Source organism: Adiantum capillus-veneris, chromosome 26 (assembly GCF_014529385.1).
Source record: "Adiantum capillus-veneris isolate H3 chromosome 26, ASM1452938v2, whole genome shotgun sequence".
Lineage (NCBI taxonomy): Eukaryota > Viridiplantae > Streptophyta > Polypodiopsida > Polypodiales > Pteridaceae > Adiantum > Adiantum capillus-veneris.
Window position 1 is genome coordinate 19,726,753 of NC_140956.1, and position 72,089 is coordinate 19,798,841.

At 41.0% G+C, this 72,089-nt stretch overlaps 2 protein-coding genes across 5 annotated transcripts; both read left to right on the forward strand.

Annotated features, from left to right (window-relative positions):
* The first annotated feature begins 26,622 nt into the window (after positions 1-26,622).
* On the forward strand, positions 26,623-26,916 carry LOC147423089 (uncharacterized). The gene has a single exon (XM_086502190.1). It carries the CDS (start codon positions 26,623-26,625, stop codon positions 26,914-26,916), a length of 294 nt encoding a protein of 97 aa, XP_086358316.1.
* Positions 26,917-28,823: 1,907 nt separating this feature from the next.
* On the forward strand, positions 28,824-52,331 carry LOC147423090 (cation transporter HKT1;3-like). Of its 4 annotated transcripts, none has more exons than XM_086500946.1 (3): positions 28,824-30,066; positions 31,512-31,718; positions 52,043-52,331. In XM_086500946.1, exons 1-3 carry the CDS (start codon positions 28,847-28,849, stop codon positions 52,260-52,262), a joined length of 1,647 nt encoding a protein of 548 aa, XP_086357072.1. In that variant the 5' UTR covers positions 28,824-28,846; the 3' UTR covers positions 52,263-52,331. The 4 variants fall into 4 exon arrangements, with proteins under 4 accessions (XP_086357072.1, XP_086357073.1, XP_086357074.1 ...); XM_086500947.1 differs by having other exon boundaries at positions 52,079-52,331; XM_086500948.1 differs by lacking the exon at positions 52,043-52,331 and adding an exon at positions 35,398-35,431.
* The last annotated feature ends 19,758 nt before the right edge of the window (positions 52,332-72,089 follow it).

The window sequence follows — 72,089 nt, forward strand, 5'->3', positions numbered from 1 at the left end:
CTTCCCATGACTGGGAAGATCCCTTGATATCCAAGTCCCTGCAATGTTGTTTCCACCAGATCTTGGCATCACCAGACAAGCGGAACATTGCAAGCATGGTTTGGTTCTCAGGTTGAGTTCTCGCAGCTTCAAAATAGTCATCCATAGCCTCCATCCATACTTCTGCATCTCTTTCCACATTTGCCCCTTCTCCTTTAAAGGTTGGAGGCTGAGCTTGCTTAAGGAGAAGCTTTTTCTATTGAACGGCGGTATATAGCGCAATAGACGATACCTATCCAATGGTATAAAACTCATTACTATAGCACTCTTCTCAAATGAACCTAGGCTTTTCCATACTCAAGAAGAAATTTAACTTTTTGGGCTTAACCAGCCTACTTAATCTGTACAGCCTATCACAAAGGATTTCCACCATTTAAATTCCATTGAATACATCCAAAATTGTTCGATAAATAATGCTAAAAACTTTACTCGAGAGCTTTGATCCATACTTATAACTTTATGTGCATCAACAGGCTACCTGCCCGCAGCACTAGTCGCACCGACGACTTCTCAAAAAAACATCATGTGAAACCCACTGAATCCCAACAAGCTCAACGAGTAAAACTCTTTAACATCACTCAGGAGACAATCCACTAGACAAATCCAATGTCATTATTCTGGGAAACATCATGCTCAAGATTTGAGTACGAGCTATCCTACTATCCCCTTTTTTTAAAAAAAAAGTTTCAAACAACATCATTTTCCACTTCGTAAACCTATAGCTCTGATACCAGGTGTGAGGTCCCCACCCCGCCATATAAACAGTGGATCTCATGGTGAACTTGGTGGCCACTAGATCTATGCGGAAGGAAACAAAGTGGTTCAGGGTTCAGCTAGCGGACGACCTCTCATCACAAAGTGAGTCGAGCTCGAGCCTACTAGCAATGAGATCTAGCTCCACCTCGCAGGGGAAGCGTACTTAAGCTATCTAGCGATCCTAAGCTCACCTTCCAAGAGGAGAGAAACCCCGAGTGCCTTTTTCCCCATGTTTCAAAGGCACGTACTCTCGAGATTTCACCGCTCTAGGGGCAATGAGTATTACTAATATCGAAGTAAGCACAATGGGGACAGAGAGTTCTCGACCAATCGGGACCACCCATCTCGTAGGCATTGGCAACCCGAGCCAAGCCCCCACTTTCCACCCCCACACTCACACTTCCTTGTGTGTCCTAATTACTACCACATTGGTTGTTCAACATAAAGATTCCTTGATTATATTCCGAATCACAGTGTTCGTTAAGACAGCCCTTCAAACAGTATTGCAAATCGACACCAAGACAGTATTCTAGTAAAAATTCTACTCAAACTTATTCATTAAAATTCCAATGTTCTGGAGGTACAACATCCCGCCTCCAGCAAGAGTTTACTCCTCCCGTTGTCGCCTAGCTGCCCATACAACTAGGTATGTCCACCGCATAGAAAGCACGACATGGACATTCCCACCGCTTAACCAGCAGACGTGGGTTCCCACCGCTTAACTAGCAGTCGTGGGTTCAAGAGCCCTTAACCAGGAACTCTGTCCCCTGTGATCAGGAGGGGGTTCATGACTAATTCAACATTGGAAATAGAATGAACATGCCGAGATAAATTTTCCCTAGCAGACAATCTTTCTTATTGCAAACAGTATATCCATCAATCATTTCTTTCCTACTTTAGACTTTAATATACAAATGAATTCAATTGCTGAGGTTTCCGTCGGATTTCTCCAACATGTTTGGGGATATGTTCATTCCTAGCTAAACGTATGCAACATTAAATTAAAAAACTTGAATAAAACTATGATCTACCTCTTCCATTTCTTCGTCATTGGCTCGTGAGATGGCCGGTGCTTGTTCGACCATGGGAGCTTTTCCTTTTCCATTTGTATTGCTCGTTCCCGCCTCGTGGTCGTGGGCACCACCGAAGCGAGTTCTCTTAACCGGGGCCATTTTACTCACTACTTTAAATGATAAACTTGAAGAAAAGAGCTAAAGTCGGAGAGCATCATAACAACCAAATGGAAGATTAGAATTATTAAAGAATCCTCCTTAGGCAAGAGGTTAGATTTTTCCTTCGAGACCTAGCAATTTTATGGGTAATTCCTTACTTACCCTATGGGAAATGTCTCTAAGGTTAATTACTTGGCTTAGATGATTAAGAAATTCAGAATTTTACTAATTGATTCACGAAAGAGATGAAGTAAGCGAGCTCAATCATTTTCCTAGAGCAATATGAAGATGCAGAATTGCCGCAGGCATGTGTGATATAAAATTCTCCTCTTAATGGCCTAATGACGGATTGATTTTCAGCCTTAATCACATTTTAATGTGGGAGAAGATTGATTCTAATTTAATTACAACACTATTGAGTGGTAAAAGAATGAATTTCATCAAATCTACACTATTATTGGCTGACAATTTATTAACTATGCTGCCTAGAGAGAGAATCTTTTCTAATCATGCATTAATCCTTGGTTAAGGATGATGAATGGCTGCATAATTTAGCTAATTGAATGATGATTATGTAATGGAGTATAGCTATGGAGATTTAGAGAGCAGCTATAGGGAATTATAGCCAGGATTAAGCATAGTAGCTAAGGAATTTGGAGAATAAAGATGAGAATTAAGAAGAGCAGTAATTAAATCATGATTACCGTGATTAGAGGCTGAGAATCTCTGAGTTTTCTGATCCAATGAATCCTCAAGATGAGAATTTCGGCAGCACCTCCCTCCTTGCTTCTCCTTCAAAAATTGTGTGTGTACCGGCAACACCTTCCCAAGGTGTGTGTAGGTGTGTGTGTGTGTGTGCACTGGGCAAGTGTGTAGGAGCATGTGTGTGTGTGCATGCCTTTAAATAGGCCTCCTCAAGCTGAAAATTGATTTGTGCTGCTATAAACATCTGAGTGAGCACTCAGTCCTTGCATGGCAAGTCTAGTTGCCTACCCACCAAGTGTCCAATTGGTTTAGTTAACTGGTTCTCACACTTAGTTGCAAGCTTGGAAACTTCCCAAAGACTCCCACAAGGCAAGAGGGCGCCCCCTAGCTGCTAAAGCTGGTCTGGAGTGGCCTGGAACCTGTTTCCACACAGCCCCGGGCCCCCGATGCCTCCCCGGACAATTTTATGAAAAATTGGTTTTAGGCTAAAATGGGCCATACGAGTCGGATTTTGATGCCGTAAATTGCTATACTGAGATCTAACTAAGGCGTACTGGACCGAGTACCTGCCATATTTAGCAGCCCCTCGGGGTTCGAAAATTCATTTTTTTCAAATTCGGGATACGGGTGCAGATTTTCGAGACGGTCAAAACTGGATGGATCGGGTGACCAAAAACTTACTATATTTGGAAAATTTTCACAAAAATTATTTTAATTCACATTACGAAGCTTTATAACATTCTAAACATCATGGCACTGACAGAATTCAGAAAACTGCTAAAAATAGTAACTTTTTTCATTATATTCATTTTATGGTACGATGGTGCTCTTTTTTGGTCGGGGTCAGAGACCTTACAGGATCAGTTCACAAAGGGGAGTAAACCCAAAGCTTTGCAGAAAGCTTCAAGCTTCTCACGAGACAATGCCTTTGTGAAAAGATCTGCAAGGTTGTCCTATGTTGGCACATAAGACAAGCTGATCTCTCCTGTTGAGAGCCTCTCCCTAACATAGTGGTAATGCACCTTAATGTGCTTTGTGCGAGCATGAAAAACTAGGTTCCTCGCAACTGCCAATGCGCTCTGACTGTCAGTGTAGATAGTGTTGGCAGTGTCCTGTCCAACACCCAAATCAGCCATAAGGCGTCTGAGCCATACACACTGAACCGTAGCCGTGAAGACTGCCCTGTTCTCAGCCGCACAACTCGGAGTGGCCACAATAGGTTGCTTCTTGCTTAACAATGATATACATGAACTGCCAAGCATGAAACAAAAACCACTTGTGGACACTCGCGTGTCAAAACAACTAGCCCAATCTGAGTCTGAAAAAGCATGTAAGTCTGGCGGCAATGATCCCCCCTTGGGATAAAACAATCCAAGATGTAAAGTGCCACTAAGGTAGCGGAAAATCCTCTTGACAGCCTGCCAATGCTTAGACCCTGGTCTATGCATAAATCTGTTGAACTGTGAGACTGCAAACTGAATATCCGGCCTCGTGTTGCATACATAAATGAGGCAGCCAACAACAGTTTGTTAAAGAGTGACATCAGCAGGATCACCAGCATCATGTAGACTCAACTTCAAACCTGTTTGCATGGGAGTGGCAATAGGTTTGCAATCCTCAAGTCCAAACTTACATAGCAATGTCTCTATGTAACTTTTCTGACACAAGGCAATACCACCATCACACTGCTTAAACTGTATACCCAAATAATGATGCAACAGCCCCAAATCTTTCATCTTGAAAGTAACATTCAAATCAGCCTTAAATTCAGCAATATGTCTCTCATTTGGTCCAGTGATCAGTAAATCATCAACATAAAGAACCACAATGAGAAGTACATCACCCTCACGCTTTACATACAATGTGCTTTCTGTTGGACTGTTACGAAAGCCTTGTTTGACCAAATGAGTGTCAGCTTTCTCATACCAAGCACGAGGAGATTGCTTCAACCCATACAAAGCCTTGTTACATTTGCACACTTTGTCCTCTTGTCCTTTTATGACAAAACCGCGAGGCTGCGTTACATAAACTTCCTCAAATATGTCACCATTCAAGAAAGCAGTAACAATGTCTGATTGATGTACATCCCAACCAAAATGAGCTGCCAATGCACATAGAAAACTCACAGTAGTCATACGACAAGTGGGAGCAAAAGTCTCTTCATAATCTATGCCTTTTTGCTGTGCATAACCCTTTGCAACAAGTCGAGCCTTATAACGATCGCTCTCACCATCTGGCTTGCGTTTCAACTTGTAAACCCACTTTGTACCAATGGCCTTTTTGCCAGGAGGCAAATCACATAAAGTCCATGTGTCATTTTCTATAAGTGCATCATATTCTGATTGCATGGCAACCATCCAATTTTCTGAATTTTGTGCTTCATCAAAAGTCAGAGGCTCCTCAACATCATGTAAGCTAGACACAGCCAAAGGATAACAATCTGATGCATAAGATGCATGGCGAGAGCCTGAACGAGTACGACTAGACAAAGGTGCATCCAATTTACTGTCACGCAAAGTGTGCACCAGCCATTTTGGCATACCTCTAGCCTGCTCATTTTCAGCCCTTTCCTCATCAAGTACATCATGTACATCTACATCAGTAATAGGCTGATCTAGAACATTTTCACCATAGGCTGTACATTTTCCTCATTGGAACTTACATTCGTATTTCCTCCACTGAAAAGAGGCAACAAAGTGTCATAAATGTCCTCTGAGCTTACATTAATGTCTCTAGTACATGACAGCAAGGGCTGAACAGAATCTTCCACAAACACTACATCCTGAGAGACCAGAATACGTTTTGTTTGTGGATGATACAACCTGTAACCTTTGCTTTCAACACTATAACCAACAAAAATACATTTGACAGCCTTATCATCCAATTTTCTGCGCTGCACTTGTGGCACTAAAGCATATGCCAAACAGCCAAAAACACGCATGTGCTCAATAGAAGGTTTTCTATCATGCCATGCTTCATATGGAGTAATAGACTGCGAAGCTTTCGTAGGACACGTGTTAAGTACATAAGTGGCACACATAATGGCCTCAAGCCAAAAAGAATGCGGCGAAGCTTGACTTTTGACCATACATCGTGCCATTTCCGTCAGTGACCTGTTTTTCCTCTCAGCAACACCATTTTGCTGAGGTGTATAAGGCACTGTACATTGGTGTTTTATCCCACGACTAGCCAGAAATGCATTAAACTCATGAGACATATACTCCCCCCCTCAATCAGAACGGAGGGTGCCCATAGTACATTTCGAGACATTTTCAGCCATAGCCAGAAATTGTTTGAAGCACATAAAAACTTCGGACTTCGCTTGAAGCAGAAATACCCATGCATGGCTGGAGTAATCATCAATGAAAGTCACGAAGTACACGTAATTGCCCAAGGATGGAGTTTGCATGGGCCCACAAACATCACTATGCACAAGCTGTAACCTGCATGTGGCCCGAACTGAACCATCCTTTGGAAATTTAGAACGCTTCATCTTACCCAAAATACAGCCTTCACAAACATGTTTGACAGGTGCTTCAAGAGGCGGCAAAGAAGCAACCATATCAGATTTCTGCAAACACAACAACCTGGCAAAATTCAGATGACCAAAATGTGCATGCCAAAGTTTTGCATCTGAAATAGCCCTTGAATCTGCAACAGGATTTGCAAAATTTTGTCCACACTTGTCATACAAAGTGAGCTTATACAGCCCACGACACAAAAGCCCAGATGCAACAATTTCATCACCGAAACTGAGATCATTAATTGTACATCTGTCATCCACAAATTTGACTACAAGTCCAAGTCTAGCTAGTGCGGATACAGACAAGAGAGTCTTCTTGATCCCAGGTACATAAAGTGCATCAACAAGTGTAAAGGAACTTCCATTAGCAGCAGTGAGCACAATCTTTCCAACTCCCTGAACTGGATAAGAGGCGTTGTTGGCACAAGAGACTGAATTCCCATGAGGGACTGACTCGAGAGAGGTAAACAGTGTGCTTTGTAGCACCACTGTCAAAATACCACACATGTGAATCTGCAGCAAACGACAAGCATGCATCATGGACAGGAGGATTGTAAGTGCACTCTGCGCTAAAAGCCCATTCTGCATCAACATCAGCATTACAGTCTCCTTTCACAGAAGACTCAACAATGGCTGCATTTGTAGTGGAACCAGCATTTGCAGTGGAACCACCCTCCTTCTTCTTAGCCTCTTTGGCCTTCAACTTAGGACACGACTTGATCAAGTGATCATTGGCTTTACAATAATGGCAACGCATCTTCTTTTTTCCCTTATCACCAGAAATGCCAGACGAAGTACTGCCAGCAGAAGCATTAGGAACAGAATTTTGCCACTCGCAGCAGAACCATAAGAAGTGGCTGCATTACTGTTACCACCCTTTCTTTGAGAAGCAATAAAAGCCTGTTCAACTGCACGCTGCCTAGTCCTGTTTTTTCTAGAAAGTGATGCTTGCAACAGCAATGTGCATAATGCATCAAACTTGACAACTTCTGGATTTCCTTGGGTCATAAGTCTCCAAGTACTAGCAAAAGTCTGGTAGGAATGTGGTAAGGCATCAAGAACAGTCTGCACAAGGGAACTGTCTGAAATGACTTCAGCTGCAGAAATAAGTTGCTCATTGATATCCTTGACACTAGCAAGGAAAGTTTCCATATCATCTTCCTCATGCATAATCTTCGACTCCAGCTCTTTGCGCAGCAAAATTTTAGCCTCATTGCGGCTTGCATAAAGACTTGCTAGAATATCCCAAGCCTGTTTTGCAGATTTTGCTGAACGGATGTGAGGAACAATGGTGCGCTTCACAGACAACGCAATCAATGCATGATCCTGCACATCCTTAACATCCCAACGAGCTTTTTCTGCCGTAATAAAAACAACTCTAACAGCTGCAATCCTTGCAGCAAGACCTGCAACATCCTCAACATCGCCTACATCCTCAGAACCAGGACGTACATCAATGCCCTGCACAATGTTCCAGACACCTTTTGACACAAGAACATGTTGCATCATATAAGCCCACATAGGGTAGTTGTCCCCATCCAACCTATCCTCAGCAACAAACATATTAAACACATCTGTGTTGTTGTTGTCAGCCATGGTAAATGCTGCACCTGATGTGAAAACTGCCCGAAAATAGGAGAAATGGAGCGGGAACAACCTGTGCTATATAGCACAAACCGTAGAAGACTATAAGGCACCTGTTATGCAGAAAACGACACTGACAGAAATTCTGCACAAAATGACGAAATAGCCTGTGCAGTACTGCCTGTAGTGGAAACGGAGGCCGAAATGAGCTCAAATCAAAATTCTGAGCAGACCAAGCTCTTTGAGCTCATCAAAATTTTTGTCAACCTGCGAACGCTCGCCAAAGCTGACTGAAATCGGAGAAAAATGAGCAGGCGTGTACTGGAGCAGCTGGCGACTAAGCCCGGGAGGATGTGACCTGCTCTGGTACCAATTGTTGGAATTAGGGTTGCAAAGAAACACACACAGCTTGGAGAAGACGAAGGAAGCTCAAGGCACACAATAGAGAGTGTGTTACTTAGTGTGCAATGGAAAGATAGATAGCCCTAGAGTGATGGACGTATATACAATGCACGGGGGAAAAAACCTCCTAAAGAGGGAAAAAATGCCCCGGCGGTCCTAGTGTGTTCACACACATCACTACCACATGTATATGGTAACAAAATGGAGGGAGCAAGAACTATAAATACAAAAATCATCTATAAAAACCCATATTGAATTACCAAAGTATGGTTGGAAGACAAAAGTTACATAGCGTTGGAATGTGGCCGGAGCGTTGATGAGGCCAAAAGGCATCAGTCTGTAAGCAAAACATCCCCATGGTGTTATGAAAGTTGTCTTTTTTTGGTCCTCTTTTGCAATGCTAATCTGAAAATAGCATGAGTATCCATCACATACTGTGTAGCGGTCATGACCTGCTACCTCGTTGAGAATCTCATCTTGGAATGGGAGGGGAAAATGATCCCTCTTTGTTGCTGCATTGAGAGGTTTGTAGTCTACACAAACCTCCACTTATTGTTATTCTTTGGTGTGACCACCATTGGAGAGACCCACTATGAGTCCTCGACGGAGTAAGTGAAACCTGCTTGTAGCAAATTACTTATCTCTTTGAGTAATGCTTCTTGCTAAATTACCCCAAGCCTTCTAAGCTTTTGCACTACAAGCTTACTTCCTTTCTTGAGTCTTACGTGGTGCTGCACCACTATGATGCCTGTGATCTTGTCATAACCATCAATGAACTGTGTGGTGAAGTTACCTAGCATAGATATGTATTCTTCTCTCTCTTCACCAGCTAACTCACGGGAGAGCATCGAATGTAACTTACTTGTATCCACCAAGGGTTGCGTACCTGATTGTCCCTCTTGGTTCTTTGGTGGTGTTTCAGATTATGTCAATCTCTTTGGGTCTCTGAGGATGACTCCCATCACTTTGATGCTACTGTTGCTCTCCTCAGTTGTTGTCGTCTCTTCTCCTGAGGTGGTCGAAGAGTCACTGGTGAACTCATCTTCTCCAAGATCATGTTGCGTTGCTTCCTAGTCTTCATGGCGTAGAATATGGGCTTTCCCTTAGCATCCTTCATCTAGATCATTCTGGTACTCCAGTCCTACTTAGCCTCCATATCCATGAGCCATGGTCTTCCAAGAATGATAGGGTAGCCCTCCCCTTTGTGTGGCATGAAAAAAATGTCTACCTCCACTTCTGTGTTGAATGCCTTCACTTTGGCTGCATTCACAATGCCTACGCACTTCTCTTTGACGTTATTTGCCATTTTAGCTTGGCAAGGTGCCGACCTACTTATCTCTAGGCTTAGATGGTGCATCATTTTTTCACTCATGATGCATATTTGTGCACTACCATCTATGTAGATGTTGAAGATGCGTTGCCCCTTGATGTGGGCATCCATGATAGGTAGGATGTCGTCAAGTTCCTCCCAGAGATAGCCCCAGATATTCCTTGTACTTACCATCTTTGTCCATTGTCTCTTCATCCTTGGTGCAAGATGGAGTAATTGGGGCCAGGTTATCTTGGGACCCTGCATTAATACATCTTGAACTAGGTCATATGGTTTAGCATACTCATCCAGTGAAAAATCTACAATGTCGATCTTCCACCGAGGATTATACGCATGCTTGCTAGAATCTCCTTTTACTTTCATCTTCTCCTCCCTTTCAGAGGCCTCTTTGTGCCTTGCGCGCTTCACTCCCATGGCATCCACCTCTTCTACTTTTCCTTTTTCTTTTTCCTTCTCTTTGACCTGCTCTTCTGCCTTTGCCTTCCCCTTAGCTTCAAGGCTGATGACATTTACTGCTTGGTGTTCGGCAGGTGGTTGAGGTAGCAGTGGAATGAGAGGTTGCGATGGTGGTGGTGGTTGTATGGGTGGTCAAAGGATTTGGACCGATGGAATCAGCCCTAGTTGCCTGGGTGGTGGTGGTCTCACCCTTGGTGGAGAGATCCGATTCTGTCTATTGATGTTCTGCCTTCTTGGATGAGGACAGTAGTACATGCCAGGGACGTCCTCTCCATAGTTGTAACAATGGTATTCTTGATTCTGTCTTCGTTGCCCTCTTCCTTGCTCTGGATTTCTGGTAGGTGCATGCACTTGCTGCAGCAGATGTACTGAAAGATTCTCTAGCTGGTTGGTGATTCGGTTGAGCAGGTCTTGTTGATCTTTAGCCGACTCCTGTGGCTGATTCATAGTATTCTTTGTTGTCATTATCCTCTACTCAAAGACTATTGAGGAATATAAGCCACATCTTTAGGTTATATTTCAAGTCTTGAGAGACAATAAGCTTTACATTAATCAAAAGAAAAGTGCTTTTTTCTTAAAAGAGATTCAGTATCTTGGTCATATTATGGTCATATTATCTCTCAAGCAGGGATCTGAATGGACCCTGCAAAGTTGGAGGTAATAAGAGAATGGCTTATACCAACGAATCTATACAAATTGACAAGCTTTATAGGAATGTGTGCATACTATAGACGCTTCATAGAAAAATCCCATTCATAGCAGGCCCATTATATGATTTGCTAAAAATAATGCTACATTTGTATGGACTTCAAAAGAGAATTAAGCTTTTGAAAATTTAAAGACAAAGCTTATCTCTCAACCTGTTCTAATATTACCAGACCTTTCAACGCCTTTTGAGGTCTAGTGTGATGCTTGTGGACAATGCCTTGGAGTTTTTTTTCTTCAAGAAGGGCATGCCATAGCATATGAAAGTAGGAGATTGGATGACCAATAAAAGAATCTAAGCATATATGAAAAAGAGATTTTAGCTATCTTTCATGCCCTAGATGCTTAGAAACATTATCTCCTAGGCACTCCATTTGTTCTTCAAACAGACCATCAAAGTCTTCAATACTTTCTGATGCAAACTAAATTGAGTGTTAAGCACATGAGATGGGCAAACACTATCTCACAATTTAATTTTCATATTGCTCACATAGCTGGTAAGCACAACCAAATGGCTGATGTATTGTCACAAAGTTCAGAGATGAATGTTGTATCAATAGCTACTCACAATGATCTATCCTCTATGATAGATGAGTATGCTATGGATCCAAACTTCAAAGACATAATGTCAAATATTGCACTAGGAAAGAAAGAGGAACATATAATGTGCAAGGTGGTTATCTTCTCTATGGCAATAGACTATGCGTTACACATAATCTACGTGGAAATGTTATGTATGAATCTTATGTTCCACCTTATGCGAGACATAGAGGGGTTTAAGCTACTCTCAAAGGAATAGAGATGTACTTCTATTGGCCAACAACGAAGGAAAACATACTAGATTATGTTGCCAAATGCATTGTATGTCAAAAGACAAAGTATGATAGAGGAAAGTAGCTTCATCCATTACCTATACCTAATTCCCCTTGGAAAAGTTTATCCATTGATTTCATATTTGGATTACCCAAGTCCATACTTGGGAACACAAGAATATGAACAAGAGTGGACTGATTTAGCAAGCAAGCACATTTCATACTGGTCAAAAAGACTATTCATATGGCAACCCTCTTTATCTCATAGGGATTTAAGTACCATGGCTTACCAATGGCTATAGTATCCGATAGAGATCCAAGAATGACCAATAATTTTTGGAAGGGTCTCTTTGATAACTTCAATACTAAGTTGAATTTCTCTTTGGCCTATCATCCACAAACGGATGGCCAAAGTGAGATAGCAAATTCAACTATCATTGATCTACTTGATGCATATGTTACGAAAGTAGATCAAAGAGATCAATGGAAAAAGCATTTACCTTAGTAGAATATGCGTGCAATAACATTGTCCATACTTTTACAGGAAAAGCACCCTTCAAAGTAATTGAAGGAAGACCCAAGCTCCATTGATAGTCAAGACACTTGAGAATATATGTTGGTAATGAGTATAGCAAAGAACTCAAAGAATATAATCAAAAGATCAAAGAAGCTATATCCATCATGCAACAGAAGCAAAAGGATATGCTGATTGATAAGCATGGATGAGCCTTGACCTTCAAAGAAAATGATTGGGTATTGCTCAAGTTTCCAAAAGCACGCCTAAGTCACACTTTACGAAAGGGAACACAAGGATATCCAATGAGTCACCAAAAATATTATGCTAAGTTAACAAAAAGATATAATGGCCCATTTCAAAGTCTTAAGCGTATAAATGAAACAGCTTGTAAGTTGAGATTACCGAGTACTTTGCTCATTCATAATGCCTTTCATGCGAGTCTCTTGAAACCTTATAAGGGCAAGCTACCCACAGAACCAGTGACTGAAGGACCACCTGAGTTTGATGGTCAAGAAGGGATTTTGTAGCCAGAGAACATCCTACGACACGAAGACACGGTTTTAAGAAGTGGTAAGGTTATCCGCCGATATCTTGTCAAATTTGAGAATTTTCCTTTTGAAGACGCAGGTGGATGCAAGACATCCAGCTAAAGGATAATGTAAGGTAATTTCATGAATATTAATTTCTAACCTTCTAAAAATATTTTCCAACTTAAATTGGCCACTTAAGTCTAAGGAAAGTAAAAAGAGAACAAGTGAAATTGTTTAAGTGATAATGGACCAACTGGTCAAGGCTTGGGACCAAAAGGGGGAAGTCCATAAAAGAGCAAGGGTAATGGCTAGTTAATTATCTTAGTCACATAGGTATAAGTCAAGGAAGGATAAATATATCTCGGGCAACCTTGATCAAAGGTACAAGACAAAGCAGATAATCAAGAGCAACTATAGGAGCCTAAAAATAAAAAGTGATTGTGCTAAGCTCAAGTCATTAGAATAACTCTTTAGACTCTAATTATGAAGTTTGGGAATCCTTAGAGTGAATTTCTAACTTACCATAAAATATCCTTGCTTGAAAAATAATTATTCCCACCTTCATCTTTCGCTTTCCTCGTAGTTTCTTTTTTCCCATTGGGGCATTAAGGGTTTGGGAAGGAGGGTTATACCATAGAATCTTGAAGACACCATCTTCTTGATTCAAGCAAGGCTCCGCAAGAGCACAAACATGTATGGTAAGAAAGCTCTCTTTTAAGAGGATTATAATACAAAGTGCTTTTGGAGGGGGGGGGGTTGGTTCTAAGCAAATCTAATCCTTAGCAAGTTGTCAATCTTAATTGGTTATTCTCTTTGAATTATGTGCATGGTTAAAGTGTTTTTAATGTGTGTTTGTGTAAACAATTCAAACTGGCACTTGCTATCTCTTTTTTAAAGAAAAGCTCTCTCCTTTTAAAGTTAAATTCCATTGAATCTAAAAGTAAGTGTTAGAGTCTTTGACACATCATGTGAAGCCACACTAAACACAATTAGAAGACTCAATGCACAAAGAGAATGGGCACAAAATGACTTGATTATTGAACTAAGCAAACAAGTACATAGTGAGCCATTTTATAGGCATTTGGAGGAAGCTTTGGATGACATCATGGATGATGGAATGAGTGAAAATCAGCCCAAATCTCTTCTTGTTTGTTCATGCTTCTTCATGGGTGTGTGTGTGTGTGTGTGTATGATGGGGAGTCAATGCAAGCATCAACTAAAAGTGGTACGCAAGTCAAGTAGGCAGATACAATGAATCTAGACATGTGAGATAAGAGGAGAGCTCCATGGTGTGGGCTTAGGCACAAAACCTAGCATGGTCTACCGCTGTGTCAAGCTCAAACTTACAATTTTTTTGAAAAAAGTGTCAGTAGATAAAAAGTTGGCCACAATGAACCCAACTTCATACACTCTTGTCACCCAGGGCTCTAGCATGTCAAGCTCACACACCAAATTTGAAAGAATTTGGACTCCCAGAGCACTCCATTTCATAGTTAGCCATTTAAGAGGCCTTTTATTCAAAAATTGACCCAAAATCATATACTTACAATGAGGTGAAAAAGATCTTATACTTACTTGGTGGTTAAGTATAATCTTCAACCCTCAAAGATACAATATCAAAATCTCTATGACCTGCGGAACACTAAAAGTATAGACTAGTGAAAATAAATGAATATGGAGAACTTCTTTCCTTAAAAGTACAAGCGCAAGGAAGCCAATAAATGCCAACAACACTTATCCAGTCACAAACGGGGTCATACCCAAAAAAACTGTGCTCTTAAAGACACAACTAGTGCTATAGACGAAACCAGAGATCCTCTCAAATTGGAATCTTATTCACAACAGGATTTGGGGTGGTAAACTTGAAAATCTATAACCTTGGGTTTTTGTAGACAATCGTGCTGTCTAAAATGCTTGACTCATCTATACACGTTGGTATAGATAAGCCTTCACCAATTTAAGATCATCATAAAACTCAACTTGATCTTTGCACTAGAAGTATGTAGTGCTAAAATGATACCCAATACATCATTAATAGCAAGAACCTTATTTGCCCACTAGAGTCAATGGATACTCAATTGGATAGACATGTTAGATCTTTAAAGCAATCACTGATGGATTACAAAATAGATGACTCTTAGACATTCTAAAATAGATGGTTCTTAGCCCTTCCTTTTACCATATCAATTTAGAATTTGTTAGTGAAAACATGCCAAACTTCATTATTCCTTCAGAGACATAGGAAAGATAGATATATAGATAGATAGATAGATAGATAGAGAGAGAGAGAGAGAGAGAGAGAGAGAGCATGCTGGGACGAGAAAATTCCCTTAATCTTCTGTGATGTGTGTGTCATCTACGTATGCTTCTATGCATACCATGCCTATCTTGTAGCTTATCCTATAAGAGTACAACAGTCTCCTTGTACAATGCTCTCTCATACAGATGGAACAACAAATATAAGTCATATCTTGATGAACCTACCTTGTATGTGGTAATGGATGTACCATATTGACTTCATTACATACTTCTCCCGTATATGGATTTAGTTTGATTAAATCATTTTAAACACTCAATATCTGATTGTGTCCTTGACAGAGTAATTGGTGTTATAGTGAAAGCGTAAACAATGATTAAGGGCAATAAATTCCACTCAACTAGCACGCCATGCATACCACATAGATTAGGAAAGTAATAAGCCCTTGGATTCAATGATGGTATCCACAATGTAAACCAATGCCATACGTGCCTTGCACAATGTGTACTGGCATGGATACATCACAATTGGTCATTGCAAACCATAACTGTGAGCTTATATCCTCTTATTGCTAAACTTGTGCCATTTCCCTTGATCCTAAGTCAATGGATAGTACTTTGGCATGAAATAGAAGCCTTTGCTCCTTGCTAAAAATTGCTTTGCACAGTAGGGAAAATCACGTCCAATTCAAAGACAACATAAAAAACAAGAAGAACTTGAAATTGGCGAAGCTTGTTGCCCCTTTGAGAACAATTGTCTGCTTAAAGCTAGCTCGTAGCCATGTATGATGAGAAAGTAGAGTTGTCTCATGTACCTTGTATGTCCTCGTGGCTTGGTTCATATCGACCTCCAATAAAAAGCAGGTTGACATGTTGCCAAGTTTACCCAGGTTTGTATGCTAAGTTCATCAAAAAGATAAGACAGACTGTAGCCTAAGTGCTCATAGCTAATAGACGCTCTAGGTAACACACGAATGTCAATGCAAAAGAGAATTGACCTTGTCATAATAACTAATATCTAATTCTCCTAAATGGTTTTCTCATGTAAAACTGATCATTTAATATGGGGAAGTGCCAAGGGAGAAAAAGCTAGAATATTGGTTAAGCTAGCAGACCGGCCATAGGATCCAAAGGAGGGAAAATAGGGATCCAAAAGGGGGGGGGCATTTGCAAAAGAGCAAGGTGCAACAATGGGCTAAAAAGACCCTAAGGTTCAGCCCATTAAGACATCCAAAATGCTAAGGTTCCAAAATTCAAAGGTTGTGTCCAAAGGCCAAACACTAGGGAAATTGGATGCTTTGTGTGTGTCCCAAAAGTCTTCATGCATCCCTATATAGGACGGGGCGAGCCCTAGTTGTAGGAGATGAGAGAGAAACTCACATACACCCACACACACAAGCTTCCTTTACACAAAGGGAATGAGGGACACATGTCAGCTCCCTAGCCTAGATGCCCACAAGGTGTACTCAAATCCTATTGGATGGCCTTGGAGGTGGACCAATGAGAATTAGGCTAGAGTAAATCTAGTTTAATTAGTTTAAAAACACTTAATAAAAGAACTAATAAGAATTAAGATCTCTAGAAGACTATTGGACAGTCTCCCAAGGGGTCCAATGAGCATTCAACAGCACAATCGCTTGCCTGATTCCTATTGGCCGGGAGGCAAAGGGGTCCAATGAGAGTTTAGTTGCATTTATTAATTACCTAAAGCTCTCACAAAAGGGGAAAGGGGGAAACATGTCAAAAGGCTATCACTTATGCTCCTGAAATCCTATTGGCTAGGTCTCGGGAGGTCCAATAGGGCTGCAACATGAGCAATCATCAAGAGGGGTCGACCAAGAGAGAGAGGGGGCTGATTTTCTCAAGGCATTATTCACTTACACACTCACACAATCTATGTGTGGAGCAAGAAGACTCTCTCTCTCTCTCTCTCTTATCAAGCTTTAATGGAAGCTTATCACCTACTCCAAGCTTGTGAGAAGGGAGGACTACACCAACAACTCTTGGCTTTGTGATGCAAATCCAACCAAGAGCCAAGATTCAATGCATGCTCATCTCCTCTACCATGATAATTACTAAGCTCAGCTATGCTAATATGAGTGATTATGTGAGGAGATGTACATCTTTCTCGTAAGAATACTCCTTCTTCCTCTCAATCTACTCTCATATCCCGCTAGCTCTCACCATCTTCGAAGGTGTGTGAGGTCTTGGGTCTGAGACCATGAGGGAATTGGTGTTGTGTTTGATAAGTGTTTTGCTTAGTGCATGAAGTTTCCATCTTCATTGCACTAGCTAGTATTGAAGGAACACAAAGAATTTTATTGTAAAATGTCTGATGGGAGAAACCATAATACAAGGCCTTTTGCAAGGGGGACCGGCTCCATGTAATCCGGTCCTCCAATGTTGTCAATAGCTTAATTTCTCTATCTTTTGAAGTATTGTTCATGCTATCTAACTAGGTGTTATACTTTTTATTGCTCTCTCCACCCAAGCACTCTTGTTATTCTCATTAGAAATCTATTCTAATGAAATGCTCACTATGTTCATGCTATTTTCCGCTACACACAAGTTACTAGGCCATTAAATGTTACATTGGTATCAGAGCACAAGGTTTCTCTTTTCTTGCTCAAGAAGGGAGGTCCTCAAGCTAGCTATAAATGGTTGGTATTATTAATTGCATGTGAGTAAGTAGAATAGGGATTTTTTAGCCTTGTAGTGCGCTTGCCTTTGTGCAGATAATGGGGCATCCCCGTCGAGAGCTATGGTCTTAATAGTGGAGTCCTACGGGGCTTGCCTATGGCTTAACCACTATTGAGCTATTAGAAGCTTGATAGGAGCCAGTGCTATTTTGGTGTTGAACGACCCTCTCTTCTATTCCTTGCAATTAATGGTATTTGAGCCACGGGTACAATAGCTTGAGTGCTTTTTCTAAAGGGGTAAAGAGCACTCTCAAGACGACCGACAGTGAATGCGGTTTCCATAGCAACTCACAATGATCTATCTTCTATGATAGATGAGTATGCTATTGATCCCGATTTTAGAGATGTGATTTCAGCCCTTGCATTAGGGAAGAAAGAGGAACCATTTACTTTAAAAGATGGTTATCTTCTCTATGGCAATAGACTATGCGTTATTAACTCACTACGTGAGAAAGTAATGTATGAATCTCATGCTCCTCCTTATGTGGGGCATAGAGGGATTCAGTCTACCGTAAAAGAGATTGAAACATATTTCTATTGGCTACCATGAAAGCAAACATACAAGAGTATGTTTCTAAATGTGTGGTATGCCAAAAGACAAAATTTGATAGAAGGAAGCAACCTGGATTGCTTCAACCTTTGCCAATCCCTAATTCACCATGGGAGAGCATATCCATGGATTTTATCTTTGGATTGCCTAAGTCTATCCATGGGAATACGAGAATATGGACGATAGTAGACAGGTTCAATAAACAAGCTCATTTTATACCTGTCAAAAAGACTATCAAAGCCCATCAAATGGCAACCCTCTTCATTTCACAAATCTTCAAATACCATGGCTTGCCAATGTCCATAGTGTCGGATAGAGATCCTAGAATGACCAGTAATTTCTGGAAGGGTCTCTTTGAGAATGTAGGGACAAGGCTAAATTTCTCTTCGGCCAATCACCCACAAATGGATGGGCAAAGTGAAATAGCTAACCTAACAATTCTTGATCACCCACAAATGGATGGGCAAAGTGAAATAGCTAACCTAACAATTCTTGATCTACTAAAAGCCTATGTAACGGAAGTAGATCAAAGGTCCCAATGGGAGAAGTACTTACCCTTAGTGGAGTACGCCTACAATAACACTGTACATACTTCCACGGGAAAAGCACCTTTCAAGGTAATTGAGGGAAGATAAAAAAGTCCCTTGCTACTTAAGGTACACGGGAAGATCTTTGCTACAAATGAGTATAGCCGATACCTACAAGAATCTTTCCAAAAGATTAAGGATGCTATCTCTATCTCACAACAAAGGCAAAAGGCTGCTGCTGATAAGCACAGAAGAGCCCAAGCCTTTAAGGAAAATGATTGGGTCTTATTCAAATTTCCCAAGGCTCGATTAAGGCACATGACGGCGGACAAGAATCCTACGGGACACCAAAAGTACTATGCTAAGCTAGCAAAAAGGTACTATGGACCCTTCCAGATTCTTAGGCCAATCAATGAGATGGCCTATCAACTCAAGTTACCCAGCCATTGGCTCATACACAATGCTTTTCATGTGAGCCTATTAAAGCCTTACAAAGGAGATCCACCTCAAGAACCTACTATTGAAGACCCACCGGAGATCGAGGACCAAGAAGAGATGCTGCAGCCCGAGTCCATTCTCCGACATGAAGACAAGGTACTAAGAGGCGGTAAGACTATCCGATGGTATCTTATTAAGTTTAAGAATTATCCTTTTGAAGATGCTAGATGGATGCAAGGCATACAATTAAAGGATAACCTAAACCTTGTCAATGCTTACAATGCTTCCCAAGAGTAAGAAAATGTACAAATGTTAACAATGAACAAAGTTTTTGTCTTATAAGACTCTCTTTTTCTTTACTGTGCACAAAAATGAAGCAGTTTGCATGCTTAGATCAAGTTTGCAGAGACGACGTCTCCCAAACACCAAGTAGAGCTTGTCACTCTACTATGGAAGATTATAGGACTAATGTGCAGATACGCTTGCGGTAGCTTAGGCTCTCAAGCGCCAAATGGACTAGTCATCCATTCTGGAACGATGTCGTAGGGTAACATAGGGATCCTCTACCCGCTAAGAAAAGGACTAATGAATATGCTTTATCTTCTCTACCTCATAGTCGAGGACGACTATGATTTCAAGAGAGAGGTAATGTCATAATAACTAATATCTAATTCTCCTAAATGATTTTCTCATGTTAAACTGATCATTTAATATGTGAAAGTGCAAGGGAAGAAAAAGCTAGAATATTGGTTAGGCTAGCAAACCGGCCACAATAGGGATCCAAAGGGGGGGGGCATCTGCAAAAGAGAAAGGTACAACAGTGGGCTAAAACGAACCTAAGGTTTAGCCCATTAAGACTTCCAAAATGCTAAGGTTTCAAAATCCAAAGGTTGTGTCCAAAGGCCAAACACTAGGGAAATTGGATGCTTTGTGTGTGTCCCAAAAGTCTTCATGCATCCCTATATAGGACTGGGCAAGCCCTAGTTGTAGGAGATGAGAGAGAAACTCACACACACCCACACACACAAGCTTCCTTTACACAAAGGGAATGAGGGACACATGTCAGCTCCCTAGCCTAGATGCCCACAAGGTGTACTCAAATCCTATTGGATGGCCTTGGAGGTGGACCAATGAGAATTAGGCTAGAGTAAATCTAGTTTAATTAGTTTAAAAACACTTAATAAAAGAACTAATAAGAATTAAGCTCTCTAGAAGACTATTGAACAGTCTCCTAAGAGGTCCAATGAACATTCAACAGCCCAATGGCTTGCCTGATTCCTATTGGCCAAGAGGCAAAGGGGTCCAATGAGAGTTTAGTTGCATTTATTAATTACCTAAAGCTCTCACAAAAGGGGAAAGGGGGACACATGTCAGAAGGCTATCACTTATGCTCTTGAAATCCTATTGGCTAGGCCTGGGGAGGTCCAATAGGGCTGCAACATGAGCAATTAGCAAGAGGGGTCAAGGCATTATTCACTTAGACACTCACACAATCTATGTGTGGAGCAAGAAGACTCACTCTCTCTTCTCAAGCTTTAATGGAAATCTTATCACCTACTCCAAGCTTGTGAGAAGGGAGGCCTACACCAACAACTCTTGGTTTTGTGATGCAAATCCAACCCGCATGGTTCCTCTTGCATCTTCTTTCATGGGCAACCCTTCTCTTCAGCCGCCTCTAAAGATGATAGGTCCTATCCTCTAGCCTCATCTTCCGGCCTTGGGTCACCAGCAAAGGACTGGACCTCTCTAGTAACTCATCTCCAAGTGGTCCTGACCTTTCGGTTGCGGGAAACTTCTATCACGTGGCAATCCTTAGCAAACTGACCAAATCTGCGGCACTTGTAGTAGGCATTCAAAAATGAGGAGAACGCTAACTCCTGCTAAAAGTTGCAAAAACTATCCATACTCAAATCTAGATACTTTGGAATTGGCTTGCTCATGTTCCACATAATTCAGACCTTTATGTCCAAACCCGATCTTACTCGTTGTAATTTAGGGATGAATAGCACCATGCCCAACATCGCAACAATGGAATCCACATAGTCGTTCAGCCAGAGAGGGAAGCCCTTGAAAAAAACCCACACCGAGCATAAGTCCATCTACATCTTACTCACAATTGTGTGTACTACAAAAATAGAAATAATCTATATCATATACACTCAAATGGTGTTAAAAAGGCCATGTACCTACATATTGGGAGACAATAAAATGACCTTTTTCTTTCTTTAAACTTATGGAACTTTCCTAATTTTTAAAAAGAACCACCTTTAACAACTAAAATAATTTAAATAAAATAATTTCATAAATTATGCCCCTCCTTTTGAATGCACATTATACAACAGAATCTTTTGAGATGCCCCCCCCCCCCCCCCTTCGCCTTTGTTCACCACTAGTACGGTCGGCCGCCTTCGGCGACCTCTCTCTCTCTCTCTCTCTCTCTCTCTCTCTCTCTCTCTCTCTTATCGCGTGCGAAGGAGCTTTTTTTAATTTGGACTTTAGCCTTTAGGTTGCAGACTGCGACACATGTAAAAGGCTCCCCCTTTTGCCATATTATGTTAGTAGAGATTTAATCAACTTTTTGGATGCTTAAATGTTACTAGTACGGCCGGCCGCCTTCGGCGGTCTCTCTCTCTCTCTCTCTCTCTCTCTCTCTTTATTGCGTGCGAACGAGCTTTTTTTAATTTTGGACTTTAGCCTTCAGATTGCAAATTACGACACGTGTAAAAGGCTCCCGAGACCTTACGCCATATTATGTTAGTAGATTTTGTGGGTGGAGAGATACATCATAATGGAGCATATTCAATTTCCCACACCTCTTTCCACTGTTTCCTTTTGTTTATTTTATGCCTTGAGAATTTGGGACCGACTTTTTATAGTAAACAAGGAGTGGTCATAAGGTGAGCTCCAATCATTGTAGAGGTAGAGATCACAAAGCACGCACAAAGAAGTTTGTGTGGCTAACAAGTAAGCACTATCAAAGACGTAAGAAAACATCCAAATGGGGCACAGGGTTAGGGTTCAAGCATGTTGTTATTCACAAAAAGGGAAAGCACGCAAAATTACAATACAAGCGTAAATAGGCAACGGGATTCAAATCATATGATTCATTTTTTGCTTGCACGAGTGTGACACCTATCCTATGAGACGGAGAAGAAGAAGAAAAGTTCGTCGAGACAAACAGAGAGATGCAGTTCTTATTTTTTGGAGTGCCACGTGTCAAACATATAGAGAAATATATTTTTAGGATGTTCAATGTCCTTTATTATACTAGCTCCGCTTCAATTTTTTTTACCACGCCCAGAATCTTCTTCTCCGTAGTAGGGGGTACCGCGGCTGGAGGTAATTTAAAGAATCTTTGTTGATGCGCGGCGGAGCTATGCAAGCAGAAGGAAAAAGATGAGGGGACAGAGGCGGGGGCGGGAGGGATGTTGAGCACGAGGCGGAGCCGGAAGGGGGGGGGGGGGGGGGGGGGGGGGGGGGTGGTATGTCGCACAAGCAGAAGGTTGTGAGGACGACAATGGCGATATCATTTTGTTTATAGAAAAGGGTGTTGTCTTCTAGCAAATCAGCGCCTTGGCCTTTGTGGTGTAGGATAGTGGAGACAAGTCTTTCCTTTGCTTCACACAAGATCGAGCCCTCCTTTTGGAGGTGGAAATCATGTCACCCTTAATGTTCCCAAAGGAAATCTAGGAAACTACAGAATATAAGGCCTATGTCACACTGGGACGCCCGCCCAAGTGTGATTTGCAGGTGTGGCCAGCCCATTGCTATCACATTGGGACATGTAGGAAACATTGGCCACTCCTCTCAAGCAATGAGAATAGCCCAAGTGGTAGATCCTCCATCTTTGGTGCTGCACGTCAGGGTTCAAACCCTCTCAAATGCTTTCGCGCGTGTACTTTTGCAGATGGCCGCGCGTTTGGAAAGTTGGCCAGGCATGCGAGGTCGCCCCTCTGACATCCTCTCGTGGCCAGCTTTCTCTTTTTGCAACGGCGAATGAGCGGACGCCAAATCAGCATGGCCATCCATTCCCTGTCCTAGTGTGACACCAGCCTAAGTAGAGTGGAGCCAGTAGGTGGCCAAAACGTTTTTTTAAAGTTCATTAGAGGGTATCTTATGAGATACTCTCTTTATATCGAAAGGAATTAGGAGAATTTCAAGTTTGCCCTTATTTTCTAGCATTCAATCGGGATGACGCCTGGACGAGCTAGATACTAGCCTAGACACAAGGAAAGGTCGTGGGACGGGTGGAGGCGAGCTCACACAAAGTCTCTCTCTCTCTCTCTCTCTCTCTCTCTTTGGTTTGTCTACAGCCAAGAGTGCACTGGAGGCACGAGGTCTCTCTCTCTCTCTCTCTCTCTCTCTCTCTCTCTCTCTCTCTCTCTCTCTCTCTCTCTCTCTCTCTGTCCCTGTCTCGTTTGGCGACGACATAGGTGGAGGCCAAAATTCCCTATCTCTTGTTTATTTGAGATTGGAGCAATATCTTGCAGGTGATCGCCCGAAGGGAAAGAGCTTGTTTGTCCCTATCCTGTGGGGTATAGGGTGCAACAGAGGGCATCCTAGGCTGGAAGGTCAGATGTAGGATAGATGGCAGAGGGTATGGAAGGCAAGCGAGGCATTGCATTTGTCTTGCTGCTTACGTCCGTACGTGCCCAAAGAAATAGGGAGAGCAGTAAGGAGGTGAGACCACATGGTGGGAGAAATGGTGCGCACAGATACTTGCAGCGACAAGCAGGAGGCGGCGATGGCGAGGGAGGAGGGGCGTGCTGCAATGCCGGGCGGGGGGGGGGGGGGGGGGGGGGGGGGGGGGGGGGGGATAGTTTTCATTCGGAATTGAAAACTGCAGGATATTAAGCCGAAACACATTTTTCCTTTGCCTTGGTCTAGGACAGGCCATGGGTGGAGCACGTACTCTGCAGGCAGCAGAAGGAGGAACCCTCGCGTTGCAATGGCAGGAGAACGAATCTTTGTAGCCGTGCATGGGAACTGGCACGAATTGGGGCCAAGGTTGCGCAGTTAGTTTTTTTGGGAAGATTGGAAGAAAGAATCTCCCGATCAAATTAATTAATGAATGGTGGAATAGACCAGGGTAGTAGGCGCTACAATTTATGCATGAAAACAAATTTCACATGATATATAATAGCTTGTACACATGGTTCTCTCTCTCTTTGTGTGAGAGAGAGAGATTCACAAATTTCAATATGACTTCTAACGAACGACATTTTCTCAGCTCTTGTATAGGTTCACTTATATCCTCATCTCTCAGTTCTACAAAGTTTACATTTTTCCCAAAAGCACCTTTGCAAGTGTTGGTGCAAGTCGGGAACAAGCTCGTACCACTATATACTCGTGGTCTTGAATGAGCCCCAAGCGGTGGGACCTACAATTGTCGGGCATGATTACCATGCATGCTTGGATGGGCCCGAGTTTACTTTTTCCCAGGGTGGTTCACTTTATGAACAAGTGAAGTGGCATGGAGAGCAAGGAAGCTCATGAAGACGCGTGGTTATGGTGCTAGGTTGCATGCAGGAAGGTCACATGTTTAAACTCGGGTTGTGAGGGAGGGAGGTCAATGCCAATGACTGCTTGTGGACCATCCATTTGCCTCAAGATCCACATGATTCTTGCCCACCATTGATCCCACCTCCTCAACTTCATTAAGACCATGGGAGATATTGTTATGGGGAGCAAGCTCAAGGCTCTTAACAACCCGAGAAGAAAAATCTGATCTCAACATAGGTCTGCGGACTAGGTAACCAATCCATCGAAGGTTGAGAAATACTTAAAAATTATAGTTCCAAAAAGAGATTTAACTTTCGTCAATACTCTCCTTGACTCTTCAGTCTAGGGAGATAGAGTTCAAATACCCAATATGCACTGTTCGGAAAAAGTGTGCCTCAACTTAGCCTTGAGCCGGTTGCAAAATCAAAGGAGCTGGTTGAGGGGAGGGCAAGAAGGAGAAAATTCCGCTTAATAGAATATAGTGTAGTTTTGCAAAAATACTGGCTAGTATTGTAAACTTTCTGGTTCAGATTTGTCTTGGAGGGATTTTTGTATGTTTGTGAAAAGGATTATTTCCGAACACTGCCAAAAAATTTTAGGTCCCCACAATCTTTTTCTCATTTATTTTGGTAGGAATATCTGGAGATGCCTTTGTTTCAAGGATGCAAGAGCAAAGCTTAGAGTAAATCTAGTTTGAATAGGAAATCACGCAACCCACCACGTGGTGTTTGTGGGTAAGAGAGGACATTCCTAAAAGTCCTTGTATTTATTTCTGACAATTGAGATCCGTTTTTGAGTGAAAATAGCTGGCAAAAGAAATTATGTATTAAATAATGAAGCAATTCTTCTCCGAACCTACAAAACCAACTCAAATTCTAGTTTGAGCATCTTTTATTGATACGATGAATCTTCAATGGTGTTTTGTGAAATCTGAAGGACAAAATTGCAGCGACAATATATATATATTGGGTCTATGTTGCGTTTCATTAATTAATTAACACACAATATTCGTTTAACATCTCCCTTGTAAAAGCAAAAATCCATGATTTGGACGTTCTCACGTTGCACCCCCCTCACGCCTGCTGTTACACTCCATACCTCCATCACCTTGCTCTGCGCTGTCTATCTTGTCTCTTGTGTATTTTGCGCCCGCACAAGAGCCACTCTCCCCCATCTCTCTGCTTTATTGCGTACGCGTGTTGCAGTATTCCGCCTGTGCTCTGAATCGACTTCTGTTGTGGCCATCACGAAAGAGAGAGCTCAACTTACAATGCACTGTTGCATTGTGCGCTACATATCGGGCCTACCTTGTAGATCACCATCGAGACGCAGAGCGTCCAGTCTCACAGCCCATGCAGAGGAGGACATCGTCTCCACCATAGTTCTCTCTCTGCATTCGCGTGCAGCAACATACATCCCCCCCCCCCCCCCCCCCCCCACCCCCCCCCCCCCCCCCCCCCCCCCCCCCCCCCCCCCCCTTCTCTCTCTCTCTCTCCTCTCTCTCTCTCTCTCTCTCTCTCTCTCGTCACAGTGCTAGATTCTACACAAAGCACCGACGTGAGGCCCCGCTGCAATCGTGACACACGTCCATAACTCTGTCTCTCTTTTTCTGCTTCGCTGGCAATTACCATAATGCCCTTGGACTTTTTCTTTGAAAGTCGAAAGGAATCTCCCAATATTCTTGCTAAAACTAATGGTTACAAAATTGCAACGACATAGGTAGGAATTTTTGAAATTGGATGAGTATTTTGGGAAATTTCAGGAATTAGTTTAAGAAGGTATGGATGGCAGATGCTGCAAAGCATGAGCGAAAGGCAATTGGCACGCGATGAGGCGGCTGTCACTGTTTTTGTGTCGCCTTCGATAGGAGGCGGTTGGGGCCGCAAATGTTGGGATGGCAGGTTGCAACGCAAACATGGCGAGGAGGAAGCAGGGCGTGTTCATCCTCATGCAAAGCAATGCAACGAACCTCTTGATGCAGAGGACTCTCTCTCTCTCTCTCTCTCTCCGGGATCGGATGGGATCTGCATGGTGAAGGCGCACGAGTAGAGTAGAAGGATGGGGGCGTGATGGCCACAGGAGACCTCAATTCATAGGACAGGGAGAGGCGCGGCTGGTCATGGCAAATTGCGCCAGCGGTAAGGTTGCAGGGGCCGGGCATGAGACTTGGTTGTCACCGCTGCATGCTGAGAGTTGTGAAGGGAGGCGGCAGCAGGGGCATGAGACTTGGTTGTCACCGTTGCATGCTGAGAGCTATGAAGAGGGGCGTAAAGGCGCAGGGAGTACAGTAGAGGGATCGGGGTTTTCATCATGGCGAGAAGAAAGCTCGTTTCGTAGCAGCGAAAGAGGCGCAGAGTGCACAACGGACAGTACAACCGTGAAGGCAAGACGATCGAGAGTGTGGTGTGGGTGAAGAGAGGACGGAGATAGAGACAGAGGACGGGGATGTAGCTATCCACCGCAATGACAGACACAAGGGCGGATGCACCGTGGGAACGAGTAAATGAAAGAATTGAGGGAGGGGGGGGGGGACATAGATTTATCTAACACGGGGTGAGTTGGATCGGACCAATGCTGGAGGATGGATTTGGGGAAATGAGGGATCTACACACGGTAAAAACTAACCTCTGGATGCCAAGATTAATATGAGACACTAAATTTGGGATGTGGCTCCTAATCTCCGGATGCCCCACCTCCTCGAACCCAAGATTCAAATTCTCGTGAGATCCAACACCCTATGCATTACTCATGTGTGTTATTTGTTTTGGATGGGGTTATAAATCCAAAAATGCTAATTTTGAGATAAAAACTAATTTGGAGGTCTTGAAATTATTTTCCAAAATCTACACACGAGATCAAACGATGGGACTGCAATTGCACGGGAGTCGATCCCATCCACCCTGACCGAGGTAGTGGTAGATAAAGCTGAGGGACGGCAACTGGCAAGGAATTTTTGAACACAACTGTAGTGTAAATATGATATGATTAGAATCTCTTGAAAAGTTGTGATTTGCGGAATTTTATCCACTATTTCAGAGCATAAAACAAAAGCACTGAAAGGACTGAAAGGATCACATAATTAGCAACATGTCATTTTAATAGTGAGTGGTGGTGAACATAGGCAACAATTTGTGGCCCCTTGGGTGCTGCTCTGTTCATCCACACCCCCTCTTCCCTTTGCGGAAGACTCAAGTTGGGATTTGTCTAGAGTAAAGATCAAGAAGAATGTAATGCTTGAGAGAGAGAGAGAGAGAGAGAGAGAGAGAGAGAGAGAGAGAGAGAGCGCAAAAGCCTCTAATCCTTGATGTTAGAGCATGTAAGAGTGCGCAAGCAGGCCAACTACTTACAAAGAGTCTGAGCACACTTGCCCACATAATGTGAGCATACCAGATTCGCAAGCTAGGACATTCCCATCGGAAGCACTAAGTAACATCAAGTGAAATAGGACCTCCACAACCGGGCATCGTTTTACTCCAGCAAGAGGGTGGGTAGGGTGCCCTCCACCACTTATCCAAAAAGATGACGTCTGACAATGCACTATTGAAACCCTCCTTCTACGGCCTCCCCGCTCCCGCGGCAGGGAGGCGGCAGGGAAACAACCTGACATCGTCGTGGATAAAAGGCCCATTTTTAAAGATGAAAATAGGAGGCAACCTTAAAAAAATGTAGTGAAATGTGAAAAAAATAAAAAAACCTTGGAGATTTGAAGGGCCCGGACTCCAACTCAGCACCACGATGGTGAAGTGTAGGTAGTGACAAAGAGGATTGGTGGGGATGCCGACCCTAGGGACTAAGTGCCACGGGCATGGGAGGGTGGGATCTACAACGGGAGGATTGTGGGCCGTAGATCTGGGTGCGGATACCCTAGATTACTTTTGTAATCTAAGGTACCCGCATTTTGAAGTAGTCTAAGGTATCCCATTTTGCGAGCATGGAGTTTGAACCCGTGACCTCATCCATGAGAGGCACATGCCCTAACCACTTCGCCTTGCGTCTTACGCACATTTTCGAAACATGGGGACCCTAATTTACTTAAAACACGTGTGCAACGCCGCAAACTCTGAAAGTAATTTAGGGTACCTTAGATTAGTTTTGTAATCTAGGGTATCCTAAATTACTTTCGTCGCCCCCATCGTCGCCCAGATCTACGACCCACAATCCCCCCACCGTAGATCCCAACCTCCCATGCCCATGCCACCTAGTCACGAGAGATGCGGACAATGACATACAAAAGTGGGGAGGTGTGTTTTTGTTTCTTTTTGGGGTGCGGGGGTTTAAATAGGGATGAGAAGTACGCAAACAAATGTAAGTTTCTAACTTTCTAGTGCTGCACTGTGAGAGGAATGGTTAGTGTAGGCCTTGTGCTACATCAAATGTGGATGGCCATCAAATGGGTGAGAGAGCTAGTTTCTAGTGGTGTAGAGGGAGAAGCTTTATGGGTGTGGATGGCCATCAAATGGGTGATGAGTGGTATGTTTAGTGTAGTCAGAGAGCACCGATTTTTGGCTCTCCATGTTACATATTTTCTAGTGCTATCCTTGGTGGGCGCCCTCGCGCTATGGGCTGGCGGACCAAAGGGAGAGCCCCTAGCCTTCTTCGACGCGCTCTATAATGCGGTCTCTGCGGTCACAGAAACGGGCCTGGCCAGCGTGCCGATCCATCGCTTCTCCCTTTGCAACCAGATCATCCTCCTCTTGCTCATGGTTGTGGGCGGCCAAGTCTTCACCTCTGCCATCCCCCTCTTCCTCAGAAAGCTCTTCTTCTTCAGCGAACCCATCCCTCAGAAACCCTCAGATTGCGAAATCGCCACACACCAACATGCTACAAAGACCTATCATGAAGCCTTCCCGCCTCCCTCAGCTGCTGCGGAAACATGGGTCATTTTTACGAGTGCTGGAGACGATCTCATGCAGACACAGAAAACGGCCATGGATTATGAAGCACTCGTCACCTTGAGTTGGTTGACTGCTTGCTATTATGTTTTCTCCATATCGATTGGTTTTCTCATATGCCAAATCTGCATAGTACGCAGTCCACATGCTTCCGCTGTGCTGATGCAGAACCATGTTCATCCTGGCCTTTTCTCCATCTTTGCGACAGTGTCGGCCTTCGGTAATTGCGGGTACATACTTCTGGATGAGAATATGGTGCCATTGCAGCGATCGTGGGTGATGCTTCTCTGCCTTGGTACACTTATGTTGATGGGTAACACTCTATATGCACCTATACTACGCTTTTGCATGTGGGTCTTGTACAGAAGGGCAAATGGAAAGAGAAAAGAAGTGTATGCGTACATACTTGCAGCCAAAGAGAGACGCTTTTCACACATATTTCCAAGTGATGGAACATTTTGGTTAGTGGGGAGTGCGGCGTTTTGGAATGGATGTCAAGTGATGTGCATGCTGGGTATAGATTGGAGAAGTGAGGCATTGAAGGGGCTTGGGGCAGGCTACAAGCTGGTGGTGGCCTTGTTTCAGTCCATCTCTGCTCGTACCGGTGGAATGAATGCTGTTAACCTCTCTGGCTTCTCGACTCCCACTTTGTTTGTTGCTGTTGTTGCCATGTAAGTCCCATTTGAATTGTGTGTGTGCATGGATGCACACACATCTGTTTTGTAGCTTTGCTAAGTTGCTTGTTTGTTTTCTGCATGCAATTGCTTTAGTTCTTTAGAGACATGTCAACATACTCAAAGCTTAAATTTAGTGAGTTAAATTGGAATCAAGGCCACGCTGAGCTAGCAGCATTTTTATATTAATTCATCGCTTTGTGCGGATCCCCTCAGGATAGGGTATATGTAGGTAGTGAATTTTTTTTTGGAACCATTAGGAAAAGTATACTTGGAAATTAATGTCTCATTAGGGCAAGCACGAATGGATTGACATTTATAATTTATGCTACAATAGTAGCATAATAATTTTAACATATTTACCACAAAATTATTGCACCGATGCATATAATCTATATGTAGTAGACATACATTCTACATTGTGATTTTTTTTCCCCCCTTGGGCACTACCCCTTGATACTTGGATATTTTTTCTCTCTTGTGAATCTATCTTTTCATGGTATCATTTATTTCTTATTCAGTACTCTTTTAGTTCTAGGCTTTGTTATGATTTACTTCGCCTATTTCTTTAGAGTATAGATTGATATCTTGAGGGGGGTTACTTGAGGTGCGCGTGTACATGAAACTGTTCACGTCCAATCAATCAATTCACTCCATCTTTTACGAATTACCCCTTTCTTGTGGGGTGCCTAAGAAGCACTCCCCCATTATATGATCATCTAATTCATTGCCTTGGGTGGTTGCTTCAAGAAAAACTCTCTCTCTCTCTCTCTCCTTTGACAACTATAACTTGCAATCTTTCTCAGAGCTTGAGGTTGGTCACTTCTTGAGTTAAGCTATGTATATTCATAGTAGTCTATAAATCCATTTGAGGAAAGAGGTATACATTGTTTACCGAGTTAAGAGTTTGATCCCATGATGTGAAGTATTGGCTCTGTGAACTTTTTTAAGAAAAAATTTAATTTGCAAAGAGTCCCTTTATATAAGGAATTTACATTGACTCAATGAACTTTTTTAAAATACTTTAATTCGCAAACACCCCCTTTATCTAAGGAGTTTGTAAAGATTCATTTCATTAAACTATTTTATTATTTTCTATGCTTATTAAGTTTAAATTTTTTATGACATCATTAAAATAAATTTTTTTGTTTTAGTTTGTGAATGTGTCTCTTTGTTTTATTGTTATTATTATTTTCATTTTAATTTTATTTGTTTTAAAATGCTAATGTGCAGTGTGTACGTTTCACCTTATTGTTCAAGTGGGACCCTTGACAATATATAAACTACTTGTGATTATGTATGTAGTATAATTGATAGTACAATTTTACATTATGATAACAAAAATGCCATGTGATGGGCATTCATATTGAACCTACTTTTCATAACTCTGATTCCCCTCTTAACTTAGTAGGCCTTCTCACCTTGTTTGAATCTCTATGTAGGTACGTTGCCTCGTATCCAATCCATATTATCAAGCACCCAACAAGAAAGTGCAAGGGAAATATATTGTTGACAGAAATATGGAAACTCAGAAGAAAGGAGTCCTTTCTCTTTGTGGCTACTTTTTTGATTTGTTTCTTTGAAAGAGATTCACTAAGGCGTGATCCTTTAAACTTTACTTTTCTCAACATCATCTATGAAGTTATAAGGTACATTCTTTTATCCTTTCTTGAAGGATATTTATCAAGTGGTGAAGAATTCACAATTGTGAGCACACACGCTCTCGTGCACCGACACACTTGCCCAAGTGTGTCAATGATCAATGATGAGTTTTCTTCTTTCTCCTTTCTCCTTTCCCCCTCTAAAAGAAGCTTCAAAGGAGAAGCATTTGAAAATTTATTATTTTCATTATTGATTGTACATATCTTTTTATATTAATAGTTAAAATCTTTTTTGTTTAGTCTGTCAATGGATGGTTCTTTTCATTTCATAGCCTTAGATGACCAGCCTTAAGATGATCTTACTTTCTTCCTTCCATTTTATTCTTTGAGTTTGCCAATGTGAGTCTTCACCTTGTTTTAATTCATTTTCTTTTCTTCTAATGTTTTGAACTTTTGGATCTTGCCATAATTTTGCAAAATCTTTGACTCTATGCCCATTTCTATTATATGGAATTATCCAAGATTTTATATCAAGCTGGCCTCTCTTACCAATTTGCATCAAAACTGCCTTGGCAAAGTGGTGAGGGGGAGGGGATCTTTAGACTAAGGATTTAGGATAATCGTTTATTTTAAAGAGGAATCTTCAAAGATATTTCATTTGTTCTTCAAAGAGGAAAAAGGATGGCATGGCAAGTGTCGTGCGAGGACCCCTTTTTTTAACTACATGCTTTCGCAATGAGCACAAGAAGTTTTGGACAAATTCTCACACTAATTCTCACATTGCGACTTACCTCAACATCATGAGCTTCTGTGAGGGAGGCACCGTATACCTAGCTACGTACGATTGGGGGCAGAGGACTGTCGGCCAGTTTGGGGGGCCGATGGTCCACCGCCCCCAATCGTACCTAGCTAGGTATGCGGTGACTCTTGAGCAGAAGCTCATGATGTTATGCATTGTAAGAAAAACACTGAAAAAGACTCCGTTTTCCTACATGAGAAAATTTCTAAATCTTGTTGTGGAGTTTGCATCCCTATGATGCATCCATGCAAGCCTTCGATCGGCCTATGACCCTTCCTTGGCAGCCTACATCTCCACCTTCCCTACCACTCACAAACCTCCACGGTCCCCCCCTGCCACTCACGGACTTGCATCTGCAGAGCAGGCGGCCTTGTAGCGTGTGTGTGTTAACAGGCGGCCTACAGGTTGCACCTTTGACACCTCTGCCTCCCCTACTACTCGCGGACCTCTGCTTGTAGCTACACGCTCTCCTACCACTCACGGACCTGCACGTGCAGAGCCTTCGGCCCTCCAACTTGTGTGTTCAAAAAGAGAGAGAGAGAGAGAGAGAGAGAGAGACCTCTATTGCGTCGAGGAGAGAGAAAGATCCCAAATTGGGAAGAGAGAGAGAGATGCCCAAGCGTGGTCTCCACGTGGATCGCCTCGCTCATTTCTCTCCCCTCTGAAACTTTCTCGGCATCTTCCCAAGATTCTATCTATTTACACATTTGAAATGATTGGGCAAAATGCTCTTCGTCAAATCTATCATTTTAACAACGCTAAAGGTCACATTGGCCTATGTAAGATGCTAAGAGGGTATTGGCGTCTAGTTAATAATTGCATCAAAATTAATGGTTCATCACCCTCAGCTTTGCCACGTGGAACTATTCAACAACCTCAATTTAACAAATGGACAAAATTAGTGGCAATAATTGTTTGTCACCCTCAACTTTGCCATGTGGCACTTTTCAACAACGTTACTCAACAATCGACGATGGTTCTTCAGTTCTAAGAGTCCCTTTAAAAGCTTGATGTAAGCCAAAAATCTCAACTCTTCGGGTTTTGGAGTGCTATAGCTTTAAAGTTGTGCCATAGTTAGGGTAGAGAAGCCAAGTATAAGACATGCTCCAAAGGTGGGTAAGTCTTATGTTCCAAAGATGAAACTTACCTAGTTCTCAATTTAGAGACAAAAGTTTGGAATATTCTTGGAGTATTGCTAGTGTACCACTTTGTGGTTGTTAAACAAGGTGAGGACACATAAAGGCTTGCCAAATTAAGGGGAGGAAGGGGTTTATGGAGAGTAAGTTTTAATGATTGCCTAAAATTCAGGTGGAGTTTTTGTTGTGTTTCCCCAAATGGTTTACCAAAATACCCCTCTAATTCGATACTTCCCACATTTCAAGAATTCCCAATCATAAATTCCCAAAATACCCTTCAATTTTTTCAAAGTTCCCAAAGTACACCTACTTATGAGATTAAATATCTCCAAAGATGGACACAATTGTAGCTTTTTATAAGAAGATTGATTAATATCAATACAAGATGCTAAAACTAGAATTTGAGTTGATTCGGTAGACTTTGGAGATGAATTGCTTCATGATTTTTAGACATAATTGCCTTTTTGTGAGGTAATTTGTGACAAATTACATGCTAAGCATTCACAATGGATCTCAATTATAAAATAGAAAAAAAGATTAAAAAATCTTGAACAATGCAACCAAACTAAATACAAGTGTATTTTTGAAAATTTTGAAACTTGAGAGATATGGAGATTTCCACAAATTAGAGAAGTATTTTAGTAATTTTCCAAAATAATAAAGTGAAAAGTGCACACTACACATCAGCATCTGAAACCAAAACAAAATAAGATAAAAACAATAAAAGATAGACACATTGAAAAATTAAAACAAAAGAATATTTTAATGTCTTCATAAAAAAAATAGATTCAATAAGCATAAAAAATAATAAGACAATTTAATGAAATGATTTTTTGTGAAGTTCATAAATGAGGGACTCTTTATATCAAAATATTAAAAAACAAATGTTGAATCAACATATCATGGATCAAACTCCTGTGAATACACTCTACACTTTATTCCTTTGTTCTCTAAAGCCCTTTTTAGCAAAAAAATGAATGAAGCTTTGAGAAATATCATTTGAAAGGAAATGATGTCTTTTTCTTCAAGACTTTGAAGGGTTCTTGAGGGACACATATCTCACAACTAGAATTGAACAACCTTCTTCGTATGGATAATAAGACCTTTAGCATGCCAAAAAGTGTACTATCATTGGGTTTTGATTGTATCTAGAAACCTAAATAGAGCATTGAGATGAAGCGTAAAAAATATTGATTCATCTTTTCATGATGGATATAACATAATTTTCACATTTCAAGAATGACCATATTTGTAGACTTTTCCTCAAAATTACTATTTTTTAATTAAACGTCTCTAAATTGGCTCCTCTACCCTAGGATTACGCGTGGACTTAAATTTCATTATTTCATATTAATCATTGAAAGCTTAAAGGCTAGTATGTATCATTGGGAAAAAAAATTGAGATGGTCTAAAAATAAAAATTATGGTCATATAGAATAATGTGTTTCATATGAAAACATTAAAGTGTAAACCATAAGGGTGCATTTAATTTTATGATAAAAAAATGTGTTTGGTTCACTATCTTCAGAATGCTGATTACGCTCAAGAACGTGCTATTGATGGATGGCCCGTAGGACTTGTTGACCCCCAACTCCTGACCTTGACGAAACCATCATGGCTATTATAACATATATCATACTTGGACATAAATACAAATACTTTAGTTAGAAGATCCCTTTGTTGTAACAAAGCAAAGGAGTCCTTTTTCAAACACGAATCAGGGTAAAGGGACCAATTTAAGGCCAACTAAGATAGGCAAAGGATTTCAACCACTGTGTTGCACTGTTTGCAGTCTGGGTGGATGCATTTGACAGTGGAGTGCAAGGACTATTGGGGAAGGAAGCTGCATCGCGAATGGTGAGGTGCGTAGTACGCACAACGTCGAACAAAATTTCTTGCGTAACAAAAACGATCGTGAAAAAGAAGCTAGTGAGGGGTGAAATTTAAGCCATTGTGCCAGCACGGCTCAAACTCACGATCTAATGGCCAAGATGTAATTTTGGCCCTGCGCTAAGTAGCCCAACACCGGCTTCAGTCTGTCCTAGTTCTAGGAAAAATTCAATTTATTAAAAAGTGTCATGGGTGCTTGAGAGTCAGTCGTTGCCTGCATCATCGCCCGTGTCATCGTCTACATCATCATTAGAAGGCTCTAGAAGATTCTAGAAGGTTCAAAAAAGTATCAAGGAGATTCTAGAAGTTTCTAGAAGCATGGAGAAGATTCCAAAAGAATCTAGAAGTTTTTGGAAAGCTTTAGAAAGTTGAAGAAGGATCTAGAAGGTCCTAGAACAACTAGAAGGATTAAGAAGGTTCTAGAAGATTCTAACCTCCTCAAGAAGAACTTAGAAAGTCCTAACCTCCTCAAGTAACCTCCTCAAGCACTAGTATAAATACGGGTCTTGGGCCACAAGCCACTCAGTCTTGCCAACACCAGTTGTGAGGCTCCTATGAGGAAATCCCTCTTCTAGTTCTTATGTTCAAGTCTTGTCCTTGCAATCAAGCCTTGCCTTGTACTCAAGTCATGTAATCCAAGTCTTGTATCTAGCTCTCTTAATAAAGTATTAAGTCTCATAATCAATATTAAGCTTATCATCAAGTCCAAGTTCTTGTACATTGTGAGCGCCTCCTCTTGCTCTCTTCTAGCTCTATACGCGCTCATAACAGTTTGGCAAGACTGCCATCTCTTAATCTTCTCAAGCCATTATGGATCCAACGATGGAAGGTGTCATCAATGCATTGCAAAGCATCCAAGCTCAGTTACAAGAACTTCGTGAGAGTAATGCTCAACTTCAAGGAGGGCAACCCCTAATCTTGGGACCGGCGTTGCAAGATCTTCAATGTCAAATTCAAGAGCTTCAAGAGACAAACACACATCAAGCACAAGTTGCAAGATCCAGCTATTCTCAACAACATAAGAAGGAATTGAAGGTCAACATGCCTGAAAAATTTGATGGGACTAGATCAAAGTTTAGAGGTTTTCTCCAACAAGTGCATCTCTTTATTCGAATGCAACGAGAGAGTTATCTAGATGATGCTTCTCAAGTAGGCCTTATTGGGACCCTCCTCTCGGGTACGGATCTCTCTTGGTTTGCTTCCTTACTTGAAAAAGAATCTCCTCTCCTTCATGACTTTGAAGCTTTTGTGCGGGAATTCTCTGCAACCTTTGGGGATATTGATAGAGCAAGGGTTGCTGAAACCAAACTTAGAAATCTCCGCCAAGGATCAAGATCTATATCTGTCTATGCATTCAAATTTCAACAGCTCACTTGTGATTTGACTTGGCATGGGGAATATTTCATTAGTCAATTTCGCTGGGGATTAAAGGATGACATAAAAGATCTTTTATTGACTATGCCAAAGGTTCACACACTAAGCGAGTTCATCTGTCAAGCAATAGAATGTGATAATCGTCTATTTGAGAGGAGACAAGAGAGGCGTCTTGGGGCACCATTGAGACCCCAAACAAAAGTGACACATAATGGCTACACACCTGAACAGGGGCATGAATCAAGCATTGAGCCCATGCAAATTGATTCAGCACGGTTTCAACCTCTCTTAGCCCCCAGGAGAAGCAAAGGCGTATGTATGTATTGCGGAGAGCAGGGGCACATAGTTCAACAGTGTCCAAGGAAGAGAAGGATGAAGGTTCATGGTGCAATGGCCTCAACGTGTTCGAAAAACATGGACGTCCAACCCCAATAGAGACCGAACAGTTGGACAAAAGACAACCAAAAAAAGGTCTCTTTCTTCCCGCTGATTCCACTTCAAGTTTTATGTTACTAGTCAAGATCCATATGCCGGGTAGGCACATGGACTGTGAAGCATTACTAGATTCAGGCGCAACGGCGTGCTTCATGGACAAAGAATTTACAAAAGAACAAGACATACCACTTGTGGAGAAGTCTAATCCAGCAACTGTAGAAGTCATTGATGGTCGTCCCCTCGCTTCAAGGGATGTCATGTATGAAACTCGCCCCATAGAAGTAACATTGAAGGAGCATGTTTCAAGAGTAGCATTCAATATTATACAAAGCCGAAGCAAAGCCGAAGCAAAGCCGAAGCAGTCCAATTGTTATTGGGCTGCCGTGGCTTGAATTACATAATCTTGACATCGATTGGAGAGCTCGGAGAATTGAACCATGAAAAGTCCAAAAGAAGAAGGAAAGGCATAATAGGCCTATATATCTTGGAGCCAAGGTCTTCATGCGTGCAGCCAAAAAGTGTCCAACTTTCTTGATAATTGCAACACCAACCGACACGTCGACAACAAAAATCATGGAGGCATTGCCACGCCAATATCAAGATTACAGTGATGTTTTTGGGAAGAAGAATGCAGACCTCTTACCGGAGCATCGAATGATTGCGCTATAGAGCTTTAAGAGGGAACCCAACCCCCTTTTGGCACGATATACAAGCTATCTCAAGATGAATTGGTAGAATTATGAAAAATATTGATGAGAATCTTGCTAAGGGGTTCATACGGCATTCAAAGTCCCCAGCAGGAGCTCCAATACTCTTTGTAAAAAAGAAGGATGGAACTCTCCGGATGTGCGTGGATTATAGGGGCCTGAACAAGATCACCGTCAAGAATCGCTATCCCCTTTCCTTGATCCCAGAGCTTCTTGAGCGCCTTGGCAAGGCAAGAATATTTACAAAAATAGACCTTTGCGGTGCTTACAGCCTAGTTAGAATCAAAGAAGGTGATGAATGGAAGACAACCTTTTGCACAAGGTATGGCCACTTTGAATATACCGTCATGCCGTTTGGCCTCACGAATGCCCCAGATGTTTTTCAACATTTAATGAACGATATCTTTCGGGAGTATCTGGATTATTTTGTGGTAATATATTTGGATGATATCTTGATATTTTCCAAGGATCAAGAAGAGCATGAGCACCATGTACGATTAGTTCTTGAAAAGCTTCGTGCATCAGGGTTATATGCAAAGTTGGAGAAGTGCTCTTTTCATGTGTTCTCTCTCATCCCCCCTCGTGTAGGGCTCGCCCCCTCCTTGTATGGATTGGATCTTTGAATTTTGAAACCTCAAGCGCCTCAAGCTTAGGCCCAGTTCCCACCACAAGCTTGGCCCTTAAGCACTGTAAGCTTGGGTTGGGTTCTCACCTCAAGTACAACCCTAGCATCTCAAGCATGACAAGCACCTCAAGCATCTTAGTCATCAAGCACCTCAAGCATCTCAAGCACCTAAGCTTAGGCCGGGTTCCCACCTCAAGCACCTCAAGCTTGGGCCGGGCTCCCACCTCAAGCGTAGCCCTAGCTTACCTAAGGTCAAAGTACTTTTCCACTAACTCTTGGAGGTATTTAAGGTCTTATGCTCCATTGGTTAGCCTTGCTCTTTGATAGACCATCTCTCATTTGGGCCCCTTTACCATTGGCCCCGTGTTGAGATAGATCTATAAGTACATGTCTATATCTTAACCCTTGTTCCCGTTTATTCTCCCACATTAAATGATCAGTTTAATATGAGAAAATAATTTGGGTTGGTTAGATATTAGATTTTATGACATCACGTCCAAAAATACTCCAAGATAATGAAATGTGGAACACATCCTATCCATGATCCGACCAACAACAATGGATTGGTGCACTTATCCATAGTTTTTAGATACGTTTGATTGGTTTCCTACCAGATGCATGTACCTTGAACTCCCACCCGCGGATTTAAACACCGACAACTTGAACTCCAACACAAGGGTCCAAATTGATTATACGGAGCACTTCTTGCCCCTCTCTGCCACTCACAAGCCTCTCTCTGGTTGAAGTTGGTGGCGGCAACTGTCTCCATGTGACTAGAAGGTGGGAGTCCATGCCAGTGTAGACTCCACTACACCAACAGCCTCTTTGTTGTCCTTTCTTGAGTCATTATCACTGCTTTCCTCACGATGCTTGCTTTTACCTTTGTCCTTTGTAGAATCTCTGTCTTTGCCTTTGGATCTGCAATCTTTAGCCAAATGACCGCTCTTTCCACAACTGTAACAACGGTTCTTGGTCTTATTTCTGGAATCTGAAGCAACAAGTGCTTCCACACCCTTCTCAAAAATCTGAATTTTGTTGTGAGTTATTAACACTTCCTCCTCCTCAATGAGAAAAGAGATGAGATCATCATTTTCTAGCTTTTCCTTTGTGATTTGTAGTTGAAGTGTCCTAGACATTGTTTCATACGCCTTAAGCAACTTCATGAGAACCAAAGCAACTACCTAAGTACGCACTTCTCATAGCCAATAATTGATCGTGAATAACTTTAGCCTTCATAAGAAATTATTGCATGGAACTTCTTCGTGGAAACTACATGGCAAATAATTGTCCAAGAAGGACGACTTCTCGCATCGTAGAATCCCGAAGAAACATTCCAACGAGCTTGAACCACATATCTTTGGCAGCCTTCAAAGTCTGAATGTTTGGAGAAATATTATTTCTAAGAGATTCCGCAAGGCTGACATTGCCTTTGTAGTAGCAACATCCCAATTGACATATGATTTGAGATACTCGTCATCTTGAAGGTGGGTGTACTTGTTGTTGGGATCCCTCGTAAAACGAGGCTCCAAGCCGTCGACAATATTCCATAAGCCTTTTTATGAGAACTAGAGTTGCATGATCAAATGCCAATGAACATAGTTATTTCCGTTCAATTTGTGCTGGCCCTCGAGCAAGGGGGTGCATGTTGAAGTTGCAAGATCTAGAAATTTGGGAATCCTCCTCACACTCCAAGAGGTAGCCGCACTAATCGAGCTGCAAAATATTCTCCAAGCAGTTCCCCAAACTCGTCCTCAAGTCGTGCCAAAAGAGGGCTCTCTATAGCCTCTAATCTCCTCGCCTCTTCCAAGCCGCTCCACACAAAAAAGGTGTTTTAACACCCCTCTCTTCAGCTCCATACTGCTTGCCAAGGGGCCTTAAAGACCTCCTTCCAAAACACCTCCACAAGAGCAATTTTCCCTCTCACTTTCACTAGCTACCGTCCTCTTCCACACCTCTGGCGTTTTAAAACGCTGAGCTCCATAGTGGTAATAAGGAGGGGTGATGTGGTCGCAGAAAATGGGGGTGAGTGTTGCTGTTGTCGTAATTTCAAAACAGAGGGGGAAGGAAAGGAACTGGCGCTGCAAAGGATTTGCAAAGTGGCCACTAGGGTTCTAAAATGCTCGCCTCATGTTGTCGCCAAGGGGCCATTGCAAGCGGCGTTTTAAAACGTTGGCAGGAGAGGGGATCTTCAGAGTCGTCAAGAACAAGGGTAGGAGCATTTTAAAACGCTCATGGACAGCGGCCTACTATCATCAAGGCCCCGTTCACCACCGGTTGAGGACGACGGCATATCAAAATGCCCGCCTCATCACAGAGGGGGTGAGGCCTATAGTGTGCCAATGACTGTTTTTTTATGCGACTAAGAAAACACCTAAAGATCTTATGGATGCTTGCCAACTTGTTGAAAGAAGTCGCATATATATGCCATGTACATACTCGACCGTGCTCAATCAAGGTCACCATTATGTACATATCTCCTGGACGGATTGGACCCTTGTTTGCGCCATCATGGTTTTTTAGGATTCCTCGTACATGATGTAAATATGCTCTTGAGTCTCAATAAAACAAGTGGAAGTATGGAGAATTCTCTCTCATGCGCAAAAACGTGATCTGTATAGTCGCCTTTGCACCTCGGCTATATCCTTGTAGATTTTATTTATATCACGTACATCGTGTATAGAAAGTGATGGATTCTGAAATGGAGTGCTTTGAAATGCTTTGAAGAATCACCATGACAAATTTGGTGATTCTTGGTAACCAGTTTGCCCAATCCCCATCGAAAATGGATTTTCATAGACAAAACAGGCTAAAAATGGCTCAAAAATGGTCAAAACTGGCCAAATTTGGTCCAAATTGGCTAATTTTTGACATGTCAGCTCACATGCCATGGAGAACAAAAGGGGGGGGGGGGGGGGGGGGGGACTGCTTGTTGAAGTGAAAACACATAGAATTCATTACTCTAAGAGAGGGATCCAAGAGGATTCACAGTGGTGTGTGCGCAGTTCCGCTCCTGTTTGTCGTGCTGTTTCTCTTCTTCCCCACCTTTGAAGAGTGAATTACTCCTTCCTTTTATCAATTTGATGTTTAGGGATCATCTTGGGTGCTCTGTGATTGAGCTTTTTTCCATGGTCATGGCATTTTGGTGAAGAAGATAGAGACGTTTTCTACATAGTCTACGGGTGTGTGTGTGTGTGCATTGGGACTGAGTGTGTAAGGAAGAGTGGGAGAGATTTGGGAATTCGGTTGTGTGTGAGAGGATATGAGTATGTTGTTGGCTGAACTTTGATCACCTCGGGAGGACCTTCACATCGGCTTGGTGGGCGTCTGCTGTGATCTTAAGCCTCATCGTCACCGACTCTCTTGTTGGGTTGGCAGGAGCTTGTAATCCCCACAAGTTGCCTCTTGATTCGAGTGAAGAAGGACCTATTTGGGTCCGTTTCCTTTACCATTTGGGTGTGTGAATATCCATTCCAAGCTGCAAGAAAGCTATGCTATAGATGTGAAACACTTTTAGCCCTCCTTGTCAGCTTTTGTTGTCCCCTACTAAGGAGGGCAAGAACTCTATGCATACTTTTGGATTACAGTTCAAGTTGAGTTGTTGATGTATATGGTTGTGGGTCCTTTGGGATAGCTGCCTATGTATGTGCAAAAATGTGGGCAGCAATTGAGGCGGTAATTGAATTGGATTGCAGCCTTTATTGGGGGTCGTGAGGTGTTGTGAAGCCAAGCACTGAAGGCCGAGTTGCCTAGTGTGAGGTGGATTAGGTACTGGAGCGATCCATCAACACCCTTACCCTATCGACGTTACATGTAAGTGATTTTGTGGTGGAGAAAGATGACACAAAGCTTTCCTGAATTTCATGGATTGCCACATGAAGATGCTAATGCGTTTATAAAAAAATATTGAAGTGGAATGTTTACTATGTGGCATACACGATCCTGCAGTTATGCTGCGTCTTTTTGGTTACACCTTGCAAGGTGATGCAAGGGAGTGGTTGCAAGATTTTAAGGCACAAGCTCAAGCACAAAATATACCAGTTGTGCTTGATTACAACCTAGTTGAGCATGCTTTTTTGAATCACTTTAGAGAAGGAGAGGAGCCAGATACTGTTTGGAACGATATTTTAAATCATGTGCTGAAGGAGAATCAAAGTGTTGATGTTTACCTGAAGCAGTCTACACGTGTTTGGGAACATTGGTGTGTATCTCTTGGAGATGAGACTCCACCAACCATGTTAAAGAAGAACCGTTTTATTGCCAACCTCAAAGGGAGTTTAAAGCTCAAAGTGGAATTAAGGAGGCCAATCACTTTCTAAGAAACAGTAACCATAGTCAGGCAAAAGGAGTGGAAGACACATTGATTAAGTGAATATGGAATAATTATGGATCATGTAGTGGAAAGAAGGGGACATGAGAGATAGGTTCAAGTGTATGGAGGCCAGGGTGAACAAGGAGCCCATAGCCAAATGGATACAGAACAAATGCAATGGAATATAGAAAACATAATGAATATGATGCAAGAATTGCACCTAAATGTCATTGGAGGTGCACGTGGAAGAGGTGCTTATGCTAGAGGTGCTCCACCACAAGCGGGAAGAGGGGGTCCTCAACAATATGAAGCTCCACCACCTATTGGAAATCTTGGACTTGGACGTGGTGTGTATCTTGGTAGAAGATTTATTCCTACATGCTACAATTGTGGAGAGCTTGGACACATTATCATTCACTGTGATCGACCACCAAGGATGGGAGGTGATATGTACCCTCTTCCCCAGAGCTTACCGAATAGAGCCAATGACTTTGCTTTGGATAGTAGAGGGGATCAGGGTACTCATGAAGTTCACCAAGAAGCCCAAGATCTTGGTGGTGGTGGCCATGTGGGAATCATTTGTGTGGAGGACAAAGAAGTTGACATGATGCCCTTAGGAAAAAGAGAGAGGCAAGGCAGTGTTGTAGGTTCGAGTAGGAAAAAGGGAAAGGAGAAGAAGGTGAAGATGCCAAAGCTAAGAGGAAAAGGAAGCCACAAAGGGGGTTCCAAGTTGCAGATCTTCCATTGGGAGAGGGCGAGCATGCTTATAACCTTCAGGATGATCTTGTTAGAAGGAAAGCAAACATCACATTTGGGAAACTCATGAACATGGTTCCTAAACTCAAACGTGTATGCAAGGGGCTTGTAAATCCAATTGAGAAGGAGCCTAAGCATGGATCTGTGAGGGTCTTATGTATGGGTGAGTTGCCAAACATTTGCCGAGTTGTAGATGCTTGGCATAGAGGGCAAGAATTGGGAGAGGCTTATATTGATGGTGGTGCCCAAATATGCGTAATCACACAATTTTGTGTGGAGAAGTTCGGACTTATCATTTCAGGTGGCTCAAAAGTTTAGAATACAGTTGGCCAATCATGCTAAATTCAAATGTTTGGGAGTTATAAAAAACCTTGACGTAGAGGCATTTGATGTCAAGACACTTGTTAATTTTCATGTCGTGCTTGCGGGCCTTGGAGCTTTTCCTCTTATTCTAGGGAGACCTTGGCTGAGAGCAGTGGGAGCTATCTAGGAGTGGGGACATGGAACCACTACTATCTATATCAAGAAAGGAAGTAAGAAGAAGTTTGATATGCCCAACAATCTGCCACTAGAAATTGATGAAGAGGATGAGGATGAAGAATATTCAACTTCAATCAACTGACGAGCCTTGGCACTACTCTATCTCTGACAGTGAAGTTGATGTATCTTATTTGCTTCTTGAAGAGGAAAAGGGTGAGAATGCTCGTGTTTTTTCAAGTGTCAGATGATGGAGGTATGTCAAGCCGTTATGAGCAACTAGAAGAGCTTATGCAACAAAGAGTGGATCCTTTGGTCAAGGAAGACATGTTACAAAAGATGCTATGTTTAGATCTTTTTGAAGGTGAAAGAAATGAGTTCTTAAGGATGTTAAAGAAGCTCGCTCCCAAATCTTTTTATCACCTCCTACCAAGAAAAGGAAAGGATGTGTAGATTGAACTCAAGGATGGAGCAATACTTGTTAGGCAAAAGCTTGGAAAGCTTGGACATAAGGAAATGACAGCTTTAAGAGAAGAGGTGAATAAGCTTTTGGAAGGAGGTTTCATATGCCCTGTTGATGATGCAGAATGGGTAAGTCTTGTTGTGGTGACCCCCAAGAAGGATGGAAGATGGAGAGTCTGTGTTGATTATAAGCCATTGAATGCAGCCACAAAGAAGGATCCTTGACCCTTGCATTTTATTGATGAGACTCAGTTGCAAGACATGAACGATATAGTGTGTGCGATAGTTTTTTAGGTTATTTCCAAATATCTATTGCTCTTGAAGATCAGAAGAAGACTACTTTCAGAACTCCATGGGGATGTTTCTATTATTGTGTCCTACCATTTGGGATTACCAATGAATCTGGCGAGTACCAAAGAAGAGCTAATTGGGTGTTCACTCCATATTTGGGGAAATTTGTCAAAGCCTTTTCATCGATGATTTCTGTGTGTATAGTACTTGACTAGATCATTGTATGAAGCTTGAGATGGCATTTAGACGATATGATGATTGTGGAGGACGATTAAATCCAAAGAAATGTCATTTGGCACAACCTAGAATCAAGCTTCTAGGACATGTGATATCAGAGAATGGAATAGATCTAGATCCTGAGAAGGTCAAGGCATTATTGTCTCTACCATCCCTAAAGGATACAAAGAAATTACCCACTTTTATCCAAAAAGTGTGAATCAGCCCAATTTGGGTGGCTATCATTGTGGGTGAATAGGAGGTAAGCCTATTTAAAGGCTAAGAGAAAGTAATGTAATCCCTCTCTTTTTTTGTGACCAGTCGTGAGCTTAACCTTTCCTCTCTTGAGTCTGCTTTCTCCCTCCCCCGCCTAGCTATGTCTCTCCGTGACACCATCGGCTTTATCGTATTTTCAACAAGTGGTACTAGAGCTTTGGCAAAGCGGGATGATGCAAAACAACTGAAGCGGCTGAGGTGGGTGCACGAGAGGCTAGAGTATGGGAGTTTGGAGTGCAAAGGTCGTGAGCTCGTGAAGAGTTGATGGCAAATGTATTTGAGGCTTGCTACAGCCAGGTGCTCAAAGTGTTGTCACAGCCTGTGCATCATCCTCCCACTATTGCTAGCCTCAATCGAATCGGCTCCTTATCAGCTCATGGAAATGGTGCCCCGATCCAAGCTTCATCACCTTCATCCCAATAATGGAACCCCTCATTGGCACAACGTGCAATCTCTTAACGAAGGTGAGCCCGAGCTTGAATCTGACATAGAGGAGCCCCTGCTTAATCCTCGCTCAACCATAATTGACCCCAAGTCCTAGTTCTCAGTTATGCTAAGGAAGTAATTATGCAGTAGGTGCATGAGCTTTGTGTTGAGCGACAAATGCTACTCGGCAGCTCATTTGACATCATCACTGATGTAAGGAAAAGCGCAAATCGCGATGTCTAGGAGCACATAATAATTTCCTTGCATTATTAAAGTGTGTTTTTAATTTTTTCTGGACATGTTCTTTTTATAAAAAAAAAGGGATTCACACAATTTGGCATGTGAAATCCATCGACAACAATCTTTTATTTAGTTTGTATGATGTATAAAAGTTTTTGGCCAAAACTCATCTTAGTCCCCATGTTTATCTTTCTAGCAAAGATATGTAAGAGAATAGACATTGCCCCTGTGAGTACAACAACACCGGAGGTAAGACCTTCCCTGTAAAATCCCCATTCTTTTAACCCACTCTCATGAGGTTAACGGGTAAACCTAAACCCGAGATTTGGGCATAAACCAAAAACTCCTTGTGTTGGTAGCTCATTGGTAGCACCAGGTTGTGAGAAAACCTAAAACTCAAGGTTTGCGAGTATACCAAAAACTCGTTGTGTCATGAGAGTGAAGACCTTTTTTCAAGGGGGCGTGTGATTATGCCAAGTTTGGCTGAAGGGGGTGCTTGTTGAGTCAGCCCAACTTGGGCGGCTATCATTGTGGGTGAGTAGGAGGTAAGCCTATTTAAAGTCTAAGAAAAAGTAATGTAATCCCTCTATTGTTTTGTGACTAGTCGTGACCTTATCCGAGTTCCTCTCTCTCGTCTTCTCTCTCCCTCCCCCTCCTAGTTATGTCTCTCCGTGACGCCATCATCTTCTTCGTGTTTTCAACAAAAAGTTAGGTATATGAGTAGATTCATGTCCCTATCATCAGAGATTCTCTATCCTTTACAGCAAGCAGTAAAGGTTGACCCCTTAGTTTGGACTGTTGAATGTGAAGACGTTTTTGAGAAATTCAAGGAGACTTTGGGTTCTCTTCCTACTATGCAAGATTTAGATTGGAAAAAAGAGTTTTATGTGAACCCATCAGTGGGAGAAGATGCTATTGGTGCCATGTTTTTACAAAAAGGAAAAGGATCACAATATATGAGGCCCATATATTGTGCAAGCCAAGTTAAGAATGCTACTAAGAGAGGTTATTCTGAAGTGGAGCTTGTTATGGTTACCGGTGTATATGCTTGTAGAAGATCCATGCATTATCTACTACCACGGCCTTTTACCTTCTCGACGAGCTATTCTCTACTTTCTCAATTGTTCAATAAACATGTCAAAGACAATGATGAAATGGATGACTGAGCTTCAAGAGTTTCGATTCTTATTTATGGTTGAGGAAAGCACTAGAGCTATTGTGGTAGATCTTCTTACGTATAAAGAGAGTCCACTTTTGATCAAAGAGGAAACCGTGAAGCAAGAAAGGGTGAGAATACAAGAACTTAAACACGCATGCTTGATGTATTTTGATGGCTCATTTAGTAAAAGTCATGATACAGCATCTGAAGGCATTGTAATTTATGATCCAAAAGGAGTTTTGATTAGGAAGCAAGGCCTAAAGCTTGATGCAAAAAGCAACAATGAGGTTGAATACATTGCTCTTTAAATTGGTTTACATATATGTATCGTTTACAAATAAGGGGTGATGCCTTGCTAGTAGTTAAGCAAGTTCTGGGAGTGTGGAAAAACAAAAATCCAAAATTGAAGGGCCTTTGTCTGCAAGTGAAGCAATTTTTGAAACAATTTGAAGGTTGGAGCATCATGCATGTTGATAGGTCCCAAAATGAAGAAGCCAATTCAGTTTTGCTGATGAGGCTATGTATCATGGAAGAGAAACCTTATGGAAAGAAGAAGATTTTTTGCAAACATTCCTTCTACTTCAAGACATTCTAGCATCAAAGAAATATGTGTTGATGAGGAAAGTTGGTAAATATGTGCTTTATGATGATGTTCTTTTCATGATTTGGTGCTACATCGCACACCATAGAAGGAAGAGATTTATAGAATTTTAGAATAGAACCATGAGGGATGTTGTGGTGGACACTTTGTAATGAAAGTAACACAAAAGATCTTATAAGAAGGGTATGTGTGGCTAAGCATACAAAAGGATGTCCATCATTAGTGCAAATCATGTTTAGCATGCCAACGTAACGGTAACAGAGTACTCAAAGCTGAATTTCACAACATTATGTTGGCTTGTGGTGTGTTTGAGAAATGGAGCCTTGATGCAATAGGGTCATTGCCTATGACTGGTAGAGGAAAATGTTATATTCTTACTGCAGTTGACTACTTGTCAAGATGGGCAAAGGCAAAGGCAGTAAAGAAGATCACCAGCAAGGATGTTGTAAAATTTGTGTATGAGGATGTATGTTGTAAGTTTGGTGTACCATTTGAATTGCTCTTTGATAATGGTCCGGGCTTTTGTGGAGAGTTGATCGACTATTTATGTGAGAAGTTGAAGGTACAACATAGGTACACCACTCCATATTATTCGCAATGCAATGGAATGAATAAAAGATTTAATGGAGATCTTATGAGGATATTTACCAAAATGACTCAAAGTCATAGTAAAACATGGGATCTTGAACTTTCATGCGCTTTGTAGGGTTATAGACATTTGTCAAATCAGAAACAAGATTTTCTACGTTTCACTTGGTATTTGGAAAGGAAGTGTTGTTGCCCATTGAAGCTGAGATTCCTTCTATCAAGATGCTCATAAAGTTAAATGAAGAGGCAACCGACATGCTTGAAGAGAGACTTTTGCATTTACAATGTTTACAACTTGATCGTACTCTTGCTTTTGAGCAGTATGAGAAAAATCAACATGATCAACAAAGAAGGTTCAATGAAACTATGAAGGACAAGGAGATAGAGGAGTTTGAAATAGTATTAAGATACAACAGAAAATTGGATAGCACCTTTCAAAAAAAAGTTTCAAATTAAATGGGAGGTACGTTCATGGTAGCAAAGAAGTACAAGAATGGCACTTATTTATCAGTTTGTTGATTTGGATGGAACCATGCACTCATCTATAGTTAATGATCCATGCTCAAAGTATGTGCCAAGAATGATGATAATTGTAGAAGATGATATACTTCTTGAAGAGTATGACAACTCAAATGTCACTTTACATGCGAAGGTAATTTTTGGGGATGATATGCGCTCTTTGTTTGCCTTGGAAATTGCTGCTGCTGATCATGAATGATCTAGCAGACTAGGGGGTTGGCAAGTTATGACAAGTTTGTTTATGCGACTAGAAAATTCTTGCCAACATGTTGAAAGAAGTTGCATATGAATATACCATGTACATACTCAAGCGTGCTCAATCAAGGTCACCGTTATGTACATATCTCCTGGACCCTTGTTTGCGACATCATGGTTTTCTAGAATTCCTTGTACATGATGTAAATACGCTTTTGAGTCTCAATAAAACACGTGGAAGTATGGAGAATGCTCTCTCATGCGCGAAAACGCGATCTGTGTAGTCGCTTGTGTACCTCCGCTATATCCTTGCAGATTTTACCCAGATCATTCGTATCGTGTATAGAAAGTGACAGATTCTGAAATGAAGTGATTTGATATTCTTTGACGAATCATCGTGACAAATTTGGTGATTTTTGGTAACCGTTTTCCTCATTCCCCATCGAAAATGGCTTTTTGTAGGCAAAATTAGGTTAAAAATGGTTCAACAATGGTAAAAAACTGGCCAAATTTGGAAATTGGCCAATTTTTGACACATCAGCTCGCATGCTGTGGAAAACAAAAGGGGGACTGCTTGCTAAAGTGAAAAACAGAGAATTCATTACTCTAAGAGGATTCATGGTGGTGTGTCTGTAGTCCTACTCCTGTTTGTCGCCATGTTTCTCTTCTTACCCACCTTTGAAGAGTGAATTACACATTTCTCTTATCAATTTGATGGTAGGGATCATCTTGGGTGCTCTGTGATTGATCTTTTTCCAATGGTCATGGTGTTTTGGTGAAGAAGATAGAGGTGTTTTCTACATAGTCTACCGGTGTGTGTGTGTGTCTGTGCGCCATTCGGACTGAGTGTGTAAGGAAAAGTGGGAGAGTTTTGGGAATTGAGTTGTGTGAGAGGATATGAGTATGTGTCTTTGTTGTCTGAACTTTTGATCACCTTTGGGAGGAACTTCACATCGGCTTGGTTGGCGTCTACTGTGATCCCAAGCCTCATCGTCACTGACTCTCTACACGCATCTTGTTGTGTTGGCAGGAGCTTGTAATCCCCACAAGCTGCCTCTTGATTCGAGTGAAGAAGGACCTATTTGGTGAGTTCCTCTACCATTTGGGTGTGTGAGTATCCATTCCAAGCTGCAAGCAGGCTATGTTATAGAGGTGAAATGATTTCAGCCCTCCTTATCACCAATAGCCTGTCAAAATGTTGGCGTTCTAGAACGTCGTCCACAGAGTTGTGCACTGGTAACAGGTTGCCGTCAAGGCAATGTTTTGGAATGTCGACTGTAGAGGGTGGGGAGGGAAAATGTATAGACGACAAAGGAGGATATACTCCTCATGAGCTCTCTTTACGGGTGCAACTTCTCCTCCGCCAAGGCTCTGATACCATGTCAAAGTCGACGATGCGGAAGGGTAGAGACCAAGGAGAGAGAGTCTTTTGACCCAACCAACCTTAGAAATAACTATATGAATGTGTAATACAATGGAGGCAATGTGTTCATATATACCAACCTCAATAAAAAAACCAAAATAAATAATGGGATCACATTGGGAACTTCACTCGAGATGCCAAAACTCTTAACAAGAATTTATGCTTAAATTGATGTCAACACTACTTCATGAGAGACACTATATTTATGGGCAACAACTTTGTGAAAAAGTTTTATTGATTTGGATGAGTAATTTCTATCAAAAATAAAAATACATTTAATTTATGAATTATCGTAGCTATAAATTATAATTTTGCTTTCTGATTCACCAAAAGGTTAATCTAATAACCCATCATTGAACCTATTGCTACTTTGATTGGAAAGTTTTCATACAATCCTCAGTGTAGTTCCACAACAACACTTTTTTTTTTTTGCAAGGAGATCTTATACATATGCATGCCAATTTATGACTTTACACCACCCCCCACAACAAGACTTTAAAACGCAAAGCAAGTTCTCTCTCCATGTGTGTGTGTGTGTGTGTGTGTGTTGTGCCGCTTTCACCAGATGCTCTCTCTCTCTCTCTCTCTCTCTCTCTCTCTCCACTTGTGTTGTGTTGCTTTCGCGAGATGCAAAAGTAGTGCGGTTGGACAAGACGAAGCTCTATGCGGCTTTCACATGATAATTCAAAAAAGGGAAAATGATCAATATACCCCTCTAATTTGTGGAAATTTCCAAAATACCCCTCAAATTTAGAAAAATCCCAGAATACCACCAATATTTTGTCATGAATTCGCAAAATGCCCTTCAAATTTTTCAAATTCCCAAAGTACCCTGGTTTTGAGATTAAATTTCTCCAAAGATAAAGAAATTTGTATCAATACAAGATGTTAAAACTAGAATTTATATAGGCTTTGGAGATGAATTGTTTCATTATTTTTAGACATGATTGCCTTTTGTTGTGAGGTAATTTGTGACGGACTACAGGCTAAGCACTCAAAGATGAATCTCAATTGTAAAGAAGGAATAAAGATTAGAAAATCTTGAAGAATCCAATGAAAAAAGGTACAAGGGTATTTTAGGAATTTTCAAAATTTGAGAGATATTTTTGGGAATTTCCACAAATTAGAGGGGTATTTTGGTAATTTTCCCTTCAAAAAATCAAAAAAACTTTCAATACATGTATAGACAAAAAGATAAAAATTACAAAGCGAAGTGGGTCAAATGATTTGCATTATAAATTGTCATTAGGACATGAAAAGTCAAGAAATGTAAGAGTCAAAAGCTTTTAGGATACCTATATAACAAAGTGGCATTACTACAAATTTCACACTTGGTTTCATTTTCTCTTTGTTCTGGTCTCTTTTCATTCAATTCTTTAAGCAATGCATATGATTTACTGTTTTTGAGTCATTATGATGTTTTATGGCTTGATTGCATTAATCAAGTTCTTGTTTTATGCCAAATTAGTGCTTATGGAAACGTGGGTCTAACCATAGGCTACAGTTGCAGCTTAAAGACGATCATGACACATACAACAGAGTGCTTGGATACTCCATGTGCGTTCTCTGCAAAATGGAGTTTTGGTGGGCAAGGGGTTCTCATATTGGTGATGTTGTTTGGTAGACATCGAAATTTGCTTGAAGATATTGATTGGGATATTGTCTTCCCAATAAATATACCATCATGATCTTCCAATTGTTATAATTCAAATATAACAAAAAAATTTCCATGATAATGCAAAGGACTTTTTTCTATCTACCATTTTAGTTGCTCAAAAAGATAATTTCCTGTTTCTTCTACGACTGTTAGTGATCCTTTCAGCTTTATTTGCCTATCCAAACTAAAGTTCTTCACAATTTTCTTTATTTTTTAATTTTTCTTTAGCCTTTTATTTTTCTTTGTATTTGAAAGATTTTTTATTTTTCAACATAATTTTCGTGTTTAGTTCAACAAAATAGTTAAATTCTCACAAATTGCACTCGCCTATAAGCAACCTAATTCTTCCAAAATATAGGCAATGGGAAGTAGCACCCTTCCCTAAGGAAAGACATATTTTCATATTGGCCTTCTAATGACAAAATATCATAGAAATTACATGTCAATTTTTGTGACTTAGCGAAATCTTCGGCGGTGAAGAATCTAATAAGGCAACGAATTTGGTGATAATGGCGCCTTTAGAGGGCCCTTCAATATTTGTGTGATCACCCCATACCATGTCAATTACCTAAAAAACCGGCTTGCAAGAAAACAGGAGGTGACCCACCCCAACCTCTTACTCCAACCTCCAAAACAAGAGCTCAATTAGCTGAAATGTGCTACTTGCTACACATGTAGTTCTAAAGAAAGCTATCCACTACTCATGGCCTCAATCGGTCCTTGTGAATGTAAGTGCTACTTGATTCAAAGACATCCGGCCCTTGTAGATTACCTATGTATTGACATGCTTGTCCATTGCCATGGGAGACGAGTTTGTTGCTATGGTAGGGTGCATGTAAAGCCTTCTTTCCTGTGCAAAAAATCCCAAAAATCAAGCCCCCATCACACCACCAAAAGCAAACACACAAGCTGCCATAGAAAGAAAGAGACCAGCCAACCCTAAAGCTATCGAAGCTCTTATCTTGAGGAAGTTTTCAACCAACCTTGAAGAGACTGCAACTCGTGCTCAAAAGAAGAAGTTCTCATCCAAGGAGTACAAACATCTTCTTCAAAACACTCAAGACAATTAATATCTTAATAAGTAAGCTCATGTTTATATCTTTGTTCAAGAAGCTCACTCATTTTTATCCTATTTATAAAGATTCCGATGTATTTTCCATCATGAAAATTTAGGTGTGTTTCTCGTGAGGAGCAAGAGTGTAGAAACACCAAAGGTAGATACACATCGTCAAATCAATGTAACCACCCCACCTTCCTCCCGGACAAATCGTAGAAAACGAAGGGGAAAAAAGCAAGGGAAGGGCCACAAGAGTAAGTCCACTCCTTGCACTTCAAGCAAAGGTTAGATTCCCAAAGGAAGGAACTAAAAAAATAGCTGCACCAACTCAACAACTTCTAAGTCTCAATGAAGACAAAGTAAGAAAACCGACAGTGCAACTGGCAATGTGTACTATACCATGGATAGAAGAGGACATGGATAAGACATTTGCAGCTCGAGAGGAGGAGCTTTCTCTACAAAAACATTCAAACCAATTTGGCATCAGCAAAACCACAATTGCAAACTAGGAAGAGGGCATAACATACCAGAAGAGACGAGGCCTTGTTACCATGCTAACAATGAATGAGAAAAAGTCTTTGCTCCAATGGATATTTCTCAAGTGTGATTCGAGGCACATGGTGTCTGTTGTAGATGTCAAGATCAAGGCTACACAAACGTGTTAGACTAAGCACACATTTTTCACAAATAGAAATTCAAGAAAAAGCTAGTGGGATGGTTTTCAAAAGCGTCATCCTTAATCGGTGTTCAAAGTCTCAAAATGCCTTGATCAATCAAGGGCTACAAGATTCGAACCAAAAATAGTAAAATCTTTACATGACAATTTGGCAAAGTTTTATGCACAACACAAATATCCACCTTCAAACATATGGCATGCACAAGACATGGACTTTCAAGGTTCTCATGATAAAGGAATGAAAATCCTTGCACATTTAAAGGAATTACGTGTGATTCACAAGAGTGGATGGCGTTCTTTGTTGTGTGAATGCAGTAGGTCAAAAAATCCCATCTTACTACAAATTTACAGGCAATAAAATGAAGGACAATTACATTGAAGCCATCTTTTGCATAGCTATAAACCTTAACTAAATAACCATGAATCATAACAATATATAATAAGCACGCATAGAATTCAAAAACAAGATTTTTCTATGCAAACAATAAGATACCACCCAAATAAGTTTGCCAAAGTGTCTCATGAAGGGGAATCAACAAAGATCCCTTGGCTTGGGGCTCAGGAGAAAAAGGTAAGGCCTAAAGAAAAAAGAACTTGCTTTCCACGTGTAGTACCTCCAGATGCTTATTAAGGTCTCATTGAGGGGAAAAGGAGAAAGAATAAGTTTGGATCATAACTAAATATCTTTCCACGTGGAGGGAGGCAGTGCCATTTATAAATTTTTGATTTGTGGAAATTCTCAAAACACCCCTCCAATTTCAAATTTCCCAAAATACCCTTGTATTTATTTTGGTTGGATTTGTTCGAGATTTTCTAATCTTTTTTGCCTAAATATAATGAAGCAATTTATCTACTAAGCCTGTATAACCAACTCAATTTCTAGATTTAGCATGCTGTATTGATAGACAGTGAGTCCTATTATGAAAAGCTGCAAAAAATATTATGTGGAGAACTGGAGAGAGAGAGAGAGAGAGAGAGAGAGAGAGAGAGAGAGAGAGAGAGAGTTCTATTATCATTCTCCAAGGTCAAATATGACCTATGGGACCAAATGAACATGTCACGTGGTGTGCGTGGAGGTCATAAGTGACTCTCGATGCTCAAAAATGGCTGAAATGAAGGTCGCTATAGAGAGTCCACATCGTGGTTGGGAGAGGAAGGTATGTAGGGAGAGCTCATAGCTGAATATATGGGAAAAAGAGGACCTAATATGGTCAAAAGTTGAGCACTCAAGTAGTGTGTGGTACTTACTCTTTCGCACTTGACGAGGGAATAAGGTGCAAAGTCGATGAGACTCTTAGTGTCCCAACGTCCTCTCTCGCAGCGTAGAGAATCGGAGCTAAAACGAATGGAGACAATGGTGCGAATTGCACTCAATGGGATGGGCTCAAGGATGTAGGGATGGGTTCAGTTACCGCGTTCAGAGAAGAAGAGAGATTTGTACTTTGGGGCAATGTGTGTGGTTTACTGGCTCAAGCGAGATCCTCCAGATTTCTCCCAAGCCGTGATACATTGGCATTGTAAGAAGGCCTCATTAACTTGGGAGTCGATCGAGCATCCTTGACCAAGTGACATGCATCCCATCTTCCAAACCATTTCTTGATGTCAAGCATCCACCCGAACTTAGTATTTTGCTCTTGCATGTCTTTTGGACCTTTTGACTTGCTTCGTATGCAATTCTAGGAAGTCGATACAAAGGGCTACGTTGTGTCTTAAACATGTACTCCACAACCCTTTACATGCCCAAGACCTCAATGGGAAGCGATCCCGACTCAAGAAGTAAGAGCATGTAGGGTGTTTGTGTCTTGACTTGGAGAAAGTTGGTGAGAAAATGCTTTTGGACATTCTCAAACTCTTTCCAAGTAGACTTCCCGATGCTACCACCCCACACCTCCACTCCATAAAGAAGCACCGGTGTCACCAATGTGTCAAAGAGGTACTTTTTGAGAGCCTAACACTTGATCTCTCCAGCATTGCACATATTCTCAATGCATAATTAGCCCTCTTTCCGGCTTCCAAGCAGCGCATTGTGCAATCCTTTCATCTATGATTGGATGGAACCTCAAGGCCAAGGTACTTGAAGCTATCTACCACGTCAAGTTTCTCATTGTTGTATACAATGCATGGATTTTCATCAATGAGGGTCTTTACAAGCATAACCTTGGTTTTGGATCCATTTACGATAAGCCCGCTATGTAGACAAAATCATTCTAAGACACTCATAAGATTTTGTGCATCTTCTAAGGTATGTGCCAAGAGCACTACATCATCAGCATAAAGCAAAAGCATGATCACCGCATTTCGGATCTTAACCTCTTCTATGCCTTCTTGTTGTAGAAAATCAAGAACCATGCATTCCATTTCATCAATGAGTAGCCCAAAGAGGGTCGGGGAAAGTGGGCATCCTTGTTTGACACCAATGGTGCTTGCAAAAAATTCTGAAATTCCATCTCCCATACGTAGTCGACATATCACTTTTTGGTAGATGCGAAAGACTGCATACATAAATTCTCTTGGCACTTGAAGGCTTTGCATGCGTCTCCAAAGATTTCCTCGTGGTACCATGTCAAAAGCTTTCTTGAAATCCACAAAGCAACAATACAACCTTTTTTCTTTCAATCGAGACGCTTCCATAAGGACTCGAAGAGTGACAAGGTGATCAATAGTGCTACGATGCTTTCGAAAACCTGCTTGGACTAGCGTACGTTTGCCGTTATTTTCAGCCCATTCACTTATCTTCATCTCCATGATACATCCAAATAACTTTGCCATCAAAGAACCAACCATTATAGTGCGATACTTGTTCACATTGTTTACAGCTCCTCCTTTGTGCAAAGTTTGATCCAATTTTCACTCCAATCATGAGTCATGCCATGCTGAAGTGCAAGGTTAAGCATATCTCATATCCAATATGGTGTTTTCTTGCTTGTCCATTTAATCATTTCAGCCTTGACACCTTGAAGTTCCCCTGCCTTGCGGGTAGCAAGTTTCTCAAGTGCGCAACATACATCTTCAATGGTAAAGAAGGGAGGCATAAACGGAAGGGAGCTACAACACTCCATCTTATCAACATTGGGTTGCTCATAGAGTTTCTTGCAATGCATATATATATCCTCAAGAGTCAAGTCACCAAAGCTCTCAACACGCTTGTCTATTAGATTTTGCTAAAACTTTCCACATGCATGTGCTTTCTCTTGCGCTAAAAGAAGTTGTTTTTTGACTTCCCACCTTCTCCTCTTTTTTTGAACAAGTGCTTTGTATGTGTGTGAATGTTCCAAGTAACTTTCCTTGTTTTTGCTTGCATCCAACCTTAGCAAGTGTTTTCAGGATTGACTACATTCCATGTCAAACCATTTCTTCTTGGTGCTACCCTTCTTAGATCTTTTGCAAGACATGTGTTTCATCGAAAGGAATTCCCTCGCACAAGAGCAAATTACTTCTTTTAAAAATTTCCACTTGCATTCTAATGTTGGGCTCTCTTGATTCTCTATCATGCTTAACATTTGGTCCACCATATCAACATGTATAAGTGGCCGTTTGAAGTCTAGACGTAGGCACAAATGATTCACATCATGACTGGAGAGTCCATGCTCGGGTCTTTTACCACACTTGAGGTCAATACATAGCATCCTATGATCCGATTCCAGATTCCATTCACCAAGTGTAAAGCTTTATATGCATTCTAGAGCGGCTTTCGAAAACAACATATAGTCGATCACACTATCACCATTGTGCTTTCTACATGTAAAGCCATTGGTGCCTTGCCATAAAGATACACCATTTGCAATGAGCATTCCGTTACTATTGCACATATGTAGAAGTGACTTTCCATAGTGATCGAATTCTTTTGCATCATTAGAACTTCGATTATACATGTATGAGTCATCCATTCTTCTTGAAACATGCGGAATGTCAACTTGTTGTGTGTCGTGTTGTAACGTATTTGTGCGAGCATTCATGTCTCCAAAGACAATGACTTCACCTTGGTCCTTGTAATGAGCAATGTCTTCCTCTAGTTTAACAAAGGGCTGATCTCTATCCATATCCAAGCGAGCATAAAAGTTGGAGTTATAGTGAGGAATGTAGCAACCAACCACAAACATGACTTGACCATTGGGTGAGCTGATTTTCAGCCATAAGTAGCGTTTATACTTATCTTCTTTGACAATGGAAACGTCTTTCAAACCCTTTTTGATCATACATGCTACGCATCCTTGGCCTCTATGTTGCTTTGTATTTTTGGTCCACATCAAAGAATGCGCATCATGCTCCCATGTTTCGATAAGAAGTATCACATCGGAGTCATTGGTAAGCTCATCAATGCCAATTTCCGCATTCCATGGATAGCCATTACAATTCCAAAAGCTTATTCGCAAGCCTGATTTGGTCTCATAGATCATGTGTCCCTATTTGTTGGGTGAACTTGCATCCTCCTCAAGTGACGTTTCTTTTTGAGATGACACCATGACCTTCTTGGTTCTTTCCTCATATGCTTTGCGACGTACATTTTGTTGCATAAGAGTGTGATCCTCATACACATTACAACCCGTTCCTTTGAGGTAGATCCAACTATTGTCAAGGATGATCTTTCTCTTTACCTCATCGGACATGGTACATACAATAGGTCTTTCTCCCGAGCGAGGGACTCCTTGTTTTCCAACTCGATGTGCACCATAAGCCATGATTCTCCAGACATGCAAAAGTGTGTAGCAATAAACTCTTCAATAGAAACCACAAGAGATTTGGGTGTTTCCATGATTTCCTCCTTGATTCCACGAATGACGATGTTCTTTGAGGGTTTTTGCCGTTCTTGCAATTCTTGAGTGTCCACATTCTCTACATTCTTTGCTTGGACAATGGCTTGCATGATAGGAGATATAGAAACCACATTATCCTTACATATATCAGCCCATAATTTGGATGCATTTCTCATCACACATACATCATGTCGTATTGTATCTATCGTTTCCGCCTTCAATACATGATCACTCTCAACTTTGCTCAAGTGCTCTTTCATTACATTCATGTCCAGAAGAGAGCGCTTACATTCTTGAACTTCATTCTCAAGATGCACCAAGCGTGTTGTTTGCATTTCAAGAACCTTCTTGAGGTTCTCATTCTCCACAAAAAGAACTCTTAAAGTACCATTCTCCATTGCAAGTGTGCGCAACTCTTCACCTTGCTTGTTGACGGTTTCATGTAATGAGATCAAGTAAGCCATGATCTTGTTGTAGACGATGTGGTTGGATTAGCATCCAAATTCCTTGGAGATTTCACATCATTCACCATGGCAAGTGTGGATTTTCCACCCTTGTGAGTTTTGTCTGACATTGCCTTCAAGTCGGCAATAAAAACGCAAAGTTTTGACAGTTTTTTCAGTTATCAGATGCTATTACAGTAAAGCCTTCCATTGCTCAAAAAAATTCTTTCTTTACATCAATGCGTAGAGGGCTTTGTGCTCTTTGATTGAGGCTATAGATCACCTAAATCGGAGTTCAAATGAAGAAGTTATGATCAAAAGAGTGAACTGATGTCTACTAGGTTAAAAAATGGGAGAGAGAGAGAGAGAGAGAGAGAGAGAGAGAGAGAGAGAGAGAGAGAGAGAGAGAGAGAGAGAGAGAGAGAGAGATTTCTAGCATATTTTAGAACAAGCAGCAAAAGAGGGTTTTCTGCAAGGTGGGCCAAGGCAGGGCAGTGCCGTTGCGTGCCAGGTTTGGAGCATTTGAGGCCGAGCCGGAGGTGGAGCGCAGCTCAGGGATAGGCGGAGGTGTGAGGAAAAGGGAGTCGCTCCATGTTGCAGCTCTCTGTGCTACAGGTCTATGTGTTTGACGGAAGAAGTCAAGCAAAGAAACATGTACATCGACTCTCCTCCCGCCTCAAATAGTCCAATCCTGTGTGTGTGTGTTTCCATGTCTCCTGCTCGTTAGGTTCACAATCGGGCAGCCACGGGACCGTGCAAGCATAAAGGAAGCTTGGTTTTCTTCTCTCTCTCTCTCTCTTATTGTCTGTGACATTGTTGCAGCTATCCATGTGAGCCCGAGAAAAGCTGGGAGGAGAGACAGTTAAGCATAGAGCTGCGAGGGGAAGGAGTTGAGGGTGGAGGAGATGGAGCACTGCCTCCTGAAGGAGGGGGGGGGGGGGGGGGGAGCCTGTTGTGATGATGAGTACAGTGGAACTGAGAGTGATGGACACGAGGAATGCAGGGATGGGGGTGAGGGGAGCGGGTAGCAAGATCGCCACGATGGAGAGGGGGAGACGCCATGGTGACATGGTGAGGGACAGAGACGATGGCTCCGTTGCGAGCAGGGCAGGAGGGGATCTCGCGAGATTCTCCTTAATAAAAGCAACATGGAGCCAGTAGTAGTAGTAATTAGAAGTCAAGATTTTTGAGTGAGAATTGGCTGAAGAAACCTCACCTCTTATGATGTTAGAAAACGGCTAAGAACACATGTCCTGCAAATACAAAATCAAGATACAAATTCCACCCTGTCAAATAAAGCCTTGTTTGCAATAGCTTAGTGTCCAAAGACTTATCGACGGTAGGCTGCAATAGCCTTGACTCCTCAAGATTCGTCAATCGTATTGAAACCCTACATTCCAAGCACATATACTCCTCCGTCCATCCCCACATATGAGCACTTGTAACAGGCTAGTGGGTCTAACATAGAAAAGTAACCAAAAATGTGGCTGAGTGGCAAGGAAGACCTCTTTGGGCGAGTCCCATGTGGCATTTTGTGTCCATCTATAGAATGCACATGCTCACTCTGCAAACCTAATATAATACTTCTACGATTGGAAATTTATCATTATCACAACTCAAGCTCTTTCGTATGTGTTGGCAAGACAAGTTGAGTGGAGAACAAAGTTTGATTTGTTACTATCATCAAAAGATTTTGATGTTCACTTGTCCGCTGCTAGCCGCAATCAAGATAAAAGTTGTCTCGAGTGACAAGGCTCTAATTACATAACCAACCACTTACACCCGCAAACCAACTTGCCACATTGGTACAAGATGGGTCCCCCATTGAGAAAGATGAGGCACTTAAAAGCAAGAGTGGAAGGCACAAGAGGGAGAGGAGGATCCCATTCTTATCATCCACTAACAACCTTCACTGCGCATGATTCCTTGTTTGCAATGTCCTCTATCATAGGTTCTAATCCTGTTTTGACCGCTTATTCTTGAGGATCCTTGCGTGTACCTCTTATCATCCAAATAGGCGGTTAGTATTGGGACTCTGTGTAAATTAGCTAAATTGTACGCAAAAGAGCTCTAGTAAGTTTTATCTCCACACAATAGTGTGAAATAGGTAGTGCCAATTTTGGATTCATTAGTTTTGAGGGAATCATAGGAAGATGCCATTTGGAAGACTAAAGTAAAAACGATTACAGTGGGAAGGGAAAGAGACGCTTTTGAGTTTTTTAAAAAAGAGGGGCAAAACATTTATTTTTTTAGTTTCATTAGGGAGAAAAGGAAAGTCCTTGCCAAGTGGACGTGGAGTGATTTTGATTTGGAAAAATTATCAAAATAGCGTTCTGATTTGTGAAAATTCCTAAATACCAAAATACCTTTGTATCTAATTTGGTCGGCTTGTTCAAGATTTTCTAATCTTTATTCCTTTTTGACAATTAAGATTTGTTTTTAAGTGCTTCGCATTTAATTTGTCACAAATTACCTCGCAAAAAAGGCGATAATGTCTAAAAATAATGAAGCGATTTATCTCGAACGCCTGTATAACCAACTCAAATTCTAGTTTTATCATCTTGTATTGATAGACAATCAGTCTCTTATGAAAAGTTACAAACTTTTCTATCTTTAGAGAAATTTAATCCCATGACTAGGGTACTTTGGAAATTCTAGAAAATTTGAAGGGCATTTTGGGAATTCATGACAAAACAAAATATTGGGGGTGCTTTGGGAATAGAGCCGAAAAAATCAATATCTATAGATGGAGACAAACGGCGACACTGAAGTACTAGTCACGGATTTTTGATTGATTAGCTGTAGAACTTATTGGGTTGAAAGCAAGGCTTGGTGGTACAAAAAAGGGACCAATTTTTTTTCCCACCTTATCGGTACTAATGAAAAAGTGGGACCGATAAATTTTTTGCACTTTGTGTTAAAAATTATTGGAATTTGTATATTGATATTCTTCTTTCTAAGATGTATCCAATGATAGATATAACATGGTAAGTGATTTCTTTTGGGACTTCTCTAAATTACATTTCAAAGATTTGTCAAAGATATTAATAGTCAAGGATAACTAATTTTGTACCACCAAACCTTTCTTTCAGTATGGTTGGTTATTCGTATGTATTCATCATAGAGTGTGACACTTCCTAGCAAGTAGATTTACCGGCGGGGCAGACTTCTTGGCGGTAGATTTAAGGGTGGCAGATCGTGAGCAAAAACCGCGTTGCTTATAGGTCACATATGTTGAGTTTTGTACTGGCCACAGATGGCAAGAAGTGTCACATGCTTTTACTATGGAGTGGGGTCTTGTTGTACATCCACTAGTGAAGACACACTTTGAGAGGGTGACGTACACGAAGACGCTACCCAATGTGGTGCTCATTGGTTGAATAGTTCTATCTTACTTCGTAGAAGGGGTAGGTGGGGTGGTGTTAATGAACCCCAAAAATGAAACAAAGAGTCTTTAAAAAAATTGCAATTTCATGCATCTAATGCCAACCTTGAGGCACACTCTACCCTAGCATGCACATGGAAACCGAGGCCTGATCCACTTTTGAGACAAAAACACAAAGATGTTAATTTTTTCTAGGACTTGCTTAATACGGCCCTTTAACCGTATGGAAGGGCAAAATTTTCATTTTTCCTTTCAAATGAAATACGACAAATTAAATTACAAGTCAGTTTTTGTAACTTATCAGGACATAGTTGTTGAAGACTATAAGAGGTCATCGTGTTTTGTGAAAAATATTAGCAAATTTTTTGTTGATAAGCCTTCGCTAAGGTCAAAAGATTCTTGGCTAGAGTTTGAGACATACATAAAATACAAAAGGGAGAGTAAGATTGTAAGAAGCTTTTCACTTTTGTCGGAATGTAAAATCAAAAGAGTTTCTTTTTCTTTAGTAGTAGAAAGTGCTTTAGTCATAGAAAGTCAAATGCTTTCTCCTGTACAAAGAATAAATGTTTTGGTTAAAATGCATATAACAAAAAGGAGATAAATTTAGTGGAGATTTTATTATTTAATAAGAATTTAATTTTTGAAGATATATTTAGTTTTTTTTGTTCAAGAGTTGTTTTTCAAAACCAATATTGATATATTTTTTTTCGTTTTTATTTCTTTAAAGAGATTGAAAAAAAAACTCGTGTGGTATCGACTTGGAGTAGTTTTACTTTGAGAAAATATATGCAAATGAAGGAGTAGTTATCCATGTTATTGACGATGAGAGAGAGAGAGAGAGAGAGAGAGAGAGAGAGAGAGAGAGAGAGATTTTCCTTTCTAGCTCATAGAGCTCCGTCTCACCAAGGATACCCTTCAAGCCCTTCAAATTTATCGGGCAAGGAGGGGGGTCACTTCAAATTTATGCGACTATCACGTGAGTATAACATAAGGGGTTATTTTTTTATTTTCTCACGTTTTCACATACAAAAAGATACCACAAAATGTAATTGGATTTTTTTAAATATAGACTAAATTGTTTGTCAAAAATTCAAAGATAAGGAGTTTAAAATAGTTCTTGAACGCGAGAGAGAGAGAGAGAAGAAGAAGAAGAAGAAGAATAATAATAATAACAATAATAATCATAAAATTTTTAATCCCATAGGTGAGAATAAAGTTATTTTTGTTTCATCTTCTAACTCTCTCTCTCTCACACACACATACACTCTCTCACACACACGTCTTGAAAAAGAAGAATTTAAAATGTTGTAGGAGCGATCCAATGAGATCTCAAAGATCTATGAGATGGTCTCAAGTTTAAGACCTGGAAGAGAGAGAGAGAGAGAGAGAGAGAGAGAGAGAGAGAGAGAGAGTTGCATTGCATGTGTGTGCATGTACGTGCACGTGCACACAAGAGAGAGAGAGAGAGAGAGAGAGAGAGAGAGAGAGAGAGTTGCATTTCATGTGTGTGCGTGTACGTGCACGTGCACACGCGAGAGAGAGAGAGAGAGAGAGAGAGAGAGAGAGAGAGAGAGAGAGAGAGAGAGAGAGATTTTCCAATCGAGCTCATAGGGCTCTGTCTCACCAAGGACACCCTTCAAGCCCTTCAAATTTCTCGGGGGGGTCACTACAACAGAATGGGTTACTTTTTTTCTCAGATTTTTACATACAAAAAGATACCATAAAATGTAATTGAAATATATATATATATATTGAATTGTTTGTCAAAAATTCACAAATAAAGAGTTTAAAATAATCCTTGAACACATGTGATATACAAAATTTATACTTAGTGACACACCAAGTCAAATTTCCAAGCTAATATGGTTTTTTTAGAGTACCAGTGTATATTCAAAAGGGTAGCTAACATTTTTCACCCATAGAAAATAAATAAAATGCCCAACAAAAATCAACCCTCTCATTTGCACCCCAAATAGGGAGAGAGATTGCACAGTTAACGTACCTCAGTTCTTGGATATTTTGTCCTTTTTGTTTTTAAGAGTGAAATCATAAAAATGATTAAAAATCAATAAATTCTTTAAATTTTGATAGGCAAAGATACCTATCAAAAATCAACCCCCCCCACACGCGCGCGTGCACACACACACACACGTACACACACACACACACATAGAGAAAAATGTTTTAGTGTCGAACGAATGACGCAACAAGTAGAAGGGAGAAAGAGAGAATCAAATGTTTAAGGGTGTAAGAACAATCTAAAAAAGACGCTAAAGCTACACAACAAGTCTTTAACACTTGAATATCTATGGAGAGAGAGAGAGAGAGAGAGAGAGAGAGAGAAGAAGAATAATAATAAATTTTTTAATCCCATAGGAACAATCCTAGAAGATATATATGGCAACTTGGTGAGAATGAAGTTATTTTTGTGTCATCTTCTAACTCTCTCTCTCTCTCTCTCTCTCTCTCTCTCTCACACACACACACACACACACACACACACACACACACACACACACACACACGTCTTGAAAAAAGAAGAATTTAAAATGTAGGAGGGATCTAATGAGATCTCAAAGATCTATTCGATGGTCTCAAGTTCAAGACCTGAGAGAGAGAGAGAGAGAGAGAGAGAGAGAGAGAGAGAGAGATAGAGTGACCAATCATAGCCATCTATGCTTTTCTTTAGAGAGATTGAAAAAAGAAGTTTTCTCATCATTTTCATGCATTGACTTGAGGTCATCACTTCAACCGCACTGTCAATTTTTCAACTACTATACCATATGTGTATGCACACATGAGCTCCATGCAAACTGCTATCCATCTAATACGTGTGTGTGTGTGTGTGTGACACACACACACACACACACACACACACACACACACACACACACACACAGAGAGAGAGAGAGAGAGAGAGAGAGAGAGAGAGAGAGAGAGAGAGAGAGAGAGTTTGGGCGGGGTGGGGGCACGAAGGGAGCATAAAAGTTTTGAATGTCATAGTTATTGTACTATAACAAAAACAAGAAGCTTCAAGACCTATGTGAAAAATCTTTGATATAAGAATATATATGCACACACACACACACACACACACACACACACACACACACACACACACATGTATATATGTGTATATGTGTGTGTACTCAAGTAGGGTATGATACTCATATTCTCAAAATTTCAAGGAGCCTAATGTGTACACAAAAAGAGGCTGTCCTACATTGCCTCAATGTCCAATCACACATTTAACAGAGCAACAATTAAGCCAAATGGTTGGTATAGTATAGATTGTGCGCAAGGAAATAGGCTCAAGCTGGTTGAATTCAATCTGATCTCTCAAAGTGGAATATGGTTTTGTAATTAGAGTATAAAGATAGATAGAGATCAATGGCATGCATGATTTTAGTCACTACCTCAATTTTACACCACGCCCTTCAATTTAGCATAATGGCGAAAACTCCCACAAAAATAAACAATTGAGCAACCTTACTTTGCTTTCATTTCTATCACATTTTAAGACGCAAATGATGTGAAAGTGTACATGAACAAATAGTGTGCACCTTATCATACTAAGATGCTTATGTATTGTTGTGATTATGTGATGCTTGGCAGCATAGATGTAATCAAATTCTTAATATGAAAAGAACGTCATCTCATCTCTTTGAAACTTGAAGCTTTTTTGATACATTGGAAACTATGAGCTCTTATATTTTCACAACTCTACTCTTAGACATGAAAAGTTTCATAATTACACACTATCTTTAAAAACTTGCTGGCTTACCCAGTTTGTACTTCTCGACTTGGTAGCACTTTTGTCAACTCTAGGTAGACCAAGGGAAAGATGGTCTTCTTGCCATATAAGAAGTTTTGATGTACACTTCTACCATGTCTTGCTCATAAAAAAGACGCAAGGATAGAAGTAAGTAAGAGAGTGGAGTAGAGAGATATTGAATTCAATTGTGTTCCTATGGTTGAAACCAATTCTAGAGCGCACTCCATTTTCAAAAACAGCTTTATTGCTATTGATTCCAAACGGCTTTCATCTCTTCATACCATGCTAACTTACCTAATCTATATAATCAACATTGGTAGCATTGCTAAACCAAGATACACTAGAAGGAGGAGACTCTCTCTCTCTCTCTCTCTCTCTCTCTCTCTCTCTCTCTCTACCACAATAGAAGTAGAGCACTTCTAAGTTTTTTGAACAAGGACTAGCATCTTATGAAAAACAATGTCTATGAGAAGCTCCCAAGCTTGGTATCAAAGAATGCTTTGTATAGTCTTACATATATTTATGTTTGTTAGAATCTTCAAGAGGCTGTGTAATGCGTTACTTTTAGAAATGCAATAGAATATACATGTAGGAATAGAGTATTGATAGTGTTTCACATGGAAGAGAAGATATCCCTACAAGAATAGAAGCGATGTTTCTTTGGTCGCAGCAACGCACAGGTCACATACTAGTTGTTCTCTAAATCAGATGTGCATCTTAATGTACTCTCCTCAAAAGGGAATGGGGTTATGATAGAAACGAGAGTATTCTGTACATGATTCTGTTATATGCTAGTTACACAAGATGAGAGAGAGAGAGAGAGAGAGAGAGAGAGAGAGAGAGACCGACACTATAGAAGTAGAAAAACATGATTAGATTAATGATAAGCTAGATGCAAATGATGGGTAAAAGTAGTTAAAGTGATGGTAATGAGTGGGTATGAGTTAGATACAAAGTGTGGCTTGGGCTTCTTTTATAGAGTTGGGGGAGAGCATCTAATGGCATAAATAGTGATGTCAAATGTGTAGGGAGGGAGTTTTCACTAGTTGGTATTGTAGATGTGTCACACACCCCAGCAAGCCTCCCCGTGTGTCTCATAGTAGCATCCAAAAGTACAAAGGTATCCCCCCTTGGAGAATTTAACAGCAGGGGTGTGGGATCAAAGCCAAAACATCCTCCCCAGAGAATTGCCAGCTGGGTGTAGGATCAAAGATGCTCGTCCCTTGAGAATTTCAACAGAAGGCTTCATGCCAAATATACCTCCCTAGAGAATGGTAGGCAACTAGGTGATAGGTCAAACACAAATGGGGCTTTCTCCGATGTGGGAGATCAAAGGTGAAGTCCTACTATAAAGCTTCAAAGTACGTTGTTGTTGCCGATTTCACTGCAAATTGTTGGTGTCATTGATGCTTTTCCTCCCCTTAAAATGTTTCATCAAGATCTTCAAAGTAGATGCCAATGTCGCCATGACATGTGTGCAAAATTTTGTGCAAGATATGCTAGTGAGGATGGTCTAACCCATTGTCGGGTAGTGTTTGATCTTTGTAAAAATTTTGTCATCTTTGTGAAGCCAGAAATGATCGTGTACAAATTGCATAGACAAATTTGTGCAATGCATGGTGTGGGGCCTTTACAATCTTAAAACTGAATCTCACATACGTCTTAAATGGATGAGGTTCAAGACCTTTGGTGTGTGAGGAAAACCCCTTTAGTGGGTTGGTTGTGGGTGAGAGCACCCTCAAGTCAAAGGGTTTGGGGCATTTGACCCTTGGTGCCAAGGCCTCGTGGGAAAAGGGGTTATGCAGTGTGGGTAACTTGGGAACAAGCCGAGCAAACAGGGGCAGCCTGTGCAGGGTGTCGATCGAACGACCAAAAACATTTTGGCTAGAGCAGGCAATCGGCCCTTCGGAAAGGAAACACAATCGGATGGAGTTGCTAGATGGGAGCTAGCACATAGACAATTGGTTGGGTTGATTGCAGACCGCCTATGCAGTCAGATATAGCTGACCGTGTTGTTTAAAATTTGCCCAATGAGTGCCGAATGATTTGGGTGTGAGGCCTTTTATCCCTTTTGAAAGTCAAAGGAGCCCTTGAAATGGGGAGTTGTCCCACGTGGCCAAGAAAGCTTTTGAGGATTTTGGGGCTAGCTTGAATCTTTTCTTCCCAAAAAAAGCTTATGAGCATTGAATGCTCTCAAACACACACACCTGATTTGTCTTTGCTATAGCAAAAAAAACCCAAAGGCTGATGATGTATCAATTATGAAAAATTAATTGAGAAATTAAATGCATACAGGAGGCCCGACTAGAGAAAATAGATAATGATCGGATAGCTCTTGGCAAGTAATTCCTCCACACACAGCGATGCAATGATTTGGAGTTCAAGTAGCAACTAATTGGATAAGCAAAAAATCGTGCAAAGAACAATACAAATGAAAATGCAATGAATTAAACGCACACTCATTGCTACTAATTACGTGTTCTTCTCATAGATGAGGGTAGCGGCTCGCAATGAACGTGCCCAAACTCTATGAGAATCACAACACGTTTGTATAGTTTAATACTTGACAAAAGAGAGAGTGATTAGGGGTGTGATTAAGAGGAATTAATTATGCCTATGTGTGAATCATCGGCTTTGATACCATATGAAAAAGAATGGGGTTATGGTGGAAATGAGAGTGTGCCGTTCATGATTGTGTTAGTGTGCTAATTACACGAGATTAGAGAGAGAGAGAGAGAGAGAGAGAGAGAGAGAGAGAGAGAGAGAGAGAGAGAGAGAGAGAGAGAGAAAGATTGACATCAATAGAAGTAGCAAACCATGACTAAATTAATTCTAAACAAGATGCAAATGGTGGGTACAAAGTAGGTTAGAGTGATGGTAATGAGTGGGTATGAGTTGAATAGAGAAAGTGTAACTTAAGCTTCTTCATAGTGTTGGGAGAGAGCATCAGATGACATAAGCAGTGATGTCAAATGAGTAAGCTTCCAAAAGTAGAGGAGGTTTCCACTAGTTGGTGATGTGAATGTGTCACACACCGCAACACCGCTTCCATTGGTACATACCCTATTCGATTCCCTTTCCTATTATTGAAGAGAAATTTTTAAACATGTCCTTTTAATGACAGACTCATGAAAAATTTGACTTTCATACAACGAAAAAATTGCCTTACAAAGACAAATAGGTATCAAATCCTGTTCTAGCCTATATTATCCCACTTTTTTGTAGAAGAGCAATTTTTAAACATGCACTTCTAATGACAGACTCATGAAAATTTTGGCTTTCATACAATGGAAAAAATGCCTTCAGAAGAGAAGATGGACTTAATGCTTGATACCAAATCCATGATAGTGACCCTCATTATAAATCTCAAATCTCCTAGCGACCTATTTTGCCACGTGATTTATGAAAATCCTATTAAAAGTGAAGGCTTCATTTTTTTTTTTTGGCTTTCTAAGAAAAGCCTTTTTGGCTTTCCAAAGTAAGCCTTTGAGAAGAATTGTCAACGGTGATTGAGACTTATCTTAAATATTATTTCAGTTTTAAAATAGTAAATGGATCTTTTTATTTCACCTTTCATTGCACATCCTCAGATGGCTTTTTCTTCCATTCTATTGTTTATTGTTTTAGAATGTTAAAGTGAAGTTTAGCCTTGCATAATTCTAATAAATTTTATAGATACACATACACACGTACTTATATATTGATGAGGTCTTTTTATTTCACATTTTATTTTATAGCTTCACATGGCTTGATTTTCGTTGCATTCTATAAATTTCTAATCAATATTTTTTAAAAAAAATTTATTAAGCAATCATTGGTCGAGTTTTTTCCTCACACAAAGAAATGAACCGGAATTATTAGCATAGATTTAAAATTTGTTAGATTTTTGAACTATTTTCTCACATATTTCATTGTTTTTCTTGCCTTTACCATGGTTTGCAACCGATTAGTCTCAATTTTCAAATGACTTAAGGTTAAGCTAAGGCAATCCTTTCTCGAACATTGATTCCAAATAAGCTCAACCTAATGACTTCATAATGACTTCATCGCTTTCTTTTTTGTTAAAAAGCCACTCTGACCCTTTCACTTTTTTCTTTTTTTTTTGCACCACTCACACAAATGTGAGTAGTATATATTTACACAACAGCTACACTAGTAGAAGTAGACAATGTAGTAAAGGAACGTAGTGCCAGGCCTATTATTATTTGGTCCACTTCACAAAACTTAATTAAATTGTTTCCAAGATTCCATAGCAATCTTCAAATTGAAAAGAATAAGAGCAACACCTGTTGCTATCACTCACTATGTGCACCCACTGTTCGAGAAAAATGTGTCTTAGCTTAATATTGTCCTGTTTTTAATTTCAAAAATGTCAGTTGAGGTCAAGGGGAAAAAGAGAAATTCCGCCCCAAAGTGGAGAAAAATAGTGTTAAAAAAAAAAAAAAGCTAATTTTTTTAGATTTTTTCTTGACAAAATCAAGGAAAGGAATTTCATATATTTGGAAAAATGATTTTTCCCGAGCATTGTCCGCAGCCCATCCCTGTTTTGCAAGGATGTCTGCCCTTGTTTGCCCTTATCCCTCCATATCCTACATGCGCATCCCATCCTTGTTACTTGCAAGGATGCACGTGATTAGAGTTAACACACAAAGGTGCACACGTTATAGAGGCCTATTGGGCAACGAAAATTTTCTTATCTATTTCCCTCTATCTCTCATCTCTCTTTGTCTACACGCCAACTGCTCTCGCTATCTCTCTCTCCTTGCATAGCATTGCGACGCCTCCCATCAGAGGCTGCCGGGGAGCTGTGGTCCTGTTTTGCTCTCAAAGGAATCGAATCTGCGAATTGCAAGAAAATACTCCTCCTGTCCCCTTGTCATCGACTCTGCAGCTTGAGCTGCCCTTGCCATCTTGTGCTCGGGTCCCCTCGTCAAACCTTCATCTTGTAGGTCATCAGAAGCTATATGCATTGCTTCTAGCATATTTAAGGGTACAAGTGGTGGCATTTCATCCCCCTCAGGTGTTACCCAGGTCGTCCCCCGTTTCCCCAAGTATTTATGGTTGCTACTAGGTGGACCCAATCCACATTGTCTGACGAGCTCTCTTTCTCTCTCCTCCTACCCCCAAGCCGATCAGACAAGAAAGAGATGCAGCTTTGCTTATATAGGCCCGGAGCAAAACAATATTCCCCTCTTGAGCTCGTCTTGGCGTCACATCATACGACTCCTCTCTCTCTCTCTCTCTCTCTCTCTCTCTCTCTCTCTCTGTGGATGGTTTCCTACGACGTTAAAAATCTCTTCTTCTTTTCTCTTCTTCTTGGGTGTGTGTGTATGGGTGTGTGTGCATTAATAAAATAAGAAAAAGGATATAAACTTTTCATTATCCACCCAAGTGCGGTAGATTGGTTACTAGTACGGCCGACCGCCTTCGGTGGCCTCTCTCTCTCTCCCTCTGTATCGTGTGCAAAGGGGCTTGTTTTTGTTTTGGACTTTAGCCTTTAGGTCGTAGATTGCGACACGTGTAAAGGCTCCCCCTTCCGCCATCTTATGTTAGTAGATGCCATTTCCCTTTTGACTAACAGGCCTTGAGCTCAACTCTCCTCGTCAGCTAGATCTATAAGGTCTTCTCGGATAATTTTCTACGACGTTAAAACTCTCTTCTTCTTTTTCTTCCTCTCTCTCTCTCTCTCTCACACTCACACACACACACACACACACACACTCACACAGTGCCACGTCCTCTCTATTGCTTCCCTCTTCCTCCTCTTA

What these genes read in the sequence shown, in the direction of transcription:
- LOC147423090 (XM_086500946.1), top strand. Translation starts at nt 28,847, where the DNA reads ATGGTTAGTGTAGGCCTTGTGCTACATCAAATGTGGATGGCCATCAAA. An exon ending in TTTGTTGCTGTTGTTGCCAT is followed by an intron (nt 30,067 to 31,511) that starts GTAAGTCCCATT and finishes ATCTCTATGTAG; the next exon opens with GTACGTTGCCTCGTATCCAA. An exon ending in ATCATCTATGAAGTTATAAG is followed by an intron (nt 31,719 to 52,042) that starts GTACATTCTTTT and finishes ATGCCAAATTAG; the next exon opens with TGCTTATGGAAACGTGGGTC.
- LOC147423089 (XM_086502190.1), top strand. Translation starts at nt 26,623, where the DNA reads ATGGCAAATTGCGCCAGCGGTAAGGTTGCAGGGGCCGGGCATGAGACT.